The sequence below is a fragment of the Prunus avium genome, chromosome 3, assembly GCF_965620075.1.
Source record: "Prunus avium chromosome 3, drPruAviu1.hap1.1, whole genome shotgun sequence".
NCBI lineage: Eukaryota > Viridiplantae > Streptophyta > Magnoliopsida > Rosales > Rosaceae > Prunus > Prunus avium.
Genome location: NC_142286.1, coordinates 7257742 through 7320711, shown reverse-complemented (window position 1 = coordinate 7320711; position 62970 = coordinate 7257742). Strand labels below are relative to the sequence as shown.

At 38.4% G+C, this 62970-nt stretch overlaps 7 protein-coding genes, 1 non-coding gene and 1 pseudogene across 13 annotated transcripts; 3 read left to right on the top strand and 6 right to left on the bottom strand.

The window, feature by feature from the left end:
• Positions 1–4950: 4950 nt before the first annotated feature.
• On the top strand, positions 4951–6654 carry LOC110750422 (transcription factor MYB106-like). 2 transcript variants are annotated; one of them, XM_021950754.2, is made up of 4 exons: positions 4951–5345; positions 5566–5695; positions 5875–6335; positions 6429–6654. In XM_021950754.2, exons 1-4 carry the CDS (start codon positions 5207–5209, stop codon positions 6593–6595), a joined length of 897 nt encoding a protein of 298 aa, XP_021806446.2. In that variant the 5' UTR covers positions 4951–5206; the 3' UTR covers positions 6596–6654. The 2 variants fall into 2 exon arrangements, with proteins under 2 accessions (XP_021806446.2, XP_088107070.1); XM_088250944.1 differs by having other exon boundaries at positions 4953–5345; positions 5875–6654.
• A 2915-nt stretch (positions 6655–9569) lies between these two features.
• LOC110750408 (G-type lectin S-receptor-like serine/threonine-protein kinase SD2-5 pseudogene) lies at positions 9570–13026 on the top strand (annotated as a pseudogene). Of its 2 annotated transcripts, none has more exons than XR_015834652.1 (2): positions 9570–9871; positions 10209–13026. The product of XR_015834652.1 is annotated as a G-type lectin S-receptor-like serine/threonine-protein kinase SD2-5 pseudogene, transcript variant X2 (transcript). The 2 variants fall into 2 exon arrangements; XR_015834651.1 differs by having other exon boundaries at positions 10200–13026.
• A 12217-nt stretch (positions 13027–25243) lies between these two features.
• On the bottom strand, positions 25244–26604 carry LOC148295521 (uncharacterized). Its single transcript, XM_088250239.1, has 2 exons — positions 25575–26604; positions 25244–25287 (listed from the first exon to the last, which is right to left on the bottom strand). Exons 1-2 carry the CDS (start codon positions 26191–26193, stop codon positions 25244–25246), a joined length of 663 nt encoding a protein of 220 aa, XP_088106365.1. The 5' UTR covers positions 26194–26604.
• Positions 26605–30950: 4346 nt separating this feature from the next.
• Positions 30951–33093, bottom strand: LOC110750412 (uncharacterized). The gene is made up of 3 exons (XM_021950745.2): positions 32313–33093; positions 31805–31977; positions 30951–31378 (listed from the first exon to the last, which is right to left on the bottom strand). The coding sequence occupies exons 1-3, from the start codon at positions 32940–32942 to the stop codon at positions 31213–31215; spliced, it is 969 nt and encodes a 322-aa protein (XP_021806437.1). The 5' UTR covers positions 32943–33093; the 3' UTR covers positions 30951–31212.
• A 3508-nt stretch (positions 33094–36601) lies between these two features.
• LOC110750402 (uncharacterized) lies at positions 36602–37499 on the bottom strand. Its single transcript, XR_015834592.1, has 2 exons — positions 37359–37499; positions 36602–36849 (listed from the first exon to the last, which is right to left on the bottom strand). It is a non-coding gene; the product is annotated as an uncharacterized LOC110750402 (transcript).
• Positions 37500–38602: 1103 nt separating this feature from the next.
• Positions 38603–39645, bottom strand: LOC110750413 (EPIDERMAL PATTERNING FACTOR-like protein 8). Its single transcript, XM_021950746.2, has 2 exons — positions 39363–39645; positions 38603–39012 (listed from the first exon to the last, which is right to left on the bottom strand). The coding sequence occupies exons 1-2, from the start codon at positions 39460–39462 to the stop codon at positions 38762–38764; spliced, it is 351 nt and encodes a 116-aa protein (XP_021806438.2). The 5' UTR covers positions 39463–39645; the 3' UTR covers positions 38603–38761.
• Positions 39646–46093: 6448 nt separating this feature from the next.
• Positions 46094–47629, bottom strand: LOC110750409 (HSP20-like chaperones superfamily protein). The gene is made up of 2 exons (XM_021950736.2): positions 46992–47629; positions 46094–46656 (listed from the first exon to the last, which is right to left on the bottom strand). Exons 1-2 carry the CDS (start codon positions 47296–47298, stop codon positions 46259–46261), a joined length of 705 nt encoding a protein of 234 aa, XP_021806428.1. The 5' UTR covers positions 47299–47629; the 3' UTR covers positions 46094–46258.
• Positions 47630–48236: 607 nt separating this feature from the next.
• LOC110750410 (uncharacterized) lies at positions 48237–51306 on the bottom strand. 3 transcript variants are annotated; one of them, XM_021950738.2, is made up of 6 exons: positions 51084–51306; positions 50792–50925; positions 49629–49882; positions 49096–49186; positions 48622–48730; positions 48237–48540 (listed from the first exon to the last, which is right to left on the bottom strand). In XM_021950738.2, the coding sequence occupies exons 2-6, from the start codon at positions 50794–50796 to the stop codon at positions 48487–48489; spliced, it is 513 nt and encodes a 170-aa protein (XP_021806430.1). In that variant the 5' UTR covers positions 50797–50925; positions 51084–51306; the 3' UTR covers positions 48237–48486. The 3 variants fall into 3 exon arrangements, with proteins under 3 accessions (XP_021806430.1, XP_021806429.1, XP_021806431.1); XM_021950737.2 differs by having other exon boundaries at positions 49629–49887; positions 51084–51304; XM_021950739.2 differs by having other exon boundaries at positions 48622–48688; positions 49629–49887; positions 51084–51299.
• Positions 51307–55139: 3833 nt separating this feature from the next.
• Positions 55140–55703, top strand: LOC148295520 (uncharacterized). The gene is made up of 3 exons (XM_088250306.1): positions 55140–55322; positions 55412–55510; positions 55593–55703. Exons 1-3 carry the CDS (start codon positions 55140–55142, stop codon positions 55701–55703), a joined length of 393 nt encoding a protein of 130 aa, XP_088106432.1.
• Positions 55704–62970: the final 7267 nt, after the last annotated feature.

Below are 62970 nucleotides of genomic sequence, written 5' to 3'. Positions count from 1 at the left end.
AGTGCCTGAAAAAGGTAATTTTTCACCTTCAAGTCCTTCAGCTTCTGTTCAGCAACCCTCTTTTGTTGTTGTTCAGTCAACACAACTCCCTCTGCTGGGGCGTCAATTCCTGATTCCACAAGATTCCAGTACTCCTTTGACCTGAGAAAATTCTCCATCAGCATGCTCCAATGGTCGTAATGACCATCAAATCGTGGAATCGTTGGTTGAACATAACTCTCAGTGGCTTTGTCAGTTGCCATTGTTTCTTGCTGCTGCAAGACACAATCTTTCACTTTTTTTCAAGTTTGTTCAGACCCAGAAGGGGCTCTGATACCAAATGTTAGAAACTGAAATTAACTTAAACGTAAAGGATGCTTGAACAGAGTATTTCGCAGTGTTGCAGATACTGCAGTTTTCCTCTCTTATATATATGAAAAACAAAGCTTACAAAAAATAACAATCTCCACAATAACCACTAACACAACAACAGCAGATTTTGTGGAGTTCAACTACCTTAAGCAACGGAAGCAAATTTGAACGTGGTAAACACACTAAACCACAACTTCTATATTCTAGGACTCCAGCTTGACTTGGTCTCTTCATGGCCATGTCAGCTTTATTTAATTAAAACTAATTAAACTTAACAACTTTTAACAATTCTATCCTTGTCACAATAATCAAACCAAGCTACACTGCCAGAAGCATAACAGTTACAACAGATTTGACCACCATGGAACTTTTGAATAGAAAACAATTCAGAATCACCTACATATTACATGTCCCAAACATGGGTTATTTTCAGTTAAAACATAACACACAACACAAAACACAGTATTCACACATAATACAAAAACGAAAACACAGTTTTCAATTATTTTCACCCTAAACCCATTATAGAAAAGGCTAAGTTTTTATTAAACAACCCTTTTCACACCCTTCCACCTAACACTTTTGCCTTATTAAAGGCAGACACTTTGACCTTATTAAAGGCAGACATTGCCAGTACATGCTTAGCTTGAAGGACCACCTATATTCGAAATCTGCAAAAGGACCACCTATATTCGACAAAATCTTTCATACTTCTCCCACTATTCTACGCATATTATAAAACACAACATTCAAACCACAATATCCCTATATGACCTCTAACCCATTCACCACAGATATCCCAAATCGCAAAAATTTAAACCAACTTACCGTACGAGGGATGCGGAGCGCCTGGAGCCCTGAAATCTCAACTCATTTATACTCACTTCTTCGAAATCGTAGATCTGAGCTCTGAGCTATGCAGATTTAGGATTTAGATTAAGCTGAGGTTGAGGACGAACGATTTCTTTGGGGCTTTGTCTTCAATCTCCAGCTTTGCAACGTGTGCCCAATTTGGGCGCGATTTTCCCTTTTTTTTTTTTTTTTGAATTGTCGAAACCCAAAACTACCCTTCAACTGGCATGCGCGGAATGGTCAATCAGCTAGTGGGGTGGGTCCCATGGGTGCCACGTCAGCATTTAACGATTGACCGTCTGGTCAACTTAACGGAAGGATGAAATTGGACAAAGTTGAAAACATAAGGGCGTAAATTGATAAAATTGATACCCTGGGGGCCAATTTGAGAATGACCTTAAACCAGCAAGGTGTCTTTTGTCGTTAACCCAAATTTAATAAATGAACTTTAAACTGGACTGGCGGTGCCTGCCCATTGGGCCTAAATTACCTTGTTCCAACAAGGCTCAAATATACCGACTGTGCCATATCTGTAACAACCCAAACCTTAATTAATATTTGAGTAATAATTTAATGGAGGAAAAGACCATAATGCCCTTAGAATATTTTATTAGGTTTTAAGTTGACTTTTTGATCGGGAAAGAATTTGGGAAATCCACTCGTACCGTTGCGTAGAGCGCGACGAAACGAGTCCGTAGACACGTAGTGAACTCGAATCGGACTTGTAACGAGGAAATTACGAGCAAGTTAAGAAAAAGGGCAAAATAATAATTTTGGGAAAAATCAGATTTTTAAATATGATTCTCCCTTTCTCTCTCCTCACTCTCTCTTCTTCCTCGCGCGACACCAAACCCTCTCCCCTGTTTTCTTCTTGCTCCAGCCGATCACCCAGCCACCTCAAGCCACCACCACACCGCACCGGACCGCCCAAGGAAGCACCGCCGCCACCTCCGCAACCCAGCCCCGCCTGCTCCGCCGTCCAGCTGCCATGAATCTGCCGGAAAAACCAGAAAATCGCGTCAGTTTTGGCAGAATTCCGTCGGCTCCGTTCGTCGTCATCCGGCCACCAAATCGGACAAATTAGGTATGGTTTTTCAACAGATTTTCACGATCTAGCTGGTGGATGGGTAGATTTTCAGAGATTTTGAGGTTTGAAGGGTTAATTCTTGATTTGAAATTCTGCCTGTTTGAGAGCTCAATTTCAATCACTTCCGGCCACTTGTTGGCCATAGTCCAAGAACAAAGTGGTTCCAAATATGGTATATTACCTAGGATAGGAGTGTGGGCCGACGTTGTGGAGAAAATCCAGTCACCGGAAATTGTTAAGCACACCCACGCGTTGCCGGTGCATGGGCGGCGCGTGGGCCAGGTAACAGGAGCCACTCTTGGTCCTATAATAATCCTCGTGTCCTCACGAGCGTGTAGGATTTTGCGGATCTCAATTCGGATAATGTTTGAACCCCGAACGGATCTCGCATAGTGTGCGATTTTCGGGTTCAATATGTTCGGACCGTTGGATCATAGCCAAACTGGATTATATTGATCTAGGTATTTTAAGGATCGTGTAGGATTCGACGGATCGTAAATCGGAAAATCGTTTGTCAGTCCGATCGCGCGATCGTGAGCAATCCGACCGTCCGATCTAGACCAAACTGTTAGGACATGTGTCCTAGGCTTGTTGGAACCTCTAGGAATGATCGGATCAGAATTCTGAGGTCGTGGACCCCACGGGGTACCGAGTTGACTTTTTGGGACTTTATCGCTTTTGAGTCCCTAGGTACTTGTAAATCGTGCCCATTGAGAGAAAAGCTAATGTGGGCATAGGAATGACCTTTAAAGTTATGCACGCACTTTTAGGAGCCGGGGGTCAAGGTTTTTAATTTAATATTATATTACTGAGCAGAGTTTTTAATAAAATATTATGATGGTTATACAGGCACCCGGGCACCAGGTGACCTGCAGGAGGGACCTTCAAAGGGTCCAGCTAGCTCAGAGTATTTGTGAGTGGACTTTTTGTTTTCATAAATGAATTTATGCAATTTAATCTCATTATTTGATCTTGAATGAGTTAATTCATTGATAAGAGTTTTAATAGCTTGATTTATCTCTTTTATATGTTTTATTTTTATATTTTATATGCTGCCGAATTGAGAGTGCCTAGAGATTATGGCATACCAGAGTTTTAGATATTTATCAGATAAAAGGGCAGCAGAGTTCAGAGATAAATAAGAATTTATTTTACATCTCGTTAAATTATTTCTGAAACTATATTTTCTTAGAAACCACCATAGGTACCCAAGATTAATTAAGGTTGCCTTCGATAAATATGTTGCCTTCGGTTATAATGGTGTCGACGGACATCCTGTTGCCTTCGGTTTGGTCAGCATGCTTGACATTGCCCCACGAGTTGCGGGGACACCCGAACCGTGAGGTGCGAGATTGCGGATCAAGTTGACCAAGTGTCCCTTGAATCCTGCGAGATTGCGGTTTGGGTTGACCTTGCGTCACCGAGACCTGCGAGAATGTGTCACTCTGGTGGCACGAGAAAGGAATTGACGGATTATAAAGGAATTGACGGATTATAAGGAATTGATGGATTTCTAAATAGGTACACCTAGGTGGTAGATTTAAAGTTGATTTTAATGTTTTCGAAGACTTAATGATTTAATCAAGTTTGTGTTTGACTACATATATATATGAATGCTTTGTTTCCAGTACGAGTATGTATATAAGAAAATGATTTAGTTTTATAACTGATTTTACAGTGGGGTTAGTATGTTCAGATACTATTTTCTAAAGCTTTATTTTTGGTCCACTCACCCTTTTAATGTTTTGCGCCCCTAGGCAGTAAACATGCACAGTGAGCCACCACCGGGCTGAGTCCATCTTCCGCCACATCCCTTGACAACGTAAGGTCTTGTATAATTATTTTATACCTGTATTATAATCTGTGTAGAGCTCTAATATTGCCCTAGAACACTTGTCTAACTGTTAGTATGTAAATTTTTGTATGCTGGCAGTTGGTGTATATTTTTATATGCATGTTTGATAGGTGTAAACTTGGGTTTGGTCTAATTTTAGGGGAGACTATGCTAAATTTTTTGGCAAAAGTCAAACCCCAGTTTTAAGTGAAGCTTGACTAGAAGGGCAATTAGGTCATTTGTGGCCGGCACTTGCCAGGTGTCGGACACGCACAGGGTTCGGCTCAGATTTCAAAGTGGAATTTGGGTCGGGTCCTGTCAATATCGGCTCAATCCGCGTGTCAAGTGATTAGTGTATATTAAGAGGAAATTTTTACATCCTTTTGGGAAAAAAGAAAAATAGAAAAATAGAAAAGGAGTAATGTTTGTATGAGAAACAATCTGGGATCTCCAACAATTAAAGAGTTTTGATATATCCGTTCGGTTTTCACCAACACAAAATTAAGAAAGTAAATTCTGAATCTTAAATTAAATACAGGTTTACAGTATACGGTGGTACCTTCCTTGATGGAGCAGAAATACGGCTGTCATCCACATTAGAGACTGAAAAAGACTTTAGATAATTTTTGAATAATGAGTTACAGCGAAGAAGATAAGAAGATATATATTTGAATAATGAATTACAGCGATAAAAAAGACGTGTTGCTTCTCAGGCTACACATTGGTCCACACGAAGAAGATAGAAACACGTATCGAGAAGAAGCGAGGCACCACGATCTGACAAAGTCGAGGAAGAAGGGCGGTGGTCCAGTGTGACCGACAACTGAAGATTCTGATAGGGAAATCTTGAGTAATTAAAATTTGACATGTTGATAAGCAAAAGTTGATAAATAAAGTTGGTGCCGCCGTACCATGCAATACATTAACATTATTTTAGTCCCAATATAAAATAGTGATCATTCTCGGTTGCAGCGATCAAATTTAGGATAGTCTGTGCCTATCTTATCACTCTCAATCTTCTCACTTGTAGCCATTGAAGTTCCTTTGTTCTTTCTCTTCTTAACTACTCTTTTAGAGAGACCATGGGAAAGTTTACTCATGACTGTGTTGCGTCGTCCGGCATGAAGAAAGGTCCATGGACTCCAGCAGAGGACCAAAAGCTCTTAGCTTTCGTTCAAAAACATGGTCATGGAAATTGGCTTTCCTTGCCTCAGAAAGCTGGTCAATTTCTATAACGAACTCTTCTTTCATAGCTTTCCAATCAATTACAATTTCTCAGCCTGTTTTGGGTAACATATATTTCTTTTTATGGGAGTTTTGGGTAACATATTTGTTAGCTCATATTTGGACACGTCAATAAATGTTAAGACTAGGATTTTTTTTTTGAACTTGGTCTGTTTTAAAAATAAATAAATAAATAAAACATATATAATGATAATAGGTCTTCAAAGATGCGGCAAGAGCTGCAGGCTACGATGGAGAAACTACCTACGACCTGATATTAAGAGGGGAAATTTCAGTTTGCAGGAAGACCAAACCATCATTCAACTTCATGCTCTTTTAGGCAACAGGTAAGTACATCACATGCAATATTTTGATTTGTACGCATATATCCATTTTAGATAGTAGTCTCATGTCTCATCCAAGAATTCTGAATTCTCTCATTTTAGATTTACACTTCTATATTTTTATTATAAAAAAACTCACTCTAATTATGATTCCGATATTGTGTTCCATGTATATGAGCTAGGTGGTCGGCTATTGCTGCGCACTTACCAAAGAGAACAGACAATGAGATCAAGAACCACTGGCACTCTCGTCTCAAGAAACGACTGGCCCTGAAAGGCTATGACCCTGTAACCCACAAGCCTAAGACTACCATCTTTGGCTTCGCCAATGGTTCAACTGATGACCCAAAGACCGGCTCAAACCTCAACCACATAGCTCAGTGGGAAAGTGCCAGGCTTCAAGCAGAAGCCAGATTTGTGAGAGATTTAGATTTACACAAACAAGCTTATCATCCTTATAACAATAATGATATTTCTGCTGCCTCATCAATATTATTAGGTCATAATAAGGACTTTGGGCCGACTGATCAATTATTTGGACAAAACGCACCACAATGCCTCGACATATTGAGAGCCTGGGAAAGCATCTTAATGTCAAATGACTCAAAAGCTGCAGGCGGCCAAGATCATGTTAATTCATTTGGTAATCATCTTGCTGGTGATTTCGAGCCTCCAATAATATCTGCAATATCAAGCAATGGATCATCATTGATGGATTGTTTCTTTCATGAACCAGTAGGGCAATGTTTCGATGAAAATTATGGCACTAGTATCACTGAACCATTCGCGGCAGTCCACCACAATATGGGGTTTAAAAATGGGGCATGCTTGGAGGACTTTGGACTTTGGGAAATAATCATGCAAAGGAAAAAAAATTGCCCGATATCGGGAATTAGTATGTAGTACTAGGTATTGTAAATTGGTACTCAATACCGCTATCGGATCTTTGTTGTAGCATGGTAACAAGCAATAAAATTTGATATCTCTCTTATCTTTTTGTGATAGCAGTATATGGTTAAATATATTGACGTGAACCTAACAAATTACTGAGATTTATTTCCTGAGTTCATTAGGTGATTTATTTCATTTTCAGTGTAGTAGACAATTCTTGACCTAGGCTTCTACCAAGCCCTTGATGTCAGGTTGTATTTACTTGTAGTCATTCACTTGGGCACTTCTAAAGTGGTCTGGACTGCTAATAGAGGCTTACTAATTTCAAATTCTGATCAGTTTGCCTCTGACAAAAATGGGAACGCCTACTTGAGAAGCAGTGACGATTTGGTTTGGTCTACAAACACAACAGAAGTAGTTTCAGCCATGCAATTGCAGGATTCAGGAAACTTTGTATTGAATGGAGTTGGAGACAAAGGAAGCATTCTTTGGCAGAGTTTTAGCCATCCTACTGACACTAACCTGTCCAGGAGTTCTCGGAAGGAATGAAGCTCAAAAATTTTCGCAATCACAATAACGTGTCTCATTATCTTGAAATTCAGTCGAGGGAGCTGGTCTTATATGCAGGATATCAAACTCCCCAACTCTATTGGTCCATGGCAGATGACAGCAGGAAAAGCAATAACAATGTCAGTGGCGAGATTCGTTCTTTGTCTCTGGTATCCAATTCATGGAATCAATGGTGCAAATGGATCCTTACAAGCAATGGATCATCATCGATGGATTGTTTCTTTCATGAACCAGTAGGACAATATTTTGATGAAAATTATGGCACTAGTACCACTGAACCAATCGCAGTCAACCAGTTTTATAGCACTACTAATAAAATTGCATCCCTATCGGATCTTTGTTGTAGCTTGGCTTTTGGCTGCCTATTCCACTTTCTCTTGCCAGTGCCTTTACACTTGAGTTCGGTACCAAGCACTCTAATATATTATGAATTGTATGGAGAAAAAAGGGTCAAAGGAGCAGTTGCCCTTTGAAATAACAAGAAAACTTAGAAGAAAAAAAATATTACCTGAAGGCCATTAGGTTTTCTGATGTATTTCTTTATTAGTGATGTGATGTGATGATCTTAATACAGTTAAATATTAACCCAATCTGATTGAGGAGCGAGGCCTTCTAGAAGTATTTGTTTATGCTTGTGGAAATAGTGGTGAATGTAGATCTTAGCATGACAAGGATATTATACATTTTCCGATACAAGCGATATTCTACTTTAATTCAATTTAAACTACGGGAAAAAGCACATCCGCTTTAACCAACTTGACTAAGTCCAAGTCTGTATATTAGACATTTTTAAGAATCAAAGTTTTCTTCAAGAGAGTATGGTCATCAGAAGATATTTCACAAGTGTTTGCTTTCAATACAGGGCAGACTCTTCCTTTAAAAGCGATTGGGACTTGTGATAGGCATTTAATACCTGATACAAGTTTTCCTAGTCTTGGTTTACCTAACCTTTAACTTTTTGGTCTCCAGAGAAAACCTAAAACTTTTCTATTTTTTGCATTAATATGGAACACGTTTCAGAGACATTTAAAAGACAATGAACATGAAACAAAACCAACAAAAACAAAGTTGGTCACATGATGACACGTAACAAAATTTAACGAAAATTTTATCGGACTGTAACAATAGAGATCAAATTAATTTGCAGACCAAAAGATGACCGACTAAAATAAAAGATAATGGTATCCAAACCCGATAAAAACACAAGGACAATTACCCCTCCAATCTCTCTCTCTCTGTCCTCCAAATTTCTAAATTATGGACAGCTGTCGTTGTGCTAACCTTGCTCCGGAGAAGACTTTCCCACCAAAGACTCACGCATTGTGCGGCCAACAGCCCGCTGCTATTGTCAAGCTCTCACGTGTAAGAAGAAGAGAAAAAGACGATAAATGTAGGACCTTTTGTGAAAGAAAAAGAGAGAGAGGTGTTAACAGAGCTTAAGAAAATAGAATAAAGGAGAATTTGATAAAAGATTGTATTGTATTATTATTAGCTTTTTTAGATTATTCATTTCTATACATGGCTCCAGTATATAGGAGAGAGCTTATATCTCTTTCTATGGCCTAGATTATGACACTTGTCAACATCTACACATTAAACCCTTTATACTCTTAACAAGAGGGAGATAACAAGATGAGAGAGGTGACTAAGTGAGGAAGATCATAGGTAATAATAAAATGGTTTAAATAAAAATTAAAACCAGTTATAAAAAACACTCGGCTTCTTTTTTCAAGTTTTTACAAATAAGCCTATTTTAGCATGACATATTATACAAATACCCATATAAAACTTATTTGGAGAGAAAAATTCAAAACTAGCCACTTGTTATTTTCTAATTGGTTCTTAAAAAATTTTAACACACTAAGATCCAATAAATAAAAAAAAGACAAATTGATAGTTCTGGGTTAATCTATCCAAATAGACTTTATAAAAATTTTTGTATAATAAGTCGTGTTAAAATGAGCCTATTTGTGAAATTAATTTTTTTTTATTGTCACTCTTTTAATAAAAGAACAACACTTTCCATTAACAAAATTAAAGAATAAAAGAACAGCACTGAAATTTGACAAGAACACAAAACAAAAAATAAAAATGTTACCCAACCTTTATTAAAAGATGAATGTGTCAAGAAAATTGTCTTTTTATTTATTAATGTGACACACTTAAGATTTTAGGTTTTAAGTATAAGTTAACCCAAAATCTTACACCCTAAATAATGGATTATGTCAATAAATAATGTGACTCGTCGAAAAGTTGTCATTAAACCGAAACTTTAAAAAAAAATTGAGTAGATAGCAACTACTCAATTAACCTCAATAACATTTGAGATGAAAAAAATAATAATAATAAAGAAAATGATGGGAAAGTATACAAAAACCACAGAGACCGTGAGGACACCAATGCAATGACAACTTTTTCCGACAAGTCACAACCATTGCATTAATGTTCACACCTACAATTTTCAAAGACGTTTGAACACCTGCAATTTATACTTTTTACTTTGAAGAACAATGAAAAAGAAAAAAAGCAGAGCATGAGAGTTGTGGACAAATTGTGTACACACAGCAAAAACATAATTATATTACAATCTGCCCTGCCATTTCCTCTCTCTCCTTCACTCACTCTCTTGCAAACCGGTAGAAGCACATAGATTCGATCAATACTCCCTGCAAGAACCCACATCAGCAAATCCATTCGTTTCTGCTACCAAGAAATGGGGTCAGTCATATTCTTTTCTGCTGTGTTTTGCCTGGTTATAGATTTTCACACTGTCAGCAAAGAAAACCCATCAATTATCAACAATGATTCTCTTACTTTTGTAGTTTGTTTTTTGTGAATTTAGTTGCTGTATTTGCTTTTCCTTTACATGCATAAGATATGTTTTGTGGTAGAAAAAATTTCTTCCTTGTTTGCTGCTTCACTCCATCTGACTGAACTTTATAAAATTGAACTACTTTGTGTTCATACCTCTTATAGGTTGAATCATTTTTCAACTTCAGGTTGATCTTTCTTTGCTTTTTTTTTTTGCTTTTTTTTTTGGTGTTAGGTGTATCAGTTCCTTCCCAGCAATTCAATTGTAGCCATAGCCGTTCAGCTAAACACAGAGAAATTTCCAGGGTCTCTGGTTTTTCCTTGTTTTAATATGGTTTTTCACATTAATTGACCCCAAGCCCTGAAATTGTGGTAAAGAATCAATTTTTTTGGGCCCAATTTACGCAAGTCCAGGGAATTGGTGAAGTTAATTATGGCTTTGTTCCAATTGAGAACCTTGTGTTTATGTCTCCTCCTCCTTGTGTTCAAAACCTGCATAGCCGGCCAACAACATAAAGATCGGATTTATCCTGGGTTCCAGGCATCTCAGATGGATTGGAGTGATAATGGGGGGCTGTTCCTGCTATCCAACAACTCGGCTTTCGCCTTAGGATTCTACCAATCCCTTAATGTCAAGTTGTATTTACTTGTAGTCATTCACTTGGGCACTTCTAAAGTGGTCTGGAGTGCTAATAGAGGCTTACTAATTTCAAATTCTGATCAGTTTGTCTTTGACAAAAATGGGAACGCCTACTTGAGAAGCAGTAACGGTTTGGTTTGGTCTACAAACACAACAGGAGAAGTAGTTTCAGCCATGCAATTGCAGGATTCAGGAAACTTGGTATTTCTTGGTGACAAGGGAAGCATTCTTTGGCAGAGTTTTAGCCATCCAACTGACACTCTTCTACCTGGCCAGGAGTTCTCAAAAGGAATGAACCTCAAAAGTTTTCCGAATCGCAATAAAGTGTCTCATTATCTTGAAATTCAGTCAGGGGAGCTGGTCTTATATGCAGGATATCAAACTCCACAACTCTATTGGTCCATGGCAGATGACAGCAGGAAAAGCAATAACAATGTCAGTGGCAAGATTCATTCTTTGTCTCTGGTGTCCAATTCATGGAATTTCTATGGTGCAAATGGATCCTTACTTTGGCAATTTGTCTTCTCTGACAATAAGGATCCAAATGCCTTCTGGGCTGCTGTTTTAGGATCTGATGGTATAATATCGTTCTACAATTTTCAAAAGGGAAAGTCTGTTGCTGCTGAAGCAACTAAGATCCCACGAAGTTCATGCAGCACTCCTGAGCCTTGTGACCCCTACTATGTGTGCTTTTTTGAGAATTGGTGCGAATGCCCTTCACTCCTCACCTCACGCTTTAATTGCAAACCTCAAGCACTCCCAACCTGTAATACCTCCAAAAGTTCAGTGGAGCTCTTATACGTTGGTGAGAAGCTTGATTACTTTGCACTTGGTTTTAGCACACCCTCTCTGAAATCCAATCTGAGTTCCTGCAAAGAAGCTTGCCTTAGTGATTGTTCTTGCCTTGTGCTGTTCTTTGAAAACAGTTCTGGACATTGTTTTCTGTTTGACCGGGTAGGGAGTTTTGAACGCTCCGCTGCAAATTCTACTGGATATATCTCTTTTATGAAGGCCTTGAGGGATGGAGCAAGCCCTGTACAGGAAGGCAAGGGAAATAAAAGCAAGCACATTTTATTACTCATGGTCATTTTGGTTGCCACAATCTTGGTTATTGTTGGTCTAGTTTATGTAGGATTCTGGTACTACCGCAGGATGAGACTATTGGAATATTCCCAAGAAATCTTGGAAGAGGATAGGTTCTTGGACAGTCTTTCTGGAATGCCTATTCGCTTCACTTACGGCGATCTTAGCAGAGCAACTAAAAATTTCTCCAACAAAATTGGCCAAGGAGGGTTTGGTTCAGTCTACCTAGGTGTGCTTCCGGATGGCGTCCAACTGGCTGTGAAAAAATTGGAGGGCATTGGCCAGGGGAAGAAAGAGTTTAGAGCTGAAGTCACTATTATTGGGAAAATTCGTCATGTCCATCTGGTCAAGCTCAGAGGTTTCTGTGCAGAAGGGCCTCACAGACTTCTTGTTTATGAGTACATGGGTAAAGGGTCTTTAGATAAATGGATATTCAAGAACAACAAAAAGGATGAATCGTTAGATTGGAATACAAGATTCAGTATTGCCTTGGGGACAGCAAAGGGGTTGGCTTATCTCCATGAAGAGTGTGAAGAAAAGATTGTCCATTGTGATATAAAACCTGAAAATGTTCTTCTTGATGACACTTTTGTTGCCAAAGTTTCAGATTTTGGTTTGTCCAAGCTAATGAACCGGGAGGAAAGCAGTGTACATACGACGCTGAGGGGCACAAGAGGGTACCTTGCACCAGAATGGATCACCAATTATTCCATATCCGAGAAGAGTGATGTGTACAGTTATGGGATGGTCTTGCTTGAGATCATTGGTGGAAAGAGGAATTTTGATCCAGGGGACAGTTCCGCGAAGGGCCACTTTCCTTCTTATGCCTTTAAGCTGTTGGAAGAGGGAAATATGAAACAGTTCATTGATCCAAATCTAGATGTTGATGAAAATGATGAAAGAGTTGTAAGTGCAATTAAAGTTGCGTTATGGTGTATTCAAGATGAGATGCAACTAAGACCCCCAATGACTAAAGTTATCCAAATGCTTGAAGGTCTTTGTACTTTACCCCCACCTCCGATATCCCCCTCTATGTCAGGCCCTCGTTTTAGTTTCTTACAATGGAGCAGCAAAGACGGTACTTCATCATCAGGACTCAGTAATTACAACAGTGAAATACACATGTCAGACGTTCGGCTTTCAGGGCCAAGATGATAGAACAAAATTTTATGACTGGTGATGTATGTAAGGGGGTTTTAATCTTTCCAGGATGAAAGGTAGTGTGTCAGCTTATGTATTATTGATTGACCCAAAAAAAGCTTATGTATTATGGACAGCTAAGGCCTTTATATAGCTGCTCGTCAAGTTTTTAATTTTGAAGTTTCATGACATTTGTTTTTGTTATGAATCTCAAAAACCTGACCCTTCATTATTTGCTATGGCTAGTAGTTTTGATCTATAGCAGCTCCTAAGTGATATTTTAATGCTTCTTCAAGCTGGTTTATTCAAATTTCCGGCATGATCCTTGTATGCTTGATCTGGCCTCCACAGATTCTAAGCTAGAAAAACATTGGGGTTTCTTTACATCTGCAAACTTAATGGTCCCAAATATCCAAAATCAACACAAAACTGAAACTATCGACTTGTCGAACGCCCGTTTATCAGTCTTGCCACACATTACACAGAGAGGTGAAGCTTATAATAAGGTTGATTATGAAGATCTGCAGATGTTGGAGTCAAACAATATGAGTAGAATATTTTCAGATATATTTCATTCTCCGAAGGGAGGTATTTATAATACAGGTTACAAACCCTAGTAGGGTTTAATTAGGAAATAAGTGGAATCCTAATTACATAATATCTATACAAAAGGAAAAATAAATAAAATCCAAATAGAATAGGATATATTCTACTCGCCAACACTCCCCCTCAAGTTGGAGCAAAGACGTCACGCATGCCCAACTTGTCAAGCGAGTTGAGAAAGATACTTGTAGAAACAGCTTTCATAAGAACATCAGCTAACTGATACTCTAAACGGATGAAGGGGAATGACACAATCTCCACATCCAACTTTTCTTTAATGAAATTTCGATCAACCTCCACATGTTTTGTACGGTCATGTTGTACAGGATTATGAGCAATTGTAATCGCAGCCGTATTGTCACAATATAAATCCATGAGTTTATTAGGCCCAAAACCAAGGTCTTTCAACAATCTCCTCAACCATAATAACTCAGATACACCATGGGCCATTCCCCGATACTCGGCCTCAGCACTAGATCTAGACACCACCTTTTGTTTCTTGCTCCTCCACGTAACAAGATTGCCACCCACAAACATAAAATACCCAGATGTTGAACGCCTATCTATGGCTGAACCTGCCCAATCAGCATCTGTATACCCTTCTACATTTATATGGCCATACTTGGAGAAAATTAACCCCTTGCCAGGAGTTACTTTCAGATACCTTAAAATACGAGTCACAGCCCCCATATGATCCACACTAGGAGAGTGCATAAACTGACTCACTATATTTACAGCATACGCAATGTCCGGACGGGTATGAGCTAAATAAATCAATTTCCCCACAAGTCGTTGATAACGTTCTTTATCAGTCGGAACTTGATCGGGATATATCCCCAACTTATGATTCTGCTCACTAGGGGTATCAATTGGTTTACAATCCAACATTCCAGTTTCTGCAAGTAAATCCAAAACATACTTTCTTTGGGATAGAAAAATACCATGTTTAGATCTGGCAACTTCAATCCCAAGAAAATACTTTAAATCACCCAATGATTTCATCTCGAACTCAGAAGCCAGATACTTTTGAAGACTCTGTATCTCTACATGATCATCTCCAGTCACAATCATATCATCAACATAAATAATTAATGACGTCAATTTACCTTTATGACGCTTCAGAAACAAAGTATGATCAGAGTTACTTTGCACATACCCAAACTTCTTCATGGATACAGCAAATCTTCCAAACCACGCTCTTGGAGACTGTTTTAATCCATACAAGGATTTCCGTAGCTTGCACACCACACCCTCCTTAGAAGTCACAGGGACACCCGGCGGAGGATCCATATATATTTCTTCCTTGAGGTCACCATGGAGGAATGCATTTTTGACATCAAATTGTAGCAGCGGCCAGTCACGGTTAGCAGCTACGGATAAGAGTACGCGTACAGTGTTGAGCTTAGCTACTGGAGCAAAAGCCTCTGTGTAATCCACTCCATATGTCTGAGTATATCCTTTTGCTACCAATCTTGCCTTGTAACGGTCAATGAAACCATCAGCCTTGTGCTTCAAAGTAAACACCCATCTGCACCCAACGGCTTTTTTTCCTTTTGGTAAAGGAACTAACTCCCAAGTAGCATTCTTGTTCAAGGCTTCCATCTCAACATGCATTGCATCTACCCAGTTTTGATCAGATAGAGCATCCTGCAACTTAGTTGGCACACATATACTAGATAATTGACACAAATATGATGCATATGACTTAGATAAACGATGAGTTGACATATAATGGTTAATGGGATATTTAGACTTGGCATGTATATCAGGAGAATATTGCACTTTAGGTTTCCCATGGGTAGTACGTGGGGGCAAAGAATAGGTAGGCACATCACTAGAAAGTACCTCATTATCACAACTTGATTGAGGCAATGGCAGGGCAGAGGGGGGTCTATTATCAATTTCATCTGTACGAGAGTCGCCAATATCACTGTTATGTCCTTCTGAGATAGGCTCTTCATCTGTACGAGAGTCGCCAATATCACTGTTATGTCCTTCTAAGAGAGGCTCGAAAACACCAACAATTTCGTCTGGCGACCGGTCGTGGCTTTCCTCGCGACCGGTCGCGTCACTCGTATCGGTACTGTTGTCGCTCGTCGACGCGAGCGACCGGTCGCTTCCTATGTGCGACCGGTCGTTTTCATCACAGAGTCCCTGCGACCGGTCGCTTCCTGTTCACCAGAAATTCCTTCTTCAGGTCCAAAAACTTCCATATTTTCCACTCCGAAACTCTTCAATTCACTCCCCCTCTCCCCTTGAATTGAAGAGGAGGGAGAGACATAGTAGGGTACTTCTTCATGAAAAGTAACATCCAAAGTGACATGTACCTTCTGAGTAGGCGGGTGATAACACTTATAACCCTTCTGAGTAGTAGAATAACCAATGAAGACGCAGCGGAGAGCACAAGGATCAAGTTTACTCCGTTGATGGGAGTAGACATGAACATACGCAACACAGCCAAACACCTTCGGAGGTAACTTAGAGACCGAAACCGGAGGAGTAAAAGCACACAACACATCAAGTGAAGTCTTGAAATCAAGAACCCGACTAGGAGTACGGTTAATCAAGTAGGTCGCGGCCAAGATACCATGTCCCCAAAGATGATGGGGAACAGACATATCCAACATAAGAGAGCTGGCAACTTCAAGTAACTGACGATTCTTCCTTTCAGACACGCCATTCTGTTGAGGAGTGAATGGAGTGGTAGTTTGGTGAATGATACCGTGATCACGAAAGAACTGATTCAATGTATGATTCACATATTCACCGCCATTATCGGTCCGAAAAACTTTAACATGAGCATGAAACTGAGTAGACACCATGGCACAAAAATCAGGGAGAATAGAGGCAACATCATGTTTATTCTTCATCAAATACACCCATGTTAAGCGAGTGCAGTCATCAATAAACGTAACAAACCAACGGAAACCATTTGAAGTCACACGAGCAGGACCCCATACATCAGAATGGACTAACTCAAAAGGCAAGGCAGCTTTATTATTACTTAAGGGAAAAACAGTACGGTGACTCTTGGCCATTACACAAGTCTCACATTTGAAGCTAGACTCATCACAGGAGCGGAATAAAGATGGAAACAAACGCTTAAGATAGCCAAATGACGGGTGTCCCAAGCGACGATGCCATAACCAAATTTGCTATTTGTCTTTGACACTGCAACGTTGAACAGTATTAACGACACGATCACGAACTGGTGCAGAAGGTAATGTCAAATAATACAACCCCCCTATCCGTTTACCATGCCCAATCACCTCGTGAGTCTTGAGATCCTGAAAAGAGCAATGAGTAGGATAGAAAGTAGCAGAAGCATTAAGTGTATCAAGTAAGCGACCAACAGATAACAAGTTACAATGGATATTGGGAACTAATAACGCATGAGACAAGGACAGAGTTGGGGTGAGAGAAATAGTGCCCTCGCTAGTAATTGGAGAGGGCAAACCATTAGCACTAGTTATGTATGGGTCACGGGTGTTACTAGACAACTCATCAAAAAATTTAGCATTATAAGTCATATGATCAGAAGCACCAATGTCAATTATCCAAGTATTAGAGCCAGTACCTGGAATAGAGTCAGAAACACGCAAATTTGCAGAAGTAGCAGCAGCACCAACAATGGAATTATCACCCATGATTGTAGCAGAAACTCAACAAATCACGCAAGGTATACAACAGATCACAACACAGACACAAATATGGCAGATGCACGAAGACAACAGAGGCACAAACACAGTAGAGGCAGATGCACGAACACAGTAGAGACGCAAACACGACAGAGCACACAGCGGAACACGGCAAAGGCACAGACACAAGAACCCTAAAAGAAATTAGGGCACACAGTAGAACACGGGTGGGCACAACACACACAGGTCACCAGAAAGTCGGCTCTGATACCAAGTCAAACAATATGGGTAGAATATTTTCAGATATATTTCATTCTCCGAAGTAAGGTATTTATAATGCAGATTACAAACCCTAGTAGGGTTTAATTAGGAAATAAGTGGAATCCTAATTACATAATATCTATACAAAAGGAAAAATAAATAAAACCCAAATAGAATAGGATATATTCTACTCGCCAACAGTTGGGATCAAGGATATTGCAGCAGAATTCAAACTCTTTTTCTTTGGTTTTTCTTTATAATAAAAAATGGCAACATAATAAGTATCAATGCTGCCTCATTTTAGATACCTTAAAACTTCCATGAGTCGAAGAAAAAATTGTACTGAGAGCTCTCAAGAGGGCTCTCTTCCTCCTCCTCCATTTTGAGAGTCCCTGGCTTCTCCTCACCCGAAATGGGTGTTTTTCCCCTGAGTTATGTCTCATATTTGGGGCTCCTTGCCTCCACCTCAGTTTTCCTTAGCTTTTTTCTGATTTTCCCTAGGTTAAACCCACTCTGTGAGACCCTATATCTTTCATCTCTCCCTCTCCTTTCTTCCCCAACCACCTTTATTTTTTACCCTCCACTTCTTACATCTACACTATCCTCATCCCTTCTTTGTTGTGATATCGCCCACCCATGGCTAGCAACTTCGTATGGTCGCCAGTTCTCAACCACCACCCTTTGCTCCTCAGTTCCGCGTCTACCGCTCCTGTTGTTCTTCCTCGGTGGTGTGTGGTGGTCCAAGGCTGCGATTAAAGTGCATACTGCACTTGACTCTTGGATTATGGGAGCACTTCCGCGCAGGTGGCCTGCTCACCCCCATCTTTCGTTGGCCTCTTTGATACCCCTTGGTATTGGTTACTCATCCTTGGTGGTGGTGGATCTGTTTTGGTGGTGTTGTTGGCATGCTATATGGTGCAGCTGCTCCTGTGTTCTAGATCTAGAGTTTCTTTGTTTAATGTTTTATGGGCTTTTATTGTTTATTTGGTTTTGTATCTTTGGGCCTCCTTTATTTGTTGATGTTAGGCTGCATTTGGATTTAGCTTTCCTCATTTTGTAATGTTTCCCACTATTAATTAATAGAGTTCCCTTGAACAAGTTCCCTTGAACAAAAAAACAAAAAAAAAAAAACTTTCATGAGTCAAACTATATGGAGAACAAGGCAACGTTCCTAATCCAGGAAATAACTTAATTTAGAAAAGAAATAGGGATTTTGATAAAATTCAGAATATCTAAATTGAAATGAACCAATTCCTTGTTTGGATTTTTTTTTTTAAACATAGAAATTTAGAAATTCTTTGTGGAAAAAAAACATGGAATTTGGAGGTCATAAATCTCAACTTTAAATTATATATAAAAGTCGTCATTTCTAAAATTCTAAGAGAAATTGAGTTTTTTAAAAAGATAACTTCACAAATAAAAGTTAAATTCTGTGTTTAAATCCATTACCCACATAAGAAACTTTACAAATTCTAGAACATTAATTTCCCTCATTTATGAAATCCTTCGTACTTTTAAATTTCCTCATCCAAACGCACTAGGCCATTTATAAAACCATAGTTCCATTCGTTTGGATGACAGAATTGAAAATTACATAGAATTCTAAAATGACGGAATTTATATTTTCATCATTTCAATTTCTAGCAATTGAAGATTTCTGTGTTTAAATTTCTGTATGTCGAATTTTGTAAATGACACTATGGAAATTGTGAAGTGACGCCTATTTTGGTGGAAATTAAACTCGAGAATTTGATGCCCCAATTTCCAGGATTTTTTCTACGCGTCATTTAATAAATTCCGAACTTAAGTTGCCAAACAAGGGAATTGTCAATTTCTCCTCTCAAATTCCCGACTTTTAGCTAAATTCTAAGTTATTTTCTCTCGTCCAAACAGAGGGTAAAACTTTGCACAAGCAATCCTTGTTATCGCAGAGTTGACCTATTGAACATGGCCAACCAAATATGATTTGTTGCTTAATAAGTTACATAAGATAATGCATACCACCATAGTGATTTGAACGTATGCCATCTGATCTTAGACAAACCATTAGGGTCCTTCTGGGATTTACTTTGGCAAAGTTGATGTTCCCTACAAAAAGGATACGTGTCCCATATCCCACTTATTTTAATATTTTGAGTTTCGATATCGTTTGTATAAATAAAATAATTAAAGAAATAATTCTAGAACAATGGGATAAAATGGTCTTTTATCCCAAAACCCTAAAATAAAATGACAAAATTGTATATCAATATGTTATGGAGTTAAAAAAAACTATACAACATTTTGAAACGAATCAGTTTTTTTTTTTTTTTTTGTAATGTTTGCCAAAATTAGAAAGAGGATGAGGGTTTTTTTTTTTTTTTGGTTACAAGGATGGCAGAAGCCAAGGAAGAAAAGCTAAACAGGCACAGCCCTATCATAGGCCCTCCCTAGTTCATCATCCCGCAAAGTGCTGGTAAGATGATCAGGAGCAGAATCATAGTGGTGTATACCCAAATGGAGCTCATGCCCCATATTGGCAAGGAGGTCCGCAGTTCTATTTTGTTCCCTGTAAATATGAGAGATGTTGCAACTCCAGTTGCGACACATTAAATCTTTGCAGTCCTCAATCAAACAGAATAAAGGGTGGGATTGCTCACAGGTTTTGGTTATCAAGGTGACAGTTGTCATTGAATCACTCTCAATCTCAAGGGATCTAATGTTTTTAGCCCAAGCCATTTGCAAGCCTCTGAATAGACTCCATAACTCAGCCTCCAAAATAGTTCCAAACCCGATGTTAGCTGAAAAACCACAGATCCAAGTTCCATTGGCGTTTCTCAGCAGCCCACCAGCGCATATTAAACCAGAGTTGATTTTGCAGCTACCATCCACATTCAATTTAACATTTCCAAGGGAAGGAGGCTGCCAAAGGACTTGGATAACCTCTCTAGCATGAATAACATTAATCACCTTATTGATGTCATACCATTCACAAGCAAACTGAAGAATAACCTGCATGAGGTGGGGGGGAGCTTCATAGCCAGTATTGAAAGTGGAGCAGCATCTCCATTTCCAACAGTGCCAAAGAGCGGTGGTGAATACCAAAACCCAAGGTAAGTTGTGAGAGACTTTAATCTTGCTCTTGAGATTGATCATAATCCAAACATCAAAGCTAAGATAGAAGGTATGAGCCAACGAAAGGGGTATATCAATGGAGTTCCAAACCTGATGGGCATGCTGGCAGTCTTTGAATAAATGCTCCATAGTCTCAGGGAGGGACCGGCATCTATGACAATTTGGATCAGTAGTCAACTTTCTTCTCTCTCTCTGGACATTAGTGAGGATTTTGCCATGACCAATAAGCCACAAAAAGGTCTTTATCTTAGGTGGCAGATGCAGTTTCCATATGAAATCCCAAGCCCAAGGCGCAGAATTTATCTCATCAAAGAAGGATAAATAGGCAGATTTAACAGAGAATTCTCCAGATTTAGACAGGCCCCAGATAGTACTATCTGGTCTTTGAGTCTCAAAGCCCGTATGAATACTGCAAATTCTGCCAACAATTTCACTAGGAAGCAGTTGGTTGAGCCAACCAATCTTCCACCCACTTTCAGACATAAAGTCCCGCACAGTCCATTGTAACATGTCTTCAGAAAGAGGGATTATGGAAAGACCCTCGAGAGGGCCACAATCAAGCCAATTGTCCTTCCAAAAAAGGATGTCATTACCTGCTCCGACTCTCCACTTTAAACCTTTAGAGAGAATTTGAGTGCCAAACAGGATTCCTCTCCAAGTATTAGAGCAAGCAGCTTGAACAGCTTTATTAATATTCAGAATATGGTTGCTCTTAATATATTTTTCCTGCAAGACTTTATTCCAGAGACCTTGGCCCTTTTGCAAAAGTTTCCAGCCCACCTTAGCAAGTAAAGCTTGGTTCATTAAATGGGTTTGTTTCAGACCAAGACCACCCATGGACTTAGGTTTACACACAGAATCCCATTTAACAAGATGAACTTTGGCTTTTTCCTCATTGTGCCCCCATAAAAAGTCTCTATTGAGTTTGTCAAGTTTATCACAGATACTGATAGGAAATTGAATCGTTTGCATGGAGTAAATAGGAATGGAGGAAGTAACAGATTGGAGATACACTAACCTTCCTGCCATGGAGAGGGTGTGACTTTTCCAAGAAGAAAGGCGTTGTTGAACTTTTGAGACCACATGACTGTAAGTGTCTTTGTTCACTCTGGAGTGGACAAGAGGGACTCCAAGGTAACTTCCCAGAGAAGTAGTAAGCGGGGAGCCACTGATGGAGGCAATTTGGCCAGCAATCGCAGGGTCAGTGTTAGGGGAACAGAAAATCTGGGATTTTTCAAAATTGACTTGTTGTCCAGAGGATGAGGGTTTTCATACACACACTGCCAATGTGTTATAAGAATTCAACCTCGTTGGCAAACTTATTGGTTGTCATCAAGCATATTGTTGGACTGTAATGATCTTTGTGATAATCTAGCAAATTGTTGGACGGTAATGATGTTTGTGATAATCTAAAGAATTGCTTAGGCCACAAATTGGCAAAAATTTCATCATGAAGAAGCATCCTGATAATCAAAACAACCAAAAACTGCAGATAAATAAATAAAATCTCCAGTGCATAGGCTTAAGTTCAGGACTTCTTTCGACCAAAAATAAATTGTTCAGGACTTTCCTGATTCATAAACCTGTTCGCCTTGAAAAGAAACAGAGGCTAGGCAACGTTTAATGAAGGAGAAGACTCCTGTATTTTCATATATCAAAGATGAATACATTACATAGTAATATAGGGCTGGGCTAGGCTATACAAGGCAAGTGCTGTAATTACAAAGAATCAAGATCCTATAATCAAGACCTATACAAGGTAACTAAATCACAATTGTCTCCACATAATCTGTGATATGATTTGCATATTTCAACACTCCCCCTCAAGTTGGAGCATGGATATTGTGCATGCCCAACTTGCGGCAATGAGCTTGAAACATGAGTTTACCAAGTGCTTTGGTAAACAAGTCTGCAACCTGATGTTTAGATGGTGTGAAATGAGTTGTGATAAGCCCAGCTTGAATTTTTTCTCGAATCAGATGACAGTCTAGCTCTATGTGTTTGGTACGTTCATGAAAGACAGGATTAGCCGCAATGTGTAGCGCGGCCTGATTATCACAGTGAACTCGAGCAGGTGCGGTATGAAGGACCCGAAGATCTTGTAGCAGAAAATGTAGCCATGTGAGTTCACAGGTAATTGCTGCCATTGATCTATACTCTGCCTCCGCAGAAGATCGTGATATTGTATGCTGCTTCTTGGTCTTCCAAGATATCAAGGAGTTACCTAAGAAGATGCAGTATCCCGTAACGGAGCGCCTTGTTGTAGGACACGACGCCCACGAGGCATCACAATAACCTCGTAGCTGCAAAGAATTGTTGGATGGAAATATTAATCCTTGGCCTATTGACCCCTTCAAATATTTCAACACACGCATGGCTGCTGCAAGGTGTGGTTTGCGTGGTTGGCTCATGAACTGACTAAGGACTTGTACAGGATATGAAATGTCAGGCCTTGTTATTGTGAGATAGATGAGACGCCCCACAATTCTTCTATAACGAGTGGGGTCTTTCAACAATTCTCCTTCTGTCGACTGTAATTTTAAGTCTTGTTCCATGGGAAAATCCACAGGACAAGCCCCTAACAAACCAACATCATCCAATATGTCTAAAATATACTTTCTCTGTGAAATGGAGATGCCTTCCTTGGAGCGAGCTACTTCAATTCCGAGGAAATATTTTAGCAAACCAAGATCTTTGATTCGAAATTGATGATGGAGAAAGTCCTTTAATTGTTGTATGGCAGTAGGATCATTTCCGGTTATGATCATATCATCAACATAGACCAATACCACAGTGATGGATTTACCTTTTACACGAGTGAACATAGAGTAATCAGCTCTTGATTGTCGAAAACCAGCATGTTGAATAGCTGTGGAAAATTTGGAAAACCACTGCCGTGAAGCTTGCTTTAAGCCATATAAAGATTTCCGGAGTCGACAAACCAAGTGCTCCCCCTGTCGACGAAGGCCAGGTGGGGGTAACATGTAAACCTCTTCCTCCAAATCACCATGGAGAAAAGCATTTTGGACGTTTAGTTGATGAAGAGGCCAAGTGTGATGAGCAGCCACTGCTAATAAACATCGAACAGTGACCAATTTGGCCACCGGGGCAAAAGTCTCGTAATAATCCAAGCCTTCAGTTTGGGTGTAGCCTTTGGCTACCAACCGCGCCTTATAGCGCTCAACAGAGCCATCTGATTTATGCTTGATTTTGTAAACCCAACGGCTCCCAATAGCACGTTTGCCAGGAGGTAGTGAGGTGAGAGTCCATGTATGATTTTGTTCAAGAGCCTGCAATTCAGCTGCCATGGCTTCACGCCACTTGGGATCAAGGTTAGCCTGTGCAAAAGAAGTGGGTTCGACACAGGTAGTAATATTATGCAGAAAAGAGCGATATGAGGAAGATAAATGAGAAGAAGAGAGATATTTGGAGAGAGGATAGCGAGTACCTGACACCGAAGAAGATGATGGAGTGGGAGTAGGAGCAGTCACCAGTGAGCATGCGTAGTCGAGGAGGCGTACGTTGGGTTGCCGAGAACGAGTGCTGCGTCGAAGTGCTGGAGAGGAAGAAGTTGAGATGGGATTATCGGAGGATGTTAAAGGAGCGAGGGTTGCTGGTGGATCAGTGATAGACTCAGAGATGATGTCGAGATCAGTGGTGAGGTCGGCGTTGGGATGTGTATCGGAAGGGTGGTGAAGGGTATCTGAGGAGAGGGAATCTGTTTCTGAGGAGGGTTTATTTGTTTCCGAGGCGACGATGGGCTGCTCGAAAGTGGCATCAGGAGGAAATGGGTCATGTGGGTGGGATGGCAAAACTGGGCCGTGAGGGAGCTCTGTTTGGGTGTGCTGAGAAATTGTGGAAAATGGGAATATGTGTTCATGGAAGACCACGTCGCGACTGGAGAAGAATTGGTGAGATGCGAGGTCATATAAACGATAAGCTTTTTGCCCTGCGGGATAGCCAACAAAGATACAACGTCGAGCCCGCGCGTCAAATTTGTGGAGGGAATTTGTTTGAGTGGCGTAGCAAAGGCAACCGAAGACACGAAAATGACGATAGGAAGGTGGGGTGTGATAGAGAACCTCATGAGGTGATCTTTTGGAGAGCACTAATGTGGGCAAACAGTTAATGATATAGGCTGCAGTAAGGATACTCTCTCCCCAAAACTTGAGGGGAACTTGTGCTTGAAAACATAAAGCACGGGCAACAGTGAGAAGATGGCGATGTTTGCGTTCCACAACCCCATTTTGTTGGGGGGTGTGTGAGCAAGAATGTTGCCATAGGGTGCCTATTTGAGCAAAAAAGGAACGCATGGATAGGAATTCTGCACCATTGTCACTACGCACCTGTTGAATGTCGCAATGAAATTGAGTTTTAACATAGGCAAAAAAAAGTTTGATCTTTTCTTGTGTTTCAGATTTAAGATTCATGAGGAACAACCATGTGAAACGTGAGTAGTCATCTACGATAGTCAAAAAATATCGAGCACTTGAGCTAGTGGGTAATCGATGAGGACCCCATATATCGCAATGAATTAACTCAAAAGGTTTATTGGTTGAAATTGAACTTAGAGAAAATGGTAATCTGGTCTGTTTGGCAAGAGGACAGACATCACATTGAGAATGAAAATTAAATGAAATGGAAGGGACTGTTTGAGATAAAACACGCATTGGACCAGTAGACAAGTGACCCAAGCGTTTATGCCAAAGATCAGAAGTGGAGGACAACGCAGCAGCTGCTATTCTGGGACCACGCTCACAAAGAAGATCTTCGGTGACTGGTACTAAATAGTACAAACCATCATGCTCCTTCCCCAACCCAATCATCTTCTTCGTTGTTAAATCCTGCATGATACAAAAAGTAGGGAAGAATGAGATAAGACAATGGAGATGACGAGTTAATTTACTGACGGACATTAAATTGACTCGGAAACCAGGAACACAAAGCACGTCTTCCAATTTTAGATGAGGAGTTATTTGAACAGAACCAAGACAAGAGATATGTGCCTGTGAACCATTGGGCATGTTGACTGAAGAATTAGACAAAATGGTTTTCTTAGGAATCAATTTGGGTGAAGAAGAAATGTGGTCTGTTGCACCGCTATCAATGATCCAAGAGTCATGTGATATACCTGTAGCATTTGCAAAGGCTTGAATTTTACCATCACCTCGTAAAAAGGACTTGATCTGATTAACTTCTTGAGGGGTGAATTTCAGATCATCCAAAGTCTGAGTAACAGTTCCCTTTTGTGGTTCCTGGGTGGTGTTGTTGGCGCCCACACGCTTGTTCTTGTTGGGTGGCTTGACTGCCTTTCCATGTAGTTTGTGCCATGTTGGGAAACCATTAAGGTAGTAGCAGCGATCAACTGTATGGGTGTCACCATTACAGTGTGTGCAATGTAAATTCTTGTTCTCATCGTCGTGCACTTTGCGAGGCTGTTTGTTGGTACTCTTTGATGTGTTCATGGCATGAACGGAACTGATTGTGCTATTCTCAGTTATTTGTCGTTGTCTTTCTTCTTGCATGAGCATGGCATATGCCTTGCGCACCGTGGGTAAAGGAGACATCAGAAGCATCTGCGTACGAACAGCCGAATAAGTATCATTTAGGCCCATAAGAAATTGAAGTACCTGTTCTTGTTGCTCTCTGTCAGCAAGCTCCTTCATGACTCCACACTTGCACGCTGGATTACATTGGCATGATGGCATGGGAAGATATGATCCCAACTCATCCCAAAGACCTTTAAGCATGTTGTAATATGTTGAAATAGACTGCTGGTGCTATCGCATTTCAGCAATTTCTCGCTTGATCTGAAAAATACGAGACACATTCCCTTGAGAAAAACGCTCTTTGAGATCTGACCAAACCTCAGCGGCGGTGTTGGCATAAATCACAGTGTTAGCCAATGAAGGGCTAATAGAATTGAGAATCCAAGATTTAATCAACTGATTGCATCTCCTCCAAAAGAGGTATTTGGTGCTGGTTGTTGGCGGTGCCTTGATTGTGCCGTCAACGAAACCGAGTTTGTTTTTTGCTTCCAAGTTGATCAACATCGCCCGACTCCAAGTTGCATAATTGTCACCATCTAGAAGTTGCGTGACAAGGGTCAGACCTGTTTGATCCGCATGGTGTATGTAAAAGGGATCAGAGGCATCAATGGTCTCTGTATCTTGTGTGTTAGGCTTAACGCCTGAAGGTTTCGGTGTTTCATCGTCGCCAGCCATGTCTCAGTGTTTGCGGAAGGTGTTAAAGGTGTGTGAGTCACCAGGAATGGTGCTCTGATACCATGAAAAGAAACAGAGGCTAGGCAACGTTTAATGAAGGAGAAGACTCCTGTATTTTCATATATCAAAGATGAATACATTACATAGTAATATAGGGCTGGGCTAGGCTATACAAGGCAAGTGCTGTAATTACAAAGAATCAAGATCCTATAATCAAGACCTATACAAGGTAACTAAATCACAATTGTCTCCACATAATCTGTGATATGATTTGCATATTTCAACATTGATGTTCGCCATATAGTTGTTTTTACTTATTTACCAACAAGAGGCACCAACCAACTACCATTCCATGATTCAATGGTTCATTTATTGATAACATCTACTGTAGACGTAGAATCTATAACTTCCATCTTTATTAGATATGTAATTATTAATGAAATTAGTAGATCTTATAAAAGGGATTTCGAACCTCTGCATTTAGAGATGGTGTATACATTTATTCGCATTTCATAAAATCTGGACCATTCAACTAATCCAATGTTTGTGAGTTCACCAGGATTTTAAATCACTTTATTTTTAAATCCCTAACATAAAATACTTATTGTAGAATCTCCCAAGAGTTTTTTTTAAAAGTCATTAAAAAGCACAAAGCTATTGCAAGTTGCAAATCTACTTCTATCGATAGATTTTAAATTTCAATTACACTACTGAAATTGATTCCAAGTCATCAGCCAAAATTGATCAGGAAAATACCCAATTGATTGTTGCACTACCCATCCCCAGCAAACCATGGAATATGCGAGGAAGAGGAAGAAAGTACAATTTGCCAAATTAACAATTCATCACACCGCGACTCGGGAATTGAATACATGACACATTAGAGCAAGTCCAGCAACTAAGGCGGACTCGAGCTGGGGGGGTTTTGGGCAAAAAACAGGTTCCAGCAGTGCAGGCTAGCCCGGGCTGCATGTGGGGGCCACGAAGACGGGCTGGCCCAAGGGCAAGTCCATAACTCGGGTGGGCTTACGTCAACAACAAATTTTTTTAAAAAAAAATCTTAAAAAATTCAGATTTTTTAAAAAATAAATACTTAGTCATATTTTTCACTTCCCACACCAAAAATCTTATCTGAAAATATTATCAAAATTAATTGTTTAGGTAAACAAATTTGTGAAAAAAACATAAAAATGAATAGTGTTTGCCCTTTGCCATGGCAACTGCTGGAAACCAACATTGCTTTTTACAATGCGACCCCCCCCCCTGCCATGGCAAGGGGCAACTGCTGGAAGTGCTTTTAAAGTAGAAGAAAAAGCCAAAAGAAAAAAAAATAAAGAAGAAAGATCATGTTACAAAACGTGGGAGGAAGAAGCAAGGGAGCGATAGGCTGAACTGAAGATGGAGATAGAGGGATTTTTTTGGGAGCTGATTTCCCCACTCTCCTTTTCTCCATTTACACTCCTTTTTGCTTTTTAATACTTTTTAATCAATTTTGTTCTTTCTTTTTCCTATTATATCCTTACCCTACATTAATTTCTTTTTTACTTCATTTTTATATTATTTCTTTATCTTTATACTTAATTTTCCAACTTACACTTCATTTTCAGTATTCAAAGGAAAAAAAAACTTAATTTCTTACTCGATTAAAGGAAAAAAAAAATACTGAAAATAGAGTGCAAGTTGGAAAATTAAGTATAAAGAAAAAGAACTAATATAAAAGTGAAGTAAAAAGAAATTAATGTATAGTAAGGGTCAAGGTATTAAATATCGATAATATCCCCGATATTATCCCGATAATATCTGATTTTTGGGGGTCCGATATTTTAACAACTAACCATAGTGTTATCGTCAATATATCGATATTATCCCGATAATATTGGGAAGATATTTTCAACATTTTTATGAATGATTTGGGCAATATATCGAGATATTATCGATAATATCCCGATACGAAACCCAAAAATATTTATATACATGGTATTTGTGAAAACCAATTTACTCCTTCAACACCTTAACCACCATATCACTTATGTTTTTGTGAAAATACTAAAATATTTATATATATACATGGTATTGTTTTGAATTCTTTTTGCAAGAAACAAATTTTCACATGAGATGAGTAGTAACTATGGTTATACTCATAACCAACCATTTCCCTACCCTTCATATCCCATTCCTGTTGGGATGGAATCAAGCGACTCATGGAAAGAATCCGAGACTCAATCTTCAAATGATTTTGCTTATGAACAACGTCAACCAATCTCGGATCCATATGGGTGACATGTTAACAATTACATGCAAAACTATTTTGGGGATTTATCATTTGATGACTACTCTTCAAAATATACTTACTCTACACATAAAGATGATGAAGATAGTGAAAATTTTGAACCTCATAGGAACTTTATGTGGTACTAAGTCACTCATGTATCTTACCATGCAATGTATAAAGTGTAAAATATTGTAGTAATTCATTATATATAAATGATTATGGTGTGTTTAATCTTCTTTCATTAATTACTACATATTTTCTACACTTACGGTGTTTGCCAGCTCGCTATATAATCAACTTAAATCAGTTAAATCCATCATGCAATGCATTTCCTTCCAATTTTTTGTGATAAACTAATAGATAATTGACTAAATAAACATCCTGCAAAGTTTCAATAAAAATTTCCAAGTTTTTCTTACAATTTCCGTGGTTTTTATTCAATTTTTTCTGATACCGATAATATCCCGATATTTCCTGCGATATTTCCATGTTTTTTGACTTCCGATATTTCCAATACCTCCGATATTTAAGACCTTGGTAAGGGTAGAATAAGAAAGGGAAAGAACAAAATTGATTAAAAAGTATAAAAAAGAAAAAGGGAGTGTAAGTAGAGAAAAGGGGAGTGGGGAAATCATATCCCCTTTTTTTTTTTTGTCCCCTTTTGTCAAAGGAATGAACAGCGTCAGTTTTTTTTAAAAGGAAACAAATCTATTGTTGCTGATGTGGCGTAGCTATAAGCATTAGATTAGTTGAATGGTCCAAATTTTATGAAATGTGGGTAAATGTACCAAATCTAAATGCAGAGACTCAGGATTCTGGATGGAGATCCTCGTCTTAGATTTTCTCTGCTAGAATTTACTTGTTTTTTCTCCTGCACACGCCACCTCACTAACATTCAATCTAAGATATATAACTAAGTAGAGAGAAAATCTAAACATACCATATGCTTTGCAAAGGTTTTTTCTTATCTTTTTACCATAGTAGATATTTCCCATGTGGAGACAAGAAAAAATGGCCAACCCAAAAATGGGCCAAAATGATGATGTTGAGAGAGAGAGAGAGAGAGTGAGTTAGTGTAGAATGCAAGATAGAAAAAGGTCCAAACTTTTCCTGACCGTGCAAGTTGCAACCACCAAGTGTAGTGTAGCTAAATAATGACTTTATTCATCTGTGTCTGTGTGCCTCCATACCCAATAATTCCTAGATATCACATCAAAAAGATAAGTAATTTTGGAGAGTATAAATGCAATAAGAAATAAATCAACCAATGAGGAGAATGACAATAATCACCAACAGAAGAAAGACAAAGCTGCATTTATCAAGAGACCCACTTCACATAATATGTGCAAAACTTTACAAACCACAAAGAAATAATATATCCGGAAACCCGCAGAATGACAAATAGATTTTATTTTGGTGCTCACACTACTTATGCCTTTGATATTTTATTAGGTCTTGGTCTCCCTCCACATCTTTTCTTCTATTTTTTGCCCTTTCCATCTTTTCCATTTCTATTATTATTTTAAGGTGAAGAGATGATCAGAGTTCCATTTAGTCAAAATCCAACAGCTCAAGTGTTGAATGCATATCAGAAAGATTACAAGCACAGCATGAGCACTGAGAAGGATGACCAGATATTTTAGTTGTCCTCATATGATTATTATTTTTTTCTATGCAAAATTACAAAAGCAGTTCTTCCACTTGCTCTTACTTCCAATTGTAAACCTACCAAACAAGAGTAAACACCACTTGGTTTTCAATTGAGTTCCAGTCTGCTCAAGGAGAAGGATGAAAAGACAAATGAGAACCCCCCAAAAAGGAGAAAAAACTTAGTTGCAACGGGGATAGTAAAACAATGCTATTCCCGCTTCACGGAAGTCTTTCTCCCCCAAAAGAAAAGGGTTGTTCCTCTTTCTTTTAAACATATAGAGCAGATTAGTACTAAATCAGAGGGATTCGCATAGAAGAAATATTTCACTGGGGCTTACAGATTATATACATAGACCTCATCTTTTCTCTAATCACAAAAACCTTTATTTCAATAATACAGGAGGTCCGAGGAGTCTGCCTAGTCTTTTCTTATTTGAACAGAGCATATTAATCGAAAGAAAAACTCAGGAACATTACCACCACAACATATTATACATCTATGTATATATGTATGGAATAAGAAACAGAAGGTAGCAATCATATATATCAGCTATTATGCTATTTCAACTATGTTACAAAACTCACAGCTAATATGTTATATATCCTAGAAGACAGAGAGTTGTCTAAGAGGCTGCAGTTAAAGGAGAATGGTGAGGAGCTCCATGGAAGAAATTGGACGAAGATGTGTGGCTGGGCTCGGTTTCATGTTTAACCCCTTGATTTTCTTCTTCTTCTTTTTCTTCTTCTTCAGCATCCCAAAGGAATTCAGCATATGAAGCCAGGACAAAACTGCAAAAGGAGGGGAGTTGATACGTTAGTTTAAACAATAACAAACACCAATAAGAAAATCCCTAACCGAGAAACAACAGAACAAGAGATCTCCTAGAATCCAAAACAATCCTGCATATGTGATCATAAGTTACAGAAACCCCGAGAGATATTCCATTACTAGTCAAAACATGTTGATTCATGTGAAATTTACTCAAAATATCTTCATGTATGGACAGAAAAATTTGACCAAATAGAGCATATTCTTAGCCACTCTTAAGAAAGCGGCCTCAGAATATACTGCAGTTTCAATCAAGATTATAAACATTAGGAACTTCAAAACATTTGATCAAACAAGTAATATAAGCTAAAGAAAACAAAGGAACTAAATTCGATAAACCGCATATGAAGAAGAAACTTTGATCAAAACAGGAACTTGTTTCTTACCAGTCGTCAGGGGAAGTTTTAACAGCTTGATCATAGTAATTCTCAGCTCGTTCAGCATCCTTCTGTGTTTTCCATATTATATCAGCATATAGTGATAAGACATTGGCATCATTTGGGTTCGCCAAAATCGCTCTTCCACAGTACTCCTCTGCTTTAGCATAATCTCCTCGGACCTATTCCCATTATTGCTAATCAGAGAAACTCCAAATTGATCAAAGATCAAATCTTCACGAAATATATATACACTTACACATTTATATATACACATAACATATTGAATGAAAAATACATTTGATCATTTACTTCTTCTTGATTGTTAATCTAACCAACCATGTAGTTTATCAGACAAAAAGCATAGCAATGTCCAAATAGTTATAGAATAACCCATCAATTAAGATGGCAATCTCCATTCTTTTGATCAGTTTTCTCATAAACCAAACAGGAAACCATAATCCAAGAAAGAGGGAAGCTTGCTATCTAGCTGTGCTTTATTTTTATAACCACTTACCTCTTTTAGAAACTTTGCATAGTTCCCAAGTAAGAGGCAATTTCCCGGGTCAGCTTGAATCATCTTCTGATAATAAGCATCTGTGCTCCCACTCCCATGATTGTTACTCTCAAAGAAACCAGAACCCCCTCCATCTCCACCGTCCGGTCCTTTCCCACTACCACCACCACCACATATCTTACCACCATTACTTCCCGCACCACCACCCAAAACTAGTGTCTGCAAACCATCGTCTTCTTTCCCCACAGCAGAGTCTTCATCTTCCATGAGCTTCACACCCAAACCAGAGCTTGAGAACAGCCTTTGGGTCGCAGATGAAGATATTGAGCTGGGTTTTAGCTCTTCTTCTTGTTCTTCAACATTTTTGGCCTTGGTTTTAGATTTCTTTCCAAGGCTTAGAGGTATGGGGTTCTTCTTTTTGGGCTTAGGTTGGCTTGGGATGTCTGCTTCTAACAAGATTTGGGTTGTTGTTTTCTTTGTTGAGTCGATTGAAGGTGAGTGAAAAGAAGAAAATGATGATAAGGAAACTGACCTGGTTCTAGTGAGGAGTGACTCTGGCTCTGGTGAGAAGTCTTTTGAGTGGGAAAGCCATGAGTTCAAGAGCGGAGCTGAGGAGCTTCTAAGAAGCATGCTTATAGCTTAACAAAGGTACAACTAAAAAAGGTTCTTCAGATATATTATATATATAAGGGAAAGTAAAGAAGTGCGGACTGCAGAAATGGTGGGAAGAGGGGAGAGAGAGAGAGAGAGGGAAAACCTCACTCCCTTGGAACAGTAAACTGCTAAAGCACCTTTAAAAAGAATAAATATTCTCTACAACAATTGTTTTCGTCACAAAAAAATAAAATAAAAGTTTTATTTATGAAGCTAATTTCCTTTTCTTGGAGATACCTGTCATGTTTATGTTGTTAGACAATACGATATTTTTTCCCGAGAGACAATAAAAAGAAAATGCGGATATTTTCTTGTCAAATAGTATACATTGTATTGCTAAACATTTAGACTAAAAATTCAGACAAGAATTCATCAAGAAGGTATATAGTTTAGATTAACAATTTGACGACATTTCTACTATTTACAATTGTCTTTTACTAAAACCTTATGTGCAAGTGTAATGAGCAATTTGGGCAAATTCGGTATCAAGTGGTAGGCGACAAAGATACAGCCGCTGCTGCAGTTGTTGATGGTTGATGATGGTGTGGTGTGGTTTGGTGTGGTGTCTTCACCGTATTAGCCCACGGCCAATGGCCAAAGTACACTAGCTTAACCAACATGTTGGACTAAACATCTTCACGTGAAGGGTAGGACTCACCACTGCCGATTTATTCGATTCCTTTTCTGCTTTACGATTGGTGTGATTGGACGGTCCATATTTCGCTTTCGGAAATGACCAAGTCGTTTTACCTTTCATTTTTCCCTCTCCTCCTCTTGCGTTGCGGCACTAATAAGTGCAATTGAATGGATTGATGCACCTTCTTAGTTGAAATTGAAAGAAACAGAGAAAAATGGACATGACAGCGCGGAGATTTTTTACGTTCTATGCCTGTTTAGACTGGTTGGCTTTCACGGATGTACTTGGTACTAATTTGAGGCCAAAACCGGTCTAAAACCATTTCAATTTGTCAGTTCGGCTGTGCAATTTAAAGGTAAAATCGATCCAATCCGAACTGTGCCAACTCTAACGAGTATATTACAATCTCATTGTGTCCCTCTAAATTACAAGATTTCCGTTTTTAAGAGGTCTAGATTACAATCTCATTGAATCCCTCATAAACTAGAGTAATATTACCTCATTACTACGTTCTTGAGTAAAACCTAACTTGTCCTAGTTAAATGTTCTCTTATTGAAGTTATTTGTACCCTATCAGAATGAGGGTATGAGAGTTCTTGTATTATTATTTAAGTTATCCAGGGGCTTTGTCAAAGACCTGCAAGTTAATCGAATCCAACATATCCACGCAGAAGCAGACTGTTGCAGATACCTTGGCAATGCAAGAACATGATCACTCCCAACCTTCTATTTGGTCATCTAATTTTCCCTTTTCAGTGGTTTGTAAATCTCTGTATGATTTTCGGATTTTAGGAATGTAATTTGTTTTAGACTTCCAAATAAATATATTAATAAAGTTCTTGTATTATTAGTGAGAATGGAAAATCAACATCAAGATCAACACCTACAATCACATGGTGCTTTTAGTTTGTTCCGGAGACAATGGCAATCAGTAAGCCAAGCTAATTGAGTTTGGCTGATGATAAGCCAGAATGTAACCCAAGAATCACTTTACATACAAAACACCATGAGAAAAACCAAAATGAAAAGAGCAACATAACTGCACCAAACATTAACCAACTCAATCATTCCAGTACTTTGAGGCAGACTGTGCAACAGCAATTTCATCAATAATTTTTACTAAAAGTGCAGGATACAATCAAGGGTTGAACTGTGACTGCATGTGTTGCTGCCGTTGGGGTGAGGACCATGAGGTGCCACCCCAACGTTCTCTGGGGATTACATGATTGGTACATGTCATATTCTGAACATTGCATTTCCATTTAAAGCCGAATCTCATGACAAATTATGTATGTATAGTATATCATGCACGAATAGGACATGATTGACAGACAAAAAGCACAAGCACATGATGGCAGATCAATGCATTTCCAACCCCCAAGCCTATTTAGAGCTCTAGGACCCTACCTCACAATGGCAATGAGCTTCTCAAATTTGCTGTAATCAGGTAGCAGGCCTATAATATGCATCGGAGGCATGATTAAACTCCCCGATGCAGTTTCTGCTTTCGTATTGCAGTTCTCTCTACCAACTTCGACAGTAACTTTCCAGTGTAACGCTATTGTCAGAGTTAATTCAAGAAACCTAGAAGGACTTACTACATTTGACTTGGTATATAATCTAAACCACACATCTCATCCCTAAAGTTCTTGGTATATGATTGTGTTTGATAGAAACTCAAAACGGATCTACTAAAATTTCCAGAATTTGCTTTCATGTGCATTAAGGACAAGAAAATCAAGAGCCACTGCTTATTCATCCTTTGATAATTACAGCATTTGAAACTAAATTTTGTGTATGTCATCTAGCCCACTAGTATTTATCACAAGAAGTTGCTCCTCTTTTAATGTATAGGCTACGACTACCCATCCAGTCTATCATTATATACAATAAATGCTTACTAGGTCATTTTCTAAATCGTGAGCCCTTGTTTGGTCGACTCCTTTCATCCCATACAGAAGCCCAGAAGAAAAGAGACATCCAAAAAAGAACAGCAAAAAAGATCTGCACTTTGTCCTGAAACTTGGAGAAAGATGCTACAAGACCTGTTTCAACAAAAAGGTCCAGTGAGGGACTTTGGGTCAGCATTTTAGACAAACTGTACCAAAGCAAGGAAAAAACAGTGTCACAAGATTCATATGTGATAGACAAGCAGTTCTATGACCAGATGTGAACATATATAAGCTTTGCGAAAGTGAACATGTAAAAGTATGCCAACAACATTATAAATCAGATATACATTTGTTAAGAGAAGAAAGGGAAGGCGAGAGTGGAGGTGTGGGAGTGAGTTTCCATCAACCAAGTATTTCATAATCTACAACTAATTTATTTACTTATCGCAACATATATACATCACCAAAATTCTCTACTTAGATGCAATTATTTTCATTCAAAGCATAAGCCACTTGTTGGCTCTCTTTTGTGCCCTTATCTTGCTCTGCCATCACTGACCTTATATACAATTGAAACCTCCATTATTTCAATAATCAGTACACATACAATTGCATTTCTATCATTATGTTACTTTAGAAATTATAACTAACCTAAACTACCTTGCAGCTCAACCAAAAAAGTAAAAACAAAAAGGTGCTGTACCCAAACCACGGGAAACTATCATTATGTTACTTTAGAAATTATAACTAACCTCAACTATTGCTATCAAATATCTGCAACCTCATTCCATCAAGATTAGATTCCACAAACTTTGAGACATGGAGATAACAGATGGAGTACATGCTTAAAAGCTTTAGCTACATTGATTGTTCATGGCTATGTCTGGTTCAATTTGCGGTGAATGATAATGTTTGTTGGTTTACCATTATTCCCAAAAGATGTGAACCAACAATTGTTCTATATTCCAGCACTCCCTCCCTCTCCCCCTACCGCTCAACATGTGGGTTTCTACCATTAGAGCCTAATATATAAAATTCACATTAGATCAGGAGGATGAATCAAGATATCCAGGCCTTGATACCATATAAAGTATTTGACAAAAGAGTAGCTGAATGAATCTGCCATTAATTAGGATTACAGCAATAACCTCATTATTACAATGGCTTACAATCAGTTTCATCACCACAACTAATCTCAAATGATTATAGCCCTATAACTAATATTACAACGTACTTTAGTCACTACAACCAACCTTAGGAAGCTAAGATTGAGTGCAGTTGATGCACTAAACCTTATGCTATCTATCCCTGGGACTCCTTACTTCGGATCAAACCGGCTCCATGAATTCAGAATCTAATTTTCATCAGTATAAATAGGTTAGCCAAACAAGAAAACAAGTCCCAAGACTCATATCTCATCTGTACAATCTAACGTGTTGGTAAAATTTTATCAATTTATAAAAAAGATGGAAATGGTGGTTGATAAGTGCAGGAATGTTAGTTTCAGTTTAAGGAATGGTGCACTTTCACTACTCTAAACATCAAATAACACGCCAGGTACCATAAGAGTGCAAGTAAGACACTTGAAAAAATTGAACTTTTGCCAATTGCAATATACAAGCTCAGAACCCAGCTCAACAACCACAGCACAACACATAAAAAGCAAATATCAATACCACAAATTTCATTCATTCCCTAATATATATATTAACAATAACAAAATTGAACATCTTACTCTCAAAATTAACCCTAAGACCCCAATTACAATTCCAAATTTCAAATCTAGCAGCTCAATTCCATGGAAACGAAACTATCGGGTCTTAATTCTACGAATTATAAGAACAATATGAGTATGAGCAATACCTGTGAGGCTAGTGGAGTCAGATTCTGGGGGAGGCAGAGGCGGCCCGGAATTGGCGGCAAAGCAACGACCGGACCTAGAAGGAAGAGCGACATAAGGACGGCCGGGATGAAGCGGGAATGGGGAGGCGCGATTGGCGGAGGCAGGAGGGGTGAAGTGATGGCGGGTGCAGGGGATTGAGAAGGAGAGGAGGAAGAGAGAGTTTGGGAGGGGGAGTGGTAATGGCTTGTATGGTGTTGAAGGAAGGAGAGTTGCTGCCACTGCCATTTTTGGGAAGTTCGGGAATTTTGTTTGTTGTGAATTTTGAGCCAACTTGGAGTATATATTGGTGGCAGAGGCCTAATTTGGGCTTGAGGCTTCCTCACTATTGGGCTCAATTTTATTCTAAGTATCAAACTTGGGGCCCAAAAGAAAAAACAATTATAATACTTTTTTTTTTCCATTTGGGTTAGGCATCTCCCTCCTCGTAGATTACGGTAGTTTAGAATATCATTTTGTGACTTAAAAAAAATAGATTTCTTGTTAATATTAGTGTCATGTAATCAAATGATAAATTTTCAAACACGAAAAACCACTATTTAACAAAAACATATAATTTTTAGGCCACTCATAAATTATTCATGCAAAAGTTAGCAAAATGAAAAACCATTGTACTTATTTGTTTAAATTATAAAATAACATTGTAAGATGGACCCGAACGAGTAATTTGTGTCATATTAAATAATACTTGGTGTATATCAAACATACAAAACTATACCAATACTAAGAGTACCATGATCTTGCTTACAAAACTTAAGATTTGATCATTTACATAAACAGGGGCCAAAGTTGAGTAATTAATACTTCCCAGTTTCAAGCATTATGAAATTTCAAAGTGTATGAATGTAGACAAAATGCTTACTTTTGAAGTGTTGTCTTTTCCATAGTACACTGGTTGCTTTTTATGAATTTTCATCAGCAAGCTTAAAGCATGACATCTCATTGTTTTGGTACAAATAGTTAGGTGCATACATCTGAACCCTTTATTTTGGTAAAACAGTGACAACAACACAGTGATGTACTGTTTTGTTAGTGCATACAGACCTATCAGTTGCACAAGAATTCATGAACACAGAAAAGAAAACAAAATAAAAATAAAATGAAGCAGCAGCTGATACTGATAGGTAGAAATTAATATATAATTAATCAGTATCTACAAACACATAACAGGTGCACAGTGCACATCTAAATGATTGATTTCTAAACCTTTGTTTTTTTTTTTTTTGAAGTCTTATCTTTTCAGAGCACACCATGCATGAGCTAGAGAGATCAGAACTTGACAGCTTAGGTAGAACAGAAGGTTCATCTAATAATAAGTATATATATGCTAGTTTCTATATAAGGGACAGGTGAAGAATAAGAGATCTCAAGGTTGAAATAGCTTATTTCCACATCTGCATTTCCATGAGAGCAAATAATAGCTGTCATCTTCTTCTCCATGAGATGACAAGCTGAAGCGCTTTGTTTTGTGAACTGGGATGACCAGAGTAGCAATGCAAGGCCTGCAATTCAAGCACTTGTTTTGACATCCAGGAGGCCTTGAACCCAAAACCATTTTGCTTTGCCTGAATTCATCATCATCACTCTCACTGTTGTTGTTTGAATGCAGAGAATCCACTGGCAATGTTCAAAGCAGAACCAAAACACAACATGAAAAATGAAGAAAGCTACTTGATCAAAAGCCATAACCCAAGTAATATAAGTCTTTGTACTATCTAAATAATAAAATAAAAAACAGAAAACAGAACAAGAATCTCAATTAGAGAGGTTGGTTTTGAGGACAGTCAATGAATAAAACACAACCAATTTGAAGAACCCAATTTGTATTTTCAACTTTTAGTGAGAACAGAAAGCTCTAAACACAAACAATTGAAAAACCCAATTTGTATTTTTCAACTTTCAATGAGAACAGCAGGCTCTAAATAGTCTTTTATTGAAGTGGGGTGGTTTAGTTTAGTTTTTTTTACCTGTGTTGGGAAGCAGAATTGTGAGCAAAAAGATGGAAGCCACAGTGATTATTGCAACTTTGAGGCCATGTACATGATAGCTTCTGCTTGCAGGAGCCATCAGATGATCAGTCTTTGAAGGATGATGATGCTTCTGATGTTTGTTACAGTGAAGAAAGGGTATGATGCTGTGCAAGAAGCACAGGAGAAGAGAGGATTGGTGGTTGACAAAGGAAGAGACTCAATTAATGGAAGCTATTTATATTATTTTAGACGTGGTGGAAACAAATGCTGTTTCTTTTCTACACTACATTTCTCTGTAGCCCATGTCTTGCATGCACCAATAAAAAGACTTTGATTTTGTGGAAAATGTAATTTTTCTTGGTCATTTTGGGGACTGTTACCCCTGACACAAGGTTTTTAGTGAAAGACTGAAGCGACTATTTGACGATCTTGGGATAGGCAACGTGGTTAATCAATTGTCTGGTAAGTGGAAACACTGATCCACCAAATTGCCCTTAATTAGCTTTCTTTTTTTCTCCTTTTTGGCATATCTGAATTTTAAATTTTGATGCAGAAATATTTTTCCACAAAAAAAAAAAATTGAATGGTTTCTGGGTCATAGAAGCGTTTTCTAGAAAAGTATATGCTTTTTCAAGAAGCCCTTCTAAGTGCTTTTTTAAGAAGCACTTGGATTTTTTATGAGCATAAATACTTCCTAGAAAAGTAGTCCAAACCAGCCCACCATTACTCTCATGTCTGATTCTACATTGGTTTTTTTATTCTGCAAGGACCTATTTCCAGAATTATTACAAAATATTCGATGGAGCAAAAATGCTAGCTAGCTGCATTCAATTATGGTATGGAATAATAGAAATAGTCCAAACACTTCCTACAGTCAATGGTTGTCTCTTTCTGTTTGGTGATTGAAAAAGTTGATTGGATTGCCCAATTTTTTACCATTTGTGGGTACAAAGGGCGAAGAGAAAACAAAGTAGAAGATGCGTATTTTGGATAACAACACTCAACTGTAATATCTTATGAAGTTTTATATACGCACATCATATATGTCAAGTATATACATATTATATACAAAATCGTATATACAGGTATATATATTTATTATATATCTCGATTTACCCTGTCATGTATGTAATTTACATATTTTTTTATGAAAAAAAGGGAGTCCAACGCGAGGACTTCTTAAGAAATTTACACATTTTATTGTTAACCTTTTATGCATATAAAATTGTACCACGAGGTCTTGATGTTCATCTCTCATTGGCTTGGCTAGATGTTTTTCTTCCGTACGAGCAAGCAAAGAATCTTCATATTGATGACATCTTTGTCAAACATAAAACCAATGAATCACCATAGTTAATATTGGAAAATGAAGTTGAAAACTAGAATGAGGATAACATATCTAATGGATGACTGAGATTAAAATTCATGAGCTAGTCCTTAACATCGCTATTAAGCGATATTTAAACTAAGATTATAAACTTTTTTGGGAAAACCCTGCAATCCAAAACCTTTAGTAAACTCAAATATATATGTAAATTATGTGTATTAGGAAAATTCAGATGATTTTGCGTTGGTTTCTTGAAGAAGCAAGTTGAAAATATATCAAACAAATCTAATCACCAAAAGAGAAAGTGCTTTAACAGAACTGTGTTTAGAGCAGTGTATAGGAGAATCCAAGTAATTACTGATCACTGCAATAGACAACGTGCAAGCTACAGCTGACCTTGTAAACCCTGCAGATGCACACTTGGTAAAAGCAAACACCAAACAGTTCTAAGATTTTTCACCAAAAAAAGTAAACACCAAACAGTTCTTAAGATTTCTTGCCTTTTTACAGCTTTTAGACTCTACTTACACAACAACAAGAAGGAAAATTAACTGCCTCTTGGGAAACCTGCAACATTTAACCTTCTCACTTTTCCAAAGAACTTGTTTGTAAAACTTTGCCATCTTCTCTTATCCCCAAAACCTGTAAAAATAAGAAAAAAGAAAGAGAAGAAGAAGAAGCAACCCTGTGAGTGTGACTAATATAATGATGAATTCTACACTGAAATATCAGTTTTGTAAATTTAGAGGGGAAAAAATATCATATATTTGATAGCCTTGGTACATTTCTCATTATATTCTCAAGTCAAGCTCAGAGTCGGATCATGTCATAAATCAATCTCATCTTTACCTAAAAAAACACCTCTATTCAATTTAGAAAAGCCCTGCTCTTATAGCCTCAAGTTAAAAGAATATTCCAAAAAAACATAAATAAAAATTTAGGATCCTTCTTATTGAGATGGGCGATAACATACTAAACTCACACACACTACACAGATGTTATGACTCGAACTCAAGACTTTTTCTGAAAGGAGCATTTGCCCAAAAAAGCATTTTTATGTGTCAATTGAGCTTTTTTTATTATATATATTAATTGGAAGTTAATTTTACTGGTTTTCGATCAGCAAAAATATATATAATTAAAGCTTTTTCCCCTTGCAGGGTTTGCAGCGTTGCAGCTACATATATGCAAAAGGACATTGTTCCTCGTTAAATTCAAAACACCCATGAAAATGGTAAAAGTGAATTGTTATTCTTGGTCAATTTTCCATAAATGGCAGTCATGAATTGTTCAAAGCACCAATTCGGGGCACATAATAGGTCTCCTTGTCTCAGAGTTGGCCCCAAATGATCGGCGCGATTCTAGCTACTCAAACAAATCTACCACTTTCTCCTGTTTGCAATAAGCTCTTCACTCTTGTACCCACATTTTGCACTTATAAATATATATGGAATGATTCATGAAGGAGAAGATTCAAACATTGACAATATTGGGTGAGAGTAACTGCTATTATATAATCCTCTCTCTATCAATAAGACACTAGACTCGTCCACCACTATGCGACGCATAGAGAAAAACTTACATGTTATGTACAATGAATGTTTCTTTATTTTAACATCACGTGACATCTCTCATATCGCATTAAAGAGATTCAGGAACATCCAGTCCATATAATCGGAATAGCCAAGTTTTTTTTTGACACACAACAGTAGAGATTATAATAACATCCTATATGCTAGGAGTACATAAGCTCAAATTTATGAAAGATGAAAAAATAGAACACAATCATGTCAGTTGGGATCAAACTATTTAGAGCAAAGTTTAGGGCATTACTATGATGTAATTGTCTTTCTATTCTTGTGGTATCCTTGACTTCGGATGTTTGTAATACTACATTGAACATAAGGTTAAAGATTATAAAATCAAATTATCTGGAAGATAGAAAGAAAAAGTAAATGTAAATCAAATGATTTATGCTTCTGTAACAGAAATATATATATATATATATATTTTTACCCTAAAAAGTAAAAAGTAAGGAAGACAAGACAGATGCTATGTCTTTTCATATGTAGTTGTACTTGATCCTGTTGAAATCACAAGCATAACGTCATTCGGGTTACTTTCTTTCCTCTTTTTCTTTCTTTCTTTTTCTTTTTAGCGTTTTAATTTGAACAAGAAAAAGTGGCATTTGTCAAAGATTTTAAATTGGATCAGGAGACATTTACATTTCCAATTAAAGAAGGGATTCAATTTCATTTACTCTTCCAAGCGTGACGTTGTTCGTGTACAGAGTTGACACTGTTGGGCACCAGAGGATTATGTGTTCTTTTTTTTGGTCAAGGAGGATTATGTGTTCTTGATGAAGCAAAAAGCTCTTTTGCAACAGCTGCTCAGTATCAATTTCTGCCTCCCACTTGTAAGAGCAACTCCACCCATTTGCCCTAAGCCATAGCAAAGGGGGAGCTAGGGCAGCCACTATTTACGTGAATAGTGGTTGCCCTTGCAAATAGTATTTTGTGTTTCCACCCATTGCCATGGCTAAGGGCAATTACTATTCATTTTTATGTTTTTTTCACAAATTTTTTTACCTCAATAATTAATTTGGACAAAATTTTTTAAAAATATTTTTGGTGTGAGAAGTGAAAAATATGACTAAGTATTTATTTTTAAAAAATCTGAATTTTTTTGTTTTTTGTTTTTGATTTTTTTAAAAAAAATTTGTTGCTGACGTCAGCAACCCTCATTTTGGACCTCGGGCTGAACTGGCCTTCGGGCTAGCCCGACTTGCTGGGACCCACAGCCTGCCCGGGCTTGGGCTCACCGCTGGAAGATGTTTTTTTCGTTTTTATCCCCCCAGCCTTGGGCTAGGCCCCTCGCTGGAATCGCTCTAACAGTGCGGCCTCTGTCAAAGCTTTCAAATTTTGCTCTTCATTGTATTGGTGGTTTTTGTTTTACTCAGGCGTATTATTATTATGTTGGGTTATGTAATCAAATGGTCCTTAAATTTATACTTTAGTTGCATTTTAGTTCCTCAACTAAATTATTTGTTCAAATGATCTACAAACTCTTTATTAATCGGCGCATTGATTCTATCGTTACATTCTGTCAAAATTACAGTTAAATATAAAGGTAAAATAGTTCAGTTAAATAAAATATTAAATAAATTAAAAACTAAAAATCAAAAGAAAAAAAACCATATCTCCCTCTCCCACCTCCCAGCCCCCAGCGCCCCATCTTCTCCTCCCCACAGCCCACCCTCTCTTTCCCTCCCTCTCGAGAGAGGGAGAGAGAGAGCTCTCACCTCCTCACTTTGAAGGTGTGAAGAGAGATAGCAGAAACAAGTGGTAGATTTGCGGCATGGGTCTTTGGCTTTTTCCTTAATCTGTTTGCCAAGAGTTGAAGACCCACGATGGAATATTGTTCGACTAATGGGATTGGGAGGATAAGATGGGGTTGGGAATTGGAGTGGGGAGGATGAGATGGGGTTGGGTTGGGTTGGGTGGGCTGTTTTTTTTTTTTTTTTTTAAAAATTATTCTTTTATAGTTTTTAATTAATTTAAAAAATAAAGAAAATTTTGTCATATATTTTTATCGTATATTTTTATTTTTTAGTTGTCAAAAGTCTTATTTACTCTCCACAAATGTTAACAGAAAATGTAACGGTAAGACTAATGTGCCAATTAATAAAGAGTTGGTAGACTATTTAAACGAATAATTTAGTTAAGGGATCAAAATGCAACTTGAGTAAAAGTTTGAGGACCTTTTGAGTAAATAACTCTTTTTATGTTTTTCCTTGACTGTCACTTTAGATCATTTGTATGTTGTACATTAAATATATATATACAATGTAGCAATAGCTTGAGAGAAATCAGAACTCTATTTTGCTTTAAAGTATTTGAGCTACAAACCCCTTACATTTTAATATTATTTTAACTACGAACAAAAATCACAAAAGGGATTTTCTTCTCAATGACAAAAATTAGGGTTGGGCACGGTACGGGATGGAAGTCATCCTGGTGTCAATCCCGAATAGGAGAATCGGGACGGTATGACACGGGATGGGGGATTTTCAAAACACGTTCAAACCATACCGGCCCCAACCAGGACCAGTATGCTTTGGTATCAAAACTGATACCGTTCACCTTATGCTAAAATTTGAAATTTTTTTCTTCAGTTTTTGCAGCTGCCAAATAACTTCAATTTTTGCAATAGCTGCCAAATCAATCAAATACACAATGTTTTCATCATACTAAAAAGTAAAAACCTGTTCAAACTTCAAGTTCAAGATCAAGCCTAACAAACAAAACTTCAATTTCAATCAATACCATTCCAAATTGCCAAGCTCTAGATGCACATGACAGGCAGGCAGAGAGAGGAGAAGCACGTTTGATGTCAAACAGAGAGAGATAGTTATTAGGGTTCGATTCGACTTCGACACAGAGATGTTTGGTTATTAGGGTTCCACTTCAACAGAGAGAGAGAGAGAGAGAGAGAGAGAGAGAGAGAGAGGAGGAGAAGAAGAAGAAGAAGAAGAAGAAGAGATTGAGATTTGAGATGGATCGATCGATGGTGGAGGGAAGGGAAGGAGAGAGGAAAAAAGCTTCTGGATCTGAAAAATCTTTCCTAAGTTTCGTTCGTTCGTGAGAGAGATAGAGATGTGAGAAGATATACTAAATCTGAAATTTTGGAAATAATATTTTAATATTTATTATTTAATATTAATTAGTTACTGTACAGTACGGTATGGCACCAAACAAGATAACAAATCTGATACCGATGTCGTGCCAAACAGTAACGGGATGACACGGTTTCATCCCATTTAAGCATCAACACCAAACGGTTTGGCATGAGTTTGACATGGAATGACACGATTTTGGGACGGTATCGGTATTCCGATTATGGATTTCGGACCAATATTAAACTACAAGGACAAAAATGGGTATAAACTACATGGACCCATTAGTGTTATTTGACCTTAAAATAACTGAAAAGTTACGAAGTGAGTCAAGTGAGCTCTCCTCCTTGTGGACAAAGCATGACATGTTTAGTAGAGGAAGACTATATAAATTAGATTACTATCATTTGTCCAAAAACAAAGAAATTGTCCTTTTATTGTTGTTGTCAAAAGTTAGGAAGAGAGAGGATTTTTCTCTGGTGCCGTTGAATCTCAAACTTGAGACCACTAATCTGTAAGTCCAAACCATTTTTACACACTAAACTCCATTGACAGAATTGTCTTCATTTTGAGGCTTCTGACAAATAGCCCAAAAACTACATGCCAAGAGGCCCAAGAAAATGTAGTTTAGCAAACTCAGCTAGCTATACATTTGCATAATTCTTCCTCAAATTTGTATTTGTTATCAAATATGTACTGTGAGGAAGACTAACGAAAAAGCAAATCGAAAAGAAATGCAACACACAAAATTTTATTCATCTCTCATATTTAAACATTAGATTTCGTTCACATGAAAAGATCAACATCCATCTCAACATGAACAAATACATACATAAACACACACATTAATATATAAATATATAGAGCCTCGAAAGATCGATCAGATTCCCATCATTGTACATTCACCTCCTTCACATCCTTCTTTGGCTTCTCAGTTCTAGGAATGGTGATGGTCAGAACCCCATCCTTCAGCTCTGCCTTTATATCATCAACTTTGGCATCATCAGGCAGCTGGAGGACGGTGTCATAGTAGCCATATCTCCAACCCTCCGATCCTTCTTCCTCCTCTTCTTTGTACTCTCCTTTGATTTCCAAAACCCCATCATGAACAATGATCTTCACATCCTCCTTCGCAAGCCCCGGCACATCGTACTGCAGTTTGTAGATGTCACTTTGCTCTTTGACACGCCCGGAGAGTGACCATGGTGATATGTTGAGGTTGTCAAGCAGCCTGTTTATGTTCTCTGTTGCTTGCACCAGTGCATTTCCAAGGCCCGAGGGAAAGAATTCTAAGAAGAAAAGAATGTGTTAGCAAATTAATTCTCACTTTGAGCTTTGCTTTTTCAATAGTTTTAGTTAGTCACATTTGGGTTAATAAATATGAAAAAACAAGGGTTATCTTCAACTGAAAGTCGTGTCAAACTGTCAATAATCTGAATCACACGTTTATATACAAATTAAATAAGAGTGAAAGTAATCGATGATTCAGATTTATAGTCTGAAAACATAATATACTAGACTTAAATTTGTACACTTAAACCTAATTAAATCATTAGGTTTAAACATGATTAAACAAGAGTCTAAAATGATCAAAGATCTAGACTATAAGGGAGTGAAAAAGTACCATAAAGGGCAGGAACGAAGTTTCTGTCACCGTCCCTCCAAAGTCCCCTCCTACGTTGCCTTCTAGGGAACAACCTAGACCTTTTAGCTTGTGAAACAGCAACATCTTTGTTCTCTGATTTCTCACCAGACACCTTCTCATTAGCTTCTGTACTAAATCTCTTCACAATCTCATTGCCAACTCTGCCTCTGCTCTCACCAACAGTCCTCTCATTAACACTATGCCCCAGCACAGAAGCAGCAGAAAAAGAAGCTGGAGAAAGCACCCTCTGGTGCAAGTTTTTCAAAGCCAAACGCGCCAAAGCCATTTCACAAACTTGGTTTTTGAGTCTGAAGAATTAGGGTTGTGGGTTTTTGCTGTAGGGCTGGTTTGGTTTAGATGATGTTGACGGAGAAAAGGAGGGCTGTGGCAGTGAATTTAGAGAGGGTTCGTGTGTTGGGTGCTTTTAGTTTTGGACAATTGTAGAAGGGTCTGAGAAGTTCTGGTAGTGTCCCAGGTACGAGAGGACACGTCAGCAATTGAAGGATGGTGATGTTCTTGATCCTTCTCAAACATGCCAATGGATCAGATCAACTATGACCCACGAGGAATTTGTAGATTGTCCTTGAGGGGAAATGCATCTGATGCCACGTCTTTTCACGTTGTTTACTTGGTTTCTTTTGACGTATATCATGTTTAATACATGGCAATTTTTATTTATTTTTAATACAAGTGATAGTTTAAACTATAAGAGAGTTTCTCACACACACTACGTGTCATGAGGATTCAAATATAAAAACACTGATCTGCAAGTCAAAGGTCTTATTCCACTGGAAAAGACCTCGTTCGTGATTATGTGGCATTTTTTTGTTTTCCACCAAATTGTGTAGCTTTCCAGTCATCCATTAGAAAATTAGGAAAAAGTTACCGAATGTAGAAAACTAAGAAATTTAGAAGGGGGGATGTGGCTGCTGCTTTTCACAAAAATCTCACGCAATGGAGACAACCATGTGAAACCACATATGTTTGCATACACAAAAGAAGATTTTCTTTTGGTTCATTAGTACAAAGGCTCATAATATTTTACGCCAGCAAGCATGTGGTAAATCCTTATATTCATCTGTTTCTAAATATATATCATTTTAGGTAAGGGAACCTATTTTTACCGTAAAGCTTATGTTCACCGCACAAACTCAAAAGAAAAAGCACAAATTGCGGCATTTCAAATTATCACTGTGACGAAATTTTGCAAATGGAAGTTGAGAATTTTGCAAAACCGCCCACCGTGAATGGTGGCAGAAACCAATCCTATAAATCAGTTTGAATGCAGTACAAGGGCACATCTAAAAGGCCCTGGGAGTTAAAATCCAAGGAGAAGCAAGCAAAAAATGATGTTATAGTCAATGTACACGCCATGCTATCGCTTCCTAGTTGCTAGGAGGCAGTAAAAATGTCACAAATACTTGGATCAACTTCCGTAACTAGCCAACTTAAAAATCTCTAGTACCTCGGCTGCTCAATCGTACAACCCCTCTTGCTCCCAAACATCAACAAGAAAATCTACCATTTCCTGTTAATATCAAGAGCAGCAAATAATTAGATAGTCTGTTTCTAAGGATTACAACAGGCCTGCAGAGGAAGAGAGACTCACAGGAAGAGGAATAGGCTGAGGGAAAGGCTTGTTACTCCCAAGTAAACTTTCATACGACGCATTCCAACTGCAAAGGCAGAACGATTTAACCATGCTGAGACAATGAGTGCTGACAAAGTACAGAAAGGTACTCATGAATACTCATTGCCTACTTTACAGAGAATGAAGTATGCAGTCAAACACAATTTCCGACTTACTATGTGCAATGAAACTCGGAATGAAGAAACACAGAACATAGAAATTCTAACATTTATTGTTTTCTAATATAAAAATAAATATATTGTGAGAAAAAAAAATTCTTTTTGTCGGAAGTGACAGACAGGTTGTTGTATTCAATTGTCTATCAATTACAACAAAAATAGTGGATACCATGTATTTGGTTACGCCTTAAAAGCTAAATAGTTCTTTCTGGCAGATCTAAACATAAGAGGTCCACTAATCTTGAGTAGATAAAGGACAAAAGAAGCAACTTACCTTAATTTGGGTTCTCGAATTTGCTTTGCTGGGCTCTGAGACTTTTTATTCCCTACCCAACGCTGCCTAGTTTGGTTCCAGAGAAGAAGACCTGCAGCAGAGATCCCAAGTAAGATAACTTTAACAAGGCTCCACACACACACATTTGTCAAGACAAGAAGAGCAATGGAAGAGAAAGATACGAATATAACAAAATGACTAGAACACAAAGTGATCTACGAGTCTTGAAATCATGGCAAATATATGCACTGTAAATTAAACCTTACAAGATCGTGTCTGCAAGAAGATCTAGTAGGCAAAAGTGCGAAACAAATTGGGAAACAGGCTGTTAGCAACACAAATTTTGATTGACTCCACTAAAGGTAACTATACTGCCAATGCAGCTCAGTCTTTAGGAATGTCCATGAGGAGTCCGAATATGACCCACCTGATAGCGAGTCGATAAACCCAGTTTCCAATTTAACCATCTCAGACATATGCACATGCAAATCCAACAAAGTTACTGAAACCTCAAAAAGGAACAAAGAACTTGCCATGATTTACAAACTCAGAAGGGGTGGTATTGCTGCCAGAGCCACCATGCGGATCAAGCGTCTGGTTTGTGCTGATTGATGACATGCTTCCCTGCGACTGAACTGCACTGTTGTCCATATCCCACGTGCTGGTGGTCCAGAAGTCCTCTGATATGCTTGGTTTATTTATTGTCCGACTTTCGTTTAATAATCCTTTTGGTGGCTCATTCACTGAATTTTTCAGTGTGGTCTTACCATGGCATGCTAGACAGCCACTGCTCTGTTACAAATCACATCTGATTCTGTTAGAAATCATGTATACTCGTATAATTTAACAATACCAACTAATACAAACTAAACATCAAATCCTATACAAAATCCTAGTCAAAGTCCAAGCGATAGTTTGGTAAAACCACCGCCCTGAGAAAATTTCACCAATCACAACTACAATTTTTTCCTTTGAAAAGATGAGATCGCTATTGTCAATACAAAAGTAGTGTGAAAAGTGAACCCTGAACAGAAAATTCCTTGAAATAATTACAGAGGGGCTCAACATAAGCAGAAAACCACACAATGGCATCGCATTGACAGAATTCCAGCTCCTGGTGTCAGCACAAGTTATGAGTACTCAGCTAAACTTCTTAATCAGGATATGCTTTAAATCCAAATCCCAAAATCCAGTTTAACGAAGACCATTACGAAACATCCCTATTAATAATAATCAGAGGTATGCATTGAATTAACCTCCTAATTCCGAAAGAAATGTTGAACCTTTGTTGCTTGGCATCTGAGGAATGTGAGCCTCTGCTTAAGGGTACCTTACACAGAATTAATCTAATTGAATTGACAATTTGATAGTTTTCTCTATCAAGTCCAACAGTAGACAATTCCCAATTTATCCTGTTTACTTAACCATATACAATCATATTACTAGGCTAAGCTAAGTGGGTGAAATTCCTAGAAACTAAAATCCAAGTATAAACCCACAAATCTTATTTCCTATTCATAATTTCTCAACCCAACTATACAACCCATTTCCTCTTCTCCACCCAACAATCAAATCAATTACTGACACACAAAGATAACGAATGAAGAAAACCCACATAAAGTCAAAACCAGAAATTTCATTCATCCACACAATCTAATGAAATTTCACAACCCAGAAAAGGAATCAGAAAACTTACCCCATGCATGCAATACAGGAAATACCCAGAAAGCAATATCAGATCTACTGCAAGGATTTTCCCGGGAATGTAAAATCAATTCAGCAAAATCCGATGGAAAATTGATTACAGGAAAGAAAACCAGAGAGCCCTTCCTAAGAATCCAAACAAAAAACAAGACAAATCGATCTCAATTCAACAACGAAACTCAAGAAAACAATAAAGAACAACAAAGAGAGAGAGAGAGAGAGAGAGAGAGAGAGAGAGAGAGAGAGAGAGAGAAAAGTAAATCTTTGATGGCATAGAAACTGACCCGTGAGAAAATGTTTATTTCTGTTATATTACTCTAACCCTCTCGCTCTCAATCCTGAAATCAAATTCCAAAGGCATCAACTTCCTGAAGCAACGCCCAGAAGAAGAGATGGCCCTTTGGATTCTTTCAACTTTGCTTCTTCTTCTTCTTCTCTGGCAAATGGCAATTATTGGGAAACGGAAGGGAAAGCTACGACTGACAGAGATGGGAAGTTTATATAATGGGATTGATTAGTGGTAAGCTTGGATTCTCACCATTTAATTATTTTGCGTGGGACTTTTACCTTACCTGTTTTTACATTTTAGACCCTAAATTTGGTCAGTTACCCTTTTGTTTTTTGGTTTCCCTTTTGTTTTTTGGTCAATCAGTTTCCCTTTTGTTTTCAGACAAAGAAGTTTCTTAAAACCGAAAAAAGAAAAGAAAAAAGAAGGATTAACTACACTTTAATACCCGGAGGTTTAGTGTCAATATCGAAATGGGCCCCAAGGTTTCAATTATATAAATTTCATACCCGACATTTCAAAGTATTACCAATTTACACCCGCCGTTACGTTGACCGTCAAAGTTAACGTTATTTGCTAACGTGGCAGCCATGGGACCCACCTCATAACCTAACACCAGTTACAAAGAGATGAGACGAAGGGCAATTTCGGGAAAAAAAAAAAGAGAAATGAAATTTGAAAACCGCTCAGCTGGGCACGTGTTCCAAGGCGTCATTCCAATACCCAAGGCTTGGACAACGACATCAAACGATCTCAGTTTTTGAGTTTTCGAGAGACAGTGAGACGTAGAGGAGAGGGTTTGTTCGAAATCTTGAGCAAAGATTTGAAATCGACTGCACAACTCAAACTGAAACGGAGGTTTCCGAAAGCTGTGAAGAATATGAGTTGGGAACTTCGTCCCAAAGGATATGGAGAACCTTTCTACGGTATGTATGGTTTAGTGTGCTAAGGTGTTTTGGAGTGAAACTTTGAAATAGAGAGTCTGAGTTTCGAGTTTGGTGTCGAGTGAAAGTTTGGCTTTTATAATGGATTTTGAGTTTTGAGTTTGGTGTCGAATGGTAGGTGGTATACTGAAGTACACTTTGGCTTTTGTATGTGGTCCTACAACCGCTGGGAATCTTACCTTTTGTGTCTGTGTGTATTGACATAGAAAGTTTGTATTTGTATGTGTGTATGCGTATGTGTCTTATTGTATTTGTATTTATTTGTGGTAATATTTTGTATGTGTGTGTGTATGTGTATTTGTATTTGTATTTTTATGTGTGTATTTTAATGCAGGGGATGAGGATGGATTTTCTATTGAAATGTACCACAATGGTGAAATAAGAGGTAACTATTATGTGAATGGGTCTGTTGATTGGTTCGATTATTGTGATAAGGATAGAATGTCAATCATTGAGATAGATGCCATGGGAAAGGAGTTAGGGTACGAAGGTATGATTAACTACTGGTACAGTATTCCAGGTGACCATTTTGATGGTGGCCTAGTTAAGCTGAGTGAGGATGCAGATGTACTAGACATGCTAGTATTTGTGCCAGACACTAGGTTGATAAATATATTCCTAGAACATGTCTTGGCATGCAGTCAAGAGCAGTTTTACAGTCAAGTGGCTTCAAACATGTTTATAAATTTGGATGATGATGTTGGGACCAACACGGGGGGGTGGACAAGTATCAGGTGCAAAAGGTGAAAAAAACGAGTGTTGTAATAGAAGAGTTGAATGATGAAGGGTTGAATGAAGAAGCAGGTGGACAAGGCAAAGAGTTGAATGAACAAGGGTTGAATCAAGTAGGGTTGACTGAAGAAGGGTTGACTGATCAAGCTTCTAAACAAGGCAAAGAAACTGCTACTGTGAATAATGAGGAGAATTCTGCCAAGGGCCAAGAAAAGGCTAATGGTTGTTCTAATAAAGGCAAAGGCAAGGATAAAGCGATGGATGAAATGTCAGCTAGGGTGAAGCGTGCTTTTGGTAAAAAAAGATGCGGCATTTTAAGGACAAAGACTGTTCACCACAAAGACAAAGAAGGTGTGGAAGGAAGGGTTGAGGGCGTTGGGACAAAGTCCAAAAGGCATTCCATGAAGTTGAGAAGTGGAAGAAGATATGCAAATGCTGCAGACTTTGAAGATGAAGATGATGATTCTGTTGACAGTGAGGATTCAGATTATATAATTTCCAAGAACTTTAGTGAAGATGAAGATGATGGTTTTTTTGAAGAATGGGTGGATGACCAAACTGAATGGACAGGGGTTAAACAAACTGGGAATGAGGCTGCTGCTGATTGGCCTACAGATGTTGAATTGGATTCTGAAGATTCTGAGTGCAATGATTATTCCAAGTATAAATCCGACGATGAAGCTAATACGAATTGGCCAGAGTTCAATGCTGCAACTGACATGGCAGATCCAAAGTTTGAGATTGGCATGTTGTTTACTGATTGTAAGGTGTTTAGGGCAGCTGTCAGAGAATACTCCATCTTGCAGAATACGGATGTTGTGTTTATTAGGAATGCGGCTTTGAAGCTGAAGGTAGTTTGTGGGGACCCAAATTGTGGGTGGATGATATATGCTTCAAAAATGCAACATGAGAACACATTGCAAGTGAAGACATATGTAGGTGAGCACACATGTACACAGCTATAGGAGAACCCTACTGTGAAGTCAACATGGATAAGCCATTAATATGTTGAGACATTGAAGTCCAATCCCCAGTGGCCAATCAGGTCATTCAAGGAGACTGTTGAGAAGGATTATAATATAGGGGTGTCAAGACAACAAGTGTATAGGGCAAAAGAGAAGGCACTAAAGGATATTGAGGGCACTTTCAATGAACAATATTCAAGAGTTTGGGATTATTGTCAGGAATTAAGGAAGAGTAACCCAGGAACCACAGCAGTGGTTAAGTGTGATTTCCAACAGCAGTTGGGGCAACCACAGTTTCAAAGGTTGTATGTTTGTTTAGGAGCTGCTAAGGAAGGCTTCAAAGCTAGTTGCAGGCCCATTATAGGTTTAGATAGGTGCTTTTTGAAGAGTGTTTATGCAGGGCAACTGTTAACTGCTGTGCCTATAGACGCAAACAATGAAACCTGGGTAATTGCATATGCAGTTGTGGAATCAGAGTGCAAGGATTCTTGGATTTGGTTTCTCCAGCTATTGGTTAAGGACTGTGAAATAGTTAATCAATTTGGCTTCACCTTTATATTTGACAAACAAAAAGGGTTACTGCCTGCTTTTGAGCAAGTGGTCCCTAATTGTGACCACAAGTTCTGTGCAAGACACCTTTTTACCAACTATATGATATTGTTCAAAGCAAAAAGCCTAAGAGACAAGTTTTGGGAAGCAGCATATGCAACCACTGCCCCCCACTTTGCAAGGGTCATGGAAGAACTGAAAAAGTTGTCCAAGGATGCATATGAATGGCTAACCACTCCAGATAAACCTCCAAGGCGTTGGTCAAAATCACACTTCAACACTCATTTGAAGTGCGACATGTTGTTGAATAATCTGTTCGAGTCTTTCAATGCTACCATATTGGAATGTAGGGATAGACCAATTCTTACAATGTTTGAGTATATTAGATGTAAGCTGATGAGGAGAATACAAGGAAGAAGGGAAAAAATGCTGAAATGGAACAGGGCTATCTGCCCAAGAATATTGAAGAAAGTGGAGGGAAATAAAGCCAAGGCAGGTGCTTGTGTGGCAATGTGGTCAGGTGGAGGTAAATTCCAAGTGTCAGCTGGTGGCCATGCACAATATATTGTGGACTTGGAAGTGAGGAGTTATTCTTGTAGAGCATGGGATTTGCAGGGCTGGCCTTGTGTTCATGCTATTGCAGCCATCAATTATAAAGGGGGTCTTGATGTCATGGAGTTTGTGGATGACTGATATTTGACAACAACTTACTTCAAGACATATGATAATCTCATACTGCCTATGAATGGAATGGATATGTGGGATATGAGCGACTTTCCACCATGTCTTCCTCCTGCTTACTCTAAATAGCCTGGAAGGCCAAGAAAATGTAGAAACAAAGAAGAGGGAGAGCATAAGGGCAAAATGAAGATGAGAGAGTCAAGCATCCAAGCTAAAACTTCATTGTCTCGCATTCCCAACACACAAGACTCTCTCAAATGTGGGCAATATGGTAAAAAGGGGCACAATAAAAGGACTTGCCATAGGAATCTTCCTCCAAAAGCCAAACCTGCAACTAAGAGGAAGAGAGGTACTGAAAATACCCAGGTATAGCAACTGAATCTTATTCAATTCTATCCCTTACTAACCCAACCCTAAGCTTTTGTTGCTAACTGACAAGCATTTTGATGTTGTAGACCACTATTGATCCATCTCAAGTATCCACTTCAGCTGGTCCAAGCACCATAAAGAAAAGATCAAAGCCTCCAAGGCGTGTGCAAAAAGGGAAACCTCTGGTAAGTAACTTCTCTTTATGATGGTTATTATCAATTTTCTTCAATTTCCAAATATAAGATTAACATCCTAATCATTTTGCAGCCAAAACCAAGTAAGAAAGGAGATGCCACTTCTGAAGCAGAACCAGCCTCAACTTCATGTCCTCATGCATCTGCTTCTGTTTCTACTGCAGGATCAAATGTTGTAAATTGAAGCTGACTGAAAAATGAATTTGATGACTCACCTTTTTTGTTAGACTGGCAGTTTGTGATTAGGAGGTTTTTGTTTTTGATAAATTGGTCCTGTATAAATTATGTACTGACCTTTTTTATGGATGTAATGGCATTGACATAAGGCTCAACTACTGTGAATGCAAATACATCCACTGAAACTGCCATTTTGATGTTGAAAGGACATGAAATATGCATTTGACAATGTTATTATCTGGCTATTTTGAGCCCATTTTGAATGCAGAATTTTCTAAGTTTTTGGGTTGGCACTTCATTTCATTGTTTTGCCACTTCACTTGATTGTTTTGGCACTTCAGTTCATTATTTTCGCCATTCAGTTGATTGTTTCAGGTGCATCCATTTTATAACTTCCGTTTACATTGTTTTTGCATAATTTGACAAGCACACAGTTCATTATTTTCGCCATTCACTTTATTGTTTTGGCCTAATTTTCTAACTTATCTTTACATTTTTTTAGGCATTCCTTTGCATAGTTTCACTAGCACACAGATTGACATGGCCATTCACTTCATTTGCATACTCCTTATGATGACCATTCACTTCATTTAGATGTCATTCTTTGCATTCCGTTCACTTCATTTAGATGTTACAAAAATTCAGCAATTAAAACATTAACCCTTACCCATAACCCATAACCCTTAACCCTTACATAACAATTAAACTATTACAAAATACCACTAACAACCCAACACTTACAGAATCACACAAACAACCCACAAACAATTCATTCAATGGCAAAAGCTAATTCCAAGCTCCTCTTTTTGTTCACTCCACATCCACACATCCCTCCCAAAATGATGCTTGCAAATAGAACCCACGAAGCCACCAACAACACCCAAACCACCTTTTCTCTTTGTCTTGCCTTTTCCACTGATTTCTCCAGCTTATTCCGCGATTTTAGAAGCCCAGGAATCACTACCTTTGACCGCTCACACATGGCCGGATCAAACCATGCCCAAAATTGACAACCCTTAAAACCCTTCTTAGTCTCACGTACCTTTGCTGCACACATGGAAAATCGCCTCCCAGGATTCGAATCTGTCTAAGAGGTTCAAATTGTAGCAGCCTTGCCACACCAACACATCAACGCCTCTTCATCCATTCCGGCCAACCAATCGAATCTTCTTCGCGATTTTCCTCTCCACTTTTTTCCTTTCTCCTTTTTTATTAAAATCTATCCAAAACGAGAAACTGAGTTTGTTCGATCTCATTGTCCAAGCGTGGAGTTATTGCAGCTATGCCTTGGAACGCATGCCCAACTGGGAGGTTTTCAAATTTCCTTTTTTTTTTCCCGAAATTGCCCTTCGTCTCATCTCTTTGTAACTGCTGTTTAGTTATGAGGTGGGTCCCAAGGCTGCCATGTCAGCATATAACGTCTGACTTTGACTGTCAACGTAACGGCGGGTGTAAATTGGTAATACTTTGAAATGTCGGGTATGAAATTTGTATAATTGAAACCTTGGGGCCCATTTCGATATTGACACTAAACCTCCGGGTACTAAACTGTAGTTAATCCAAAAAAGAAACAATCCATTTTCTTATAGGGATGAAAATGTAATAAATAGGAAATTACAGCTCCCTCCCCAACATTTTTCCCTCCAATGTCCACAGTTGTTTAGTTGCTTTTCGAGGCTGAAAGCACTTCTAACAGTGTTTGGCCGGAAAGTGTAGAAGCGCTTATGCTTCTTCAAGAAGCATATGAATTTTATTTTTTTGAAAATTCAAGATTTTGATAATAAAATCGCTTTTGTTAGAAGCGCTTATGAGCAGAAATAGTTCCTAAAGAAGCCGTCTCAAACGAGCCCTAAAGGGGTACTGGTGTGTTGCTAGCCAAAAACTCTCCGATGCTCAAATTAGTAATTTTTGGAAGTGGTGTCAGTAATGAAGGGTGAAAATGGTTGTTGGGGCAATCTTGGTAATCTTGTAAATGACATTAGAAGACTTACGACATGTTTAGGAATGAAACTGAGAGGGGTAAAAGCGCTTTTTGACAACCAAAAACGCTTCTGACAATGTTTAGCAAAAAAGTTTAGAAGTGCTTTTGAATCATAGACTTTCTGGAAAAACACTTGCTATGTCCTTCTTCAGGAAGCACTCCCAAATGCTTTTCCAAGAAGCATTTGGATTTCTTATGAAAATTTTTCTATCTTTATGTACTCCTGGTGTTTCCAATCTCGAAGTAGCTTGGTGTTCGGTTCATTTTTACACATGATTTTTCATGTTATTCACCCACTATTTTGAGTTAGTTCTTGACATTTTATAGCTTTTTACTTCATTTTTGTGTTTTCTTAGATTTTGCCTTGGTTGGGATGAAAATGAGCTAAAAGTGCATTATTAGTTATAAATTCTGTTTTTGTTCATTTTCGTAGGTCAACTTCTTGGCCTGGGATCAACATGCTCTGGTGCTCGGATGAGGTCATGATCTTCATGAGACTTGTTCCAATGGATGTTAACTACAACATATCCAAATTTGAGCTCCATTGGACAAGTATTGCCTATCCAACCAATCCATCATGTTACCACAGTTCTGGAAATCCGGATTTGGCCAGCTTTTACCTCCCTTGTGTCATCTTAACTTCTTGTTACCATAACTCTTGGTAACAAGGAATTACATTTGTAAAATAGATATTTTCTGAGCTTTTGGCATCTTTGTGAAGTCAAAGCTCCATCATGGCATGGGGACAATGGGCTAAGGCTTTATCAAAGGTGGTAGTTTTATATTAAAAGGTAAAAGCTGGAAAGGAGGAGAGAGGGAGGAGAAGTCAAAATTGCAATCTGATATTGGGAGCTTTTTGATCGTGGGAAATCAGGCTATTCCACATTCTACACAACTGGAGAGCAGCTTTTGGGGAGCTAAGAGCAAGGAAGGAGAAGGAGGTGCAGCCAAGGAAGAAAGGAGAAGACTTCCACCATTGAAGACTTCAAGCTTTCATCATTTCCAAATCTGTAAACTCCTTCTAGTTATATTTCGAGTTTGTATTTGGAATAAGTATGAGCAACTAAACTCCATAGCTAGGGCTTAGGTTGAAGCCCTAAACATGATTACCTTATTGTTTTGATGCTTGAGTGTATGAATTTCTAGATGTTGTTGATGAACCCCATTCACTAATTGAATTTTATGATATGTGTTTGCTTCCTTTGCTTAATCACCTTAGGTTGTATGCATGTAGCTAAAGTTGAGAAGTTGTGTAAGATAACCAAGAACACAATTTCTAATTAGCAACAAATGATTGAACTTGTTTAAGTGAGCATCATGTGAATTGGTTTCTTGACAACAATTGATGAATTCCAATTCACCAAATTAATCTATCCTTGATGTGTGTTTTCCTTGATTGATTACCTTTGAAAGCATGCTTCTTGAGGTTGTTGGGATTATGTGTATCTTCATGTTTTCCTAAGCAATAGATGGATGGAGTAAGAACCATCCATGTGAATTGGTTTCTTGAATACCTAATGTAAACACCATGCTATTAGGGTTCTTGTGATGTTCATATTCTCTTTGAACTTAATGGGTTTTCCTTGCAATCGAATCGAAGTACGAACCATACCTAGGTTCGGTTATGAGGAGGGCACAAGTATTGTAGCACGAACCATACACTTTACGTATATTAGAGAGAATCAATGCGTCTTGAGCCACGACCCATGGTCTTGATTGCGAACATCTTCATCAATACATTTAGAGTTCATCACTTGAGTATCCATGAACATGGGTAGAATTGTTTAGGGTGGATTCCGAAACCCTAGTGTTTGTTACATTTTAATTTCACATTTTGATAATTCATCTCTGCCATTCACATTTAAATTCAAAGTCCATTTACTTTCATGCAATAGAAATAGGTCACTTGAACCAAATCAAAAAACCCCCCCAATGTGTGTGTGAGTTGCGTGTTTGACACGTTTTGTGTCTTTGTTACTGAATTTTGTTTGTTTCCGTAATTGTTTTGGACTTTTGGTCCGCGTAGTGTTCTTGCATTTTTTGTGCTGATTCCAACCGTATAAAGAACGTGAATTTTGGATAAACGGTTGGAAAGTTATAGGTCAAAAACTGGACAGAGGTCGAAACTGAAAAACAGAGAAACGAATCTGTCCAAATGGTGATAAACGGGTGATAGAAAGTGCTGTTTGTGTTTTTCTTTGTTTTCTTGTGTTGTTTCATTTCTTTTATCTTCCTTACTTCATTTTTAGTTTCCAATTTGTATTGTGTTTGTGTGTTGTGTAAAATTAGTGTTCTTTACGTACTCAAATTAGAACTTATAGGAAACCGACAAGTTCTTCGTGGGATCGACCCCGTACTTACATAATCTATACTTCATTAGATTCGTGCACTTGCGGGTATTTTTAATTGGTTGTTTGCACATTAATTTGTGTCCTTTTAGGAATGCAACAATTTTTGGCGCCGTTGCCGGGGAACTGGCACGGTTGCTTATTTGTTTTGTTTGAATATGTTTAGAGTACTTAGTTTTATTTTTGTTTATTGATTGTTGTTTCATTTTATCTTGATTTGTTTTTGTTTCTTTTTCCTACAGGAACATCCGAGGAGTCACCTCCACCATCTCCAATGGCAGCCGCAACTAAAATTGTGGAACTTACTATGTAAGAATACTCCAATAAATTTGTGATGGAAGAAGCAAATGTTTTTGGCTCATTTCATAATGAATTGCCTATGAATGAATATTTCCGACAAACATACAATTCGGAGTGGAGAAATAATTCAAACTTCTGGTGGACCGACAATCCAAATTTTCAACAAGGGTCATATCAACCATATCAAGGCCAACATAATACTTGTTCACCTTATGGTCAACCCCAATATTATAATCCACCACCACTTAGTCAATCTCACCAACCACCTCAAGGACCAACTTTGGAAGAAATTGTTGCTTCAATGGTTAGACACACAGATAGTTTCATCATGCAGAGGAATGACACCCATATGCAGAGGAATGATACCCACATGCAGAAAATGGTTAAGGCCATTGCCAATCTAGAAAATCAAGTGGGGCAAATTGTCACATCTTTGAGTCAAAGGGAAGCTAGGATAATGTCTAGCCAAACAGTGATACAAAATGGGCGTGAGCATGTTCAAGCAGTTACCTTGAGAACTGGTAAGGTAATTGGTGAAATTGATGGTTCTAAAAATTTGATTCACAATGTTGATGAAATGCAGGTTGAGCAAGTGATTGGGCCTAAGGAAAAGGATGAAATCAACAAGGGGGAAGATAAACAAGCAGCATCTTCACCTGAGTGGATCCCAAAACATGAACTTGCAAGAAGGGCAAGAAAGGAGAAGGTAAGTCGTGAACCTACTGATGAAGATATCTTACATGCTCCTTTTCCTCACAGGTTGATGAGTTCTAGGAAAAATCAACATGCCAAGGACATATTGGAAACTTTCAAGCAAGTGCAAGTCAATATTCCTTCCTTGGATGCAAACAAGCTCAAGGAATGCGAAACTGTTGCATTAACGGAAGAGGTTTCTGCTGTTTTGCAAAGGAAGCTTCCTCCCAATTTGCAAGATCCAGGAAGTTTCACAATTCCTTGTATAGTTGGTGATAAATTGTTTGAGGAACCTTTAATTGATTTCGGTGCTTCAATTAATCTAATGCCATATTCTGTTTTTGAAGTACTAAAGGAAGACAAGCTGAACATCCATGTTCCAAGCACCAATCATATGTTCAATGTCACTCCTTCTACTCAAATGAGAAGGCCACCCGACCCTAAATATGTGCCTCCTCCATCTAATCCACGTATTGAAGAGCGCTTAAAATTGCTTTTGAAACCTACTCATGTGCATAAAAAGAAAAGAATACGAAATGGGTTGATTAGATGGCAAAGGGATTTGAAGAAACTTCATGTTCGGCACAAGGAGGCGATTGAGCCAAAACCCCCCAAGTGACCCAAGTATGTTGGAAGTCCGGCAAAAGACTTTAAACTTAGCGCTTCTTGGGAGGCAACCCAAGGTGAATAGAAGAAGTTTGTTGTCGTCCTAATCGCTTCAAAGTGGAGTTTCTCTAGACTCAAACTTACTTTTATTTTACTTTATTTATTTATTTTCCTTTTGAGTTAGGATTTCAATCTCCAACCAAGGTAATTTCGATTTTCTTGTTGTTTCTCTTTGTTTTTCTTACTTTTACTTTTCTTTACTTGTTTGTGTTTCTATTTTGTTGTTAAATTTGGGAAGTAGATTGCTTCATGATTGCACACACTGAACTTTGGCTCAAATGCTTATTTCATTCCATACATGTGATTCCAAACACAAACTTGAAAAAAAAAAAAAAAAAAAAAAAAAAAAAACATAAATTTCTCAATCACATGTTCATTGTTGCATTTTGCACCACCTGAGGCTTCTGCTAATTGCCTCTGTCTGTTCTTGCTTGTAGAACCTGCAACAGCTCTACATGATCTTCATTCCTCTTTTGCAGCATCTCTACATGCTGGCTGGCACTGTAGAGCCGCTTCTGCAGGTCCGCCACCAGAGCTTTCAGGGCCGCCACCTCCTCACTCAGTGCCCCGCACTCTCGTGTTCTCGCCAGTAGGCGCATGCCCAAATTTGTGGCCGAGACCGCGTTGAGCACGGTTAGATTGTGGGACTCGTCCACTGCCATCTGGTCAGACCTCTGCGCCACATGCAGATGATCTGCAACTGTAAGTCTGCTGACAGTCATGCCCTCCGGCATTACTGCCCTTCGCGGCACCACCTCAGAGAAGTTTGAGGCCGAGCCATGATGGTATGAGGAGTTTGGGAAGATAGGGTTTGGAGGAGCCCGTATCTGGGCATTTGGTGGTGCAAGCGACAACTCAAGGTTAAGGTCATCAACAAGCATATCTGGGGATGCCATTGATTTTTCTGTCTGGGCTTTTTGATGGTTTTTCTTGAGTTTGCAGGTTGAAATGCAGGATGCTCCTTCTTTCAACCGAGAAGTGGTTTAAATAGACTTATTCTCATAGGGGAGCCGACACCACTTTGTATTTCCGGAGCAATTTGCGGATGAGTCAAGTTAAACAGGGAAGCATTTCTGCTTTCACTTTACTTTCTTTCCCTCCCTGTTTTCTGGTGCATTGTGTTTTGATTTCTTTTTAGTTTGTCGTCTTTGTTTTATTTCCGTTGGGGAAGTGTGCTTTGTTTCTTTTTAGTTTGTCGCATTCCCTTTATTCAAGTTTGGGAAGTGCGTTTTGTTTTTCTTCTTTGTCTTTTGCAACTTTCTTTTCTTTTATTTCCGAAAACGAGA

Excerpts from the sequence above, each read along its gene's own strand:
- LOC110750422 (XM_088250944.1), top strand. The coding sequence starts at position 5,207 with ATGGGAAAGTTTACTCATGACTGTGTTGCGTCGTCCGGCATGAAGAAA. Across the intron at positions 5,346-5,565 it reads TTCCTTGCCTCAGAAAGCTG|GTCTTCAAAGATGCGGCAAG; the intron begins GTCAATTTCTAT and ends TAATGATAATAG. Across the intron at positions 5,696-5,874 it reads CATGCTCTTTTAGGCAACAG|GTGGTCGGCTATTGCTGCGC; the intron begins GTAAGTACATCA and ends TATATGAGCTAG.
- LOC148295521 (XM_088250239.1), bottom strand. The coding sequence starts at position 26,193 with ATGCTTAAAGGTCTTTGGGATGAGTTGGGATCATATCTTCCCATGCCA. Across the intron at positions 25,288-25,574 it reads AGCCTTTGCAAATGCTACAG|GATTTAACAACGAAGAAGAT; the intron begins GTATATCACATG and ends TGTATCATGCAG.
- LOC110750412 (XM_021950745.2), bottom strand. The coding sequence starts at position 32,942 with ATGCTTCTTAGAAGCTCCTCAGCTCCGCTCTTGAACTCATGGCTTTCC. Across the intron at positions 31,978-32,312 it reads ATGCAAAGTTTCTAAAAGAG|GTCCGAGGAGATTATGCTAA; the intron begins GTAAGTGGTTAT and ends TAATGGGAATAG. Across the intron at positions 31,379-31,804 it reads AAAACTTCCCCTGACGACTG|TTTTGTCCTGGCTTCATATG; the intron begins GTAAGAAACAAG and ends CTCCTTTTGCAG.
- LOC110750413 (XM_021950746.2), bottom strand. The coding sequence starts at position 39,462 with ATGGCTCCTGCAAGCAGAAGCTATCATGTACATGGCCTCAAAGTTGCA. Across the intron at positions 39,013-39,362 it reads AATTCTGCTTCCCAACACAG|TGGATTCTCTGCATTCAAAC; the intron begins GTAAAAAAAACT and ends GAACATTGCCAG.
- LOC110750409 (XM_021950736.2), bottom strand. The coding sequence starts at position 47,298 with ATGGCTTTGGCGCGTTTGGCTTTGAAAAACTTGCACCAGAGGGTGCTT. Across the intron at positions 46,657-46,991 it reads CTTCGTTCCTGCCCTTTATG|AATTCTTTCCCTCGGGCCTT; the intron begins GTACTTTTTCAC and ends TTTTCTTCTTAG.
- LOC110750410 (XM_021950737.2), bottom strand. Across the intron at positions 49,187-49,628 it reads TTCTGAGTTTGTAAATCATG|GTCTTCTTCTCTGGAACCAA; the intron begins GCAAGTTCTTTG and ends TCTCTGCTGCAG. Across the intron at positions 48,731-49,095 it reads ATTCGAGAACCCAAATTAAG|CACTCATTGTCTCAGCATGG; the intron begins GTAAGTTGCTTC and ends GTACTTTGTCAG.
- LOC148295520 (XM_088250306.1), top strand. The coding sequence starts at position 55,140 with ATGAAGATGAGAGAGTCAAGCATCCAAGCTAAAACTTCATTGTCTCGC. Across the intron at positions 55,323-55,411 it reads GAGGTACTGAAAATACCCAG|ACCACTATTGATCCATCTCA; the intron begins GTATAGCAACTG and ends TTGATGTTGTAG. Across the intron at positions 55,511-55,592 it reads TGCAAAAAGGGAAACCTCTG|CCAAAACCAAGTAAGAAAGG; the intron begins GTAAGTAACTTC and ends ATCATTTTGCAG.